General features: G+C 33.5%; 1 long non-coding RNA gene across 1 annotated transcript; it reads left to right on the top strand.

Moving 5' to 3' along the window:
* Positions 1-46,939: 46,939 nt before the first annotated feature.
* Positions 46,940-58,421, top strand: LOC111924625 (uncharacterized). The gene is made up of 3 exons (XR_002861751.2): positions 46,940-47,331; positions 55,559-55,595; positions 55,855-58,421. It is a non-coding gene; the product is annotated as an uncharacterized LOC111924625 (long non-coding RNA).
* The last annotated feature ends 13,668 nt before the right edge of the window (positions 58,422-72,089 follow it).

Below are 72,089 nucleotides of genomic sequence, written 5' to 3'. Positions count from 1 at the left end.
TTTTTTTTGGTTCTCTCCACTCATGCAAAACTATATATAGAGTTGAAGATACCTTGGAAGGAAATTTTGTCAAAAGAATTGGTAAAGGCATAAGGAAAGTATTAGACGTAGTTTTCAGTAATTTAAATTTCTAATATTTGATTTTTAAATGATGAAACATCCAATAACCCAAATGACCCTACGCAAACATATACATGGAATAAATTACTTCAAATGAAAGCACAAAAATTATTTGTTCAGCTGCTCTAGTGGCTGGAAGGTTAGGAACAAAAGCTATTATTGTTCAGTGTATTTTTTCACAGGAAATAGACAGTGGCAAACATACAGTAGTTCAACACATGAGATCAGAGACACAGTTTTTATAGTAAACCAAAACCAGATGTTGGAGGGACTCAAGACCTTTACAGAAATTATTACTTATATTTGCCTTAGAAAGCAAAGAAAGTTTACAGAGAGTCATGTACGTGATTAAGAAGAAGTCAGGTTACAAAAGCTATTCATTCAAGGAAAAATATTTGCCATACAGACTGTTTTATATATATATATATATATATATATATGTATATATATATATATATATATAGCAGTTAGTTATGTACATAGGATTTGAATTTTACTTTCATTTGGTTTTTGAATGAGTATGCTAACTTCTTCATATAACTAAACAACTTTAGAAATAAGAAAAAAGTTAAATATTTTTAAACTGAAGGCCAGAATTTTGCAGTAAGCCCTTGGAGTTCAAGTTCCATCATTAATGAATACAGAATTAGGCATTAAATATTTTTCAGAGAAAAAATAGAATGTATGGTACTATATAGGTAGTATGTAGATTTTCATATATAGTATTAAGTCTTTCTCTAGTTAAATTAATGATTTGATATCCCTGGATGATAACTGGTTTAATAGGAATTTGATAGAATAGTAAAAAATAAGTTCTCAGTGCTGAATTCCTGCAGGTTTATTAAAATTAGGCACTTAAGTAGAAATAAAAAAAAGGGCAAGACCATAGCATGTTAGACACCAAGGTTTATCTGCCATTAGGGCACAGATCTATGGGAAATGAAACATTCTAGTACCTCCCAAACTATTTGTTTTCCTGACTTTTTCAGACCATCTTATACAGACATTGGGCTAGCTTTTCCCAGAAAATGATTTATTTCCTAGCAAGGATTTTGAATTTATTTCTGTATCCTTTTTTCGAAAGGTTGGGTTTAAATGGGTTTAAAAAAACTTATGTACTCATCTTCATTTTAATCCTTTATTAGTCCATTATCTCTAGAGCTTTAGAGTCTTGAAATTCTGGAGCTGGGTAATCCTGCCATTTTGGACAGATGTCTGTAGGTAATATGTAATGAATAACAGGAAGCATTGAAAGAGCCTCTAATATCAGAGAAATTATTGGAGAAATTGTAGTAACCATCAAAGAGAAGTTTGTGCCATTTTATTTTAACTCATTATTTGAAATCCGTTAGTCTTTTTCAAAGTGTCACAGACATTAAATATAGAAATTAAATGCTTTACAAGTAAAATGACAATCATCTTAATAGAATACCAATAATTAAATGAAATTATATGAATTATAATTAATGTGAACATACAAAGAATATTTGTAAGCAATTAGAAAAAAAATAACCTGAACCTCAAGTTTCTTAAAGGTTTCTTATTAGAACTTCATCCTCTTAAATACTGTTAAGTTCCAAGTGGAACATCCTTGAGCAGAATTTTTGGAATTTGCCCAATACCCACTTGCAGGTGCAATCTGGTGCAAACTGTAATAGAGTGAAGAAGTGACTTTACGTCTTCCCAACAAAGTTTCAAGTATGCGGTTTGAGTTTAAATTGAAAATAAATATATAAGCCTGTCTAAAATTCTGATCTTAACAAAAAAGTTAAAAAACACGGACTAGAAAACATGGAAAACATGAAGTAGACTCTAGGAAATGGAGCAAATAGAATGCACTTAGTCTTTTATGGTTATGCTTAGACAACAAGTACTGTTGGTAACATTTTATCCTGACTGTTTGGTTAAATTCTTATAATTGCGTAAATATGCAAGTGCTATGGGCTTTTTAATGTTAATAAATACTTAAACACTGGATAGTAACAAATTCACAGTATATTCTAGTTTAAAAAAATTCTTACTACTTTTCCATAGGAAAAAATAATCTATCATGAGTTTTTATTCAGTTAAAGTTCACTTATGGCAACCTGCAGTTCGATCTACACTCTGTGCTGTTCATAATAAGGCAGTATACTAATTTAATTTACCTTGTTAGATAATTTCAACTTGTTTTTCTGAACTGGCTTTTTAAAAATTTTCTTGCAGTGAAACACATACAGGTTGAAACTGAGAACATAGATTTCCATTGATCTGGGAAGATACTACTTGCACACAAAGATGTGCATGATAGCACCATTGCACAGCGCTGGATCTACATATTTTCTTTCTTCTTACATTGTTATACTGAATATGAAAGAAATGCATAATGTTTGAATTGATAGGATGAGCTAATAATTTAATATTCCATTGAGATTTAATGGAAACATTACACAGTTGTCTTTAAATGCTTTTGCACATGTTTATGAAGGATTCAGTACATACCGGAGGAAATGTTCTGAGCCAGATGAACTGAGTATGTATCCAAATCTTTTGATCTTGGTGTAGATAGAAATGAGCAATTGTAAGAAAAGAGAATTTTTTTTTTTGTCTGGCTTCTTCTAGGAAGGTGCAAATATCACAAGTTTGGCTACAATGATAAATGGCGTTTCTAATTGGCATCCTTGGTGATAATTTCAAAAAGATAAATGATCAAAGAAACTGGGCTACCCTCCTGTACCTAGAGGTGAGTCTTCCAGCTCAGGATTAATGTAGTTTCATGGTGATTGTTTTCCAACACAGCTATACACAATTGGCAAATGCTGCTTACTGTTACTTTTCATCTTATAATATATTAGGGAAATAAATACATAACGGCCAACATTAAATAAACTAAAAACTCTACCATCACTGTTAGTGGAGTTGAGCAACAATTATTTTTATGGCTAGTATGCAATTATGGAAAGTCTGCAAATGAGGTAATAAGGATGTATTACATCAAGAATCCTTATAAAGACATCCATAAAGCTCCAGGGTGATTTTTAAGACACTTTGAAAACGAAATTTAACAACAGTGAAATTTCCAAGATACTGCAATGTAAAAAAAATGTAATCTTAACTAGAAAAATAAGGTATATTATCTGCATTAGAAGATAAAATGCCAGCAGATGTCGTTCACAAGCTCATATGTACTTTTGCCTGTTTAAGGATAAACCAAGATTAAGGGTAGTATTGCAGAAGAAACTGTTCTCTTGAAAATAGATTGGTTTGGTATATATTACTTACTTTGCCTCTCCTAACAAAAGGATTGTGAGTGAGCATGAAGCAAACATTTTGGACATTTCCTTGTTATCCTTACACTATAAGGTGATTAAAAAGGTATTACACTTACTTTTTTTCTTTCTTTAATGAGCAGTCATATATGATATTATATATCATTATATAATAATTTTCAAATTTCTGTAAGACTCGAAAAAGCATTGCCCTTAGGCTGATAACAATGAAAGTCTGCATAGCAAAATGGCTTTGAGTTTACCTAGGTCAATGCTTTGTAAATTCAAGTAAGTGGTAGATGCAGCCAAGGGCTAACGAGGTTGTGCAGCAATGAGGACAGCATCTGAGGGACAATGGATGCAGAAGCAGGAGATTTCTGCCTCCATTTCTTTCTTCTTCTTGACAATACTACTAATGCAGCCACCAGAGCTCTCTTCCCTACCCCTCTACTATTTTCTTATTTTTTTTCAAAAGAATGATCCACGTTCTCACCCTTCTCCCCCACCCCTTTGATAATAAAAGTCAGCCTTCTGGGGAACCCAAGCCAACTCTTTTCATGAGTACTAGCAGAACAAATAAAATCAAAAGATAATTATTTCTGTATAAAGTTAATAGGCTTAGTTCAGTTAGTATTGAAGGTATTCAAAACAAATATTTTTAGATTTATATTTTAAAGTATGGGAAACAGGAGATAAAGTAAAAAACTGCTGATTGTTTATCATTTTACTGTGACGCTGTTTATATTTGTAGTGTATTAAGAGGTGTACTAGTGCATAAACATCAATTTAATTTTATATTTCCAAGTATTGTAGCATAAAATAGAAAAGTCATTATCTCACATTAACATGGGTTATTCTGTTTAATCGAATTGAAGGATTCATTGATATTGAGTTCTGCTGTACAGGTACATCTCCTCAGCTCTAGATATTCATGTTCTATCTAAAAATAAAATTTAGGAATGCAAAACACCTGAGTTGATCACAAAAGCCCAAATAAATAATTATAAAATCATATTTACAAGTCCTTTATATATATGCTCATCCACGTTATCCACCTAAATATTTTTCCAATAGACACTGCACAAATCTCTCAAAGCTCTCTTTTGACTTTAACAAGTTTTAAATCAGTTCTGATAGTGTCATATGTCCTTAAAATCTTGCAGTAGTTACAGTATCCACAAACAATTTTCATATATTACCAAAGCATATTTTGTATAAATTAATCTTCTATCATTTGTATTTAAAAAAATATATTAAATTCTACTAGCTTTGAGATGCTACACTTCTTGCTTTTTAAATAAATACCTATGCTGGGAAAGAACTGCACTTCAATAACCTATGCAAACATATTGCATAATATTAGACCTTAAAATTGCATGTTTGACAGATAGCACACAGGTTCTCAAGGGTATTATTGCAATCTGTGAAACTTATTAACTGTGATTTCATAGACAGTGACAAAAGATAATAAAAAAAGGTCATCTGTTCCTTAAGTCCAAGCATTTGTCCATAGATAATGAAAAGTCATAATTTCCATACATGACTGAGAAAAAATAAAATTTTATTTATTTGTTTTATCTGGTTCCATTCATCTGATCAAAAAGACATAGTAAACAAAAGAAATTATATTTCAAAAAGTTTATAAATATGGGATTCTGTATAACAATATTTTTGGACTTTTGCACTGGAAGTGCAAAATGCAATTTATGTTGGTAAAAAAAACAAGATAAAGAAGAAAATCTGCAGACATATTTAGTCAGAAACACAGGGGCTGGGGAAAATGTACAGTACCAGATGCTCTTCAAGTAGACTCCTGGAAGTTGTGGGTCCAAATAATTTTCCTAGACCGTACATATATTAATACATGCTGGTTTTTTCTGCCAATGTGAGCATATTTTATGCTCCTCTAGAAACTGCTATGGTTTAGATTTTTCTCCCCACCTTCTCTCTCCCCCCCCAGTCATTATAATGATTTCTGCTTCTTCATTAAGATGGGGCTTCTAGACGATTTTTCTTTCACTGACTGCAATACTTCAGCAGCTTCTTATACCTCTTTGTTTTTAGGGACCCAGCAGCTGAGCTATAATGGAAAAATTAAGCCTTTAAAGAGTCCATCCTGAACAATTCATAGTCCTGTGTCTTCCTGAAATAAACCAATATTTGCTGTCAGAAGTTCTTTTATTTTTTAAGACATTTTGAGAATTATAACAAAGATTTGAGTAAGTCTTGCTGGAGTTAAGTAACCATTCAGAATTACTCTCTCACAAAGCAGAAGATGAGCTTTACCATTCTGTCCTCCACAAGAGTTTGTTAGTTCATGGCCAAGGATGAGAGATTGGAGTTGGTTTGAGTTCCTTGAGTGAAAAGAAGGAATTACATCTGTTTCTTGCAATGTAGAAGAATAAGCTAAAAATTGAACAGTAATTTGTTTAAAATACAACAGAAATGGACAAATTAATGAAAAGAACATGAATGCTAAAGTGGCTTTTCATGAAACCATAGTTTGTGGTGTTGTAGTCCATATACAAGTAAGTTAAATTGATATTATAATGAATTTTGGAGATTTTCTTAAAAGGTGTCTCAGCATGACATATCTTTTTATGACAGGGTCAAGAAAGCATTTTGGCATGGAAAAAATGGAAGGATTTAACATTTGAGAAATAGGTAAACAACAATTGATTACAATGATTTTAGTTTCCCACCCAGTAGATCCAAAGTACTTCTGCAGCCAGGCACAATGTGGTAGTTTCCATTACGTTCCAAGAATAAGTAACATGCGAGTTAAAATTTAAAACTCTGACTTTTCAGTGAAGTCAGCTTGGGTTCTCCAAAACAACATTAATTTTTTTTCATTTAGACAATGTACTATATTCATGTTAATACCTCTATGAATGAGAAAATAATTAGCAAAGGAACAATAGTCACTCTTGGGGTATCTTTTTTTCTCTGTCTTTATCCATTTTATCCCAATGTATCCCAATCATCTTCAGGAAATACACTTTTTTTTTTGCTTCCTGTATCATTCTTCTCGTGTCCCTCTTTTGCTGCCCAGCACTCTCAAGCTTTCTGCAGAGAAGTAGGGAGAGTGACACTTTATACTGGAGCTTGATAAATGAATTCTTTGCCTTCTTGTTTCTTGGTAAGTGGACCATTAAGCTGTATGTCCTTGACTTTCCCTGTTGGTAGGATGAAAAAAATATAACAACAATAGGGCTTAACATGGAGCAAATTTTATTTTATTTCCTGCAATAGTATATTTTATATATGATTTCCCTAATATACTGCATGATCAAAAATGTGGTAGAAAGATTAAAATCTGATATACTTTATGTTTCCACAAGTATTTTTGAAGTTTGTTGTTTAAACATCTTAAGCTTTCATTCCAACTTGCATTATGTGAAGATTATAATAAGAAGAAAAAAAGAGACTCCTCTGAACCAGTTTTTATAATGTGCATCCTTAACTGACAATAAGTAATTGGAAAAGAATTGTTGTATTTGTAAGGTTTGACCTTGACATTGTTTGTGTAGGCCTCCAAAGCAATTATTGTAGAAACTGAGATGGAAAACAATGGCAAAAAGCAGACAGAAATGCTTGAATTAGTGCAAATCACAAACATAGCTGAATGGTATTAGATGACAGTTCGCTTTTAATGAGGGAAGACATGAAGTAATTAAATCTTGACATACAATTATGAAAAATATCAGGTAACAAGCCTGCTATGCAATATAAAATAAGAAAAGACATTTTCTGAAAACTTGCCTGATGCTCTGTCATCTGAGACTGTTCTTTATGAGTGCAGGGTGAAGGTCAAGGAGGTATCTCAACTCCATCAATCCTTTGGACAGTTACAAATGACCTTTCACTTTTCATAAGACATTCAATATTCTGAATGGGGGGGATACATTTTTCTGTGTTTAGAAAATAGCAAAATTGAAACCTTTTATAGCGCACAAGGTGCATTTGTGTTTGCATCTCCTGAACAACTCATTCATTTTTAAATGTTTGTTGACACCAATATCTGATTTACATGAAGTAAACGACTTTAAAATGCTGAATCTGTTTCAACATGTATTTTAACCTTTTATATTTGAATTTCACTAATTTTTATGATTTTTTTAGTGTGTATTCTATTTTTTCCTCAAGAAATGTTTTAAAATACTATAGTGCTTACGATGTATGGCTTTGAATGGCTGCTGGGTTGATTTGATATTAATGCAAGTCCAGATGTTAAACCATATTGTTGTTTCATATTTATTTTGCAAGGGTTAAATCTCAAGTCTGTTTTCATCTTGCTTTGTCAAGGTGTGTATGAAAATTGTGTTGTTAGTACCACCAGATGCATACTTCTTTGTGATTTACAGGATTCAGCTTTAATCCACAGGAGTTTCTGTATGTAAACAGAGCTTGTTCTTTGGTCACATAAACTTTGATTCCAGTGGTACCTGTGTGAAGTAAGAATTGAGGATTTCATTGATAGTATTTTTGTACTGAGTAAAAAACATGGTGTCAAGCTACTATTTCACCTGTATTTTGGAAGTCCTAAATATTTTTTGCTTTTCCCACATAAATTAATTTGTTCCTTCTATCTGTTACACAAAACAAAGGAACTTGAAATTCTAAACAAGAAATGTTGCTGGACCTGTCCAATACTCTGCATTATGGGCAGGTAATCCTTTTGCTAACTTCAGTTATTCTTTAGTATATAAATGTAGAGAAAATAAAGGAGAAAAAAATGTGAAAACATTACTAAAGAATGGCATATCTTCACCATAGAAATAAAAAAAAAACAAACCCTTTGAAACAGAGCATGGTAACAGACTGAGACAAGTTTTGGAACACAAATGTAAACTTACATAGGGAGAATGCAGGTGCATATTTTACAGTATCTTAGCCAACTTGCTCCATTTAATCAAAGATGTTAGAACAGACAATACAATTCTATCAGTTTAGAAGAATCTATTACTACTTTTTGTGCTGAAAGATAGGTTTGCTTTCAACAGAACATAATTATTTATTTAAATCATACAAAATATCTCATTCATTTTCTTTAGAAATATTATTCAAGGTCTGCCATGGGCAACAATTTGAAATAAAGCATAGGTAATTTTATTGGATTTGAAAAGCTATTCAGAACAGAATTATTAAAACAATTATCAGAATCTCAAATTGGTTAAACCAAAGTGACATTCATAATATCTCAGTAATTTGTTTTCAAAACTATGTCGTGCTACTGTCCTCAAAATCTTGCAATTTAGTTTACCTGTATCTAACTTGCTTATTTGTTACTTGCACTTTACACTGAGATAGTTTATATATTCAGTCTAGTTAAGCCACAAGTTAGCACAGTTTAAAAATACTTCTTTTTTTCTCTTGCTCACTTTCTTCATAAGTAAGCTCTGAAATGGAAAAATAGGAAGAAACACTTCAGGAGATTTTAGGGAAGCACTCCAGGGCAAGCATTGTCCAGTATGTGGACATAATCTTCTATGTATAAAACACCATTAACATGAGCTTGCCTTTCAGAAATTTCACCAAAATAAAGTCAAACAGAGTTGTAGTCCACATGAGCAGATGTTTAGAAACATTTCCTAAAACTACTTAATTACATTGAGATATAATGGGTATATATATATGGCAAAAATATTGAAAACGGCCATTTAAAAATTTCAGAAAACTTCCCTTAATTTTGATGAGGTACATTCAGTTTCAAAGCAATTGCTGGACCAAGTTCCCCTCATGAGGAAGTTGCAGACTGCACTGAGGTCTCCTCTCTGTCTCTTCCAAGCTGACAAGGCCAAGTGACCTCAGCCACTCTTCATTTGGCTTCCCCTCGAGGCCCTTCACCTTCCTTGTGGCCCTCCTTTGGGCACTTACTAACAGCATTATATCTTTCTATCAAATATCAAAATATTTCTCATATTTTGGCACCCAAAACAGGACTTGAGCTGAGGCTGCCCCAGCTCAGAGCAGAGCAGGGCAATCTCCTCCCTTGTCCAGCTGGCCATGCTGTGCCTGATGCCCCCCAGGACAGGTTTGGCCCTCCTGGCTGCCAGGGCACTGCTGGCTCATGTTCAGCTTGCCATCCACCAGGACCACCAGGTCCCTTTCCTGGCACTGCTCTCCAACCTCTCATTCCCCAGTCTGTTCTTACATCCCAGCTTGCCCCATCCCAGGCACTTTCCCTTGCTGAACTTCATATGGTTGGTGATGGCCCAGCCTCTAATAAACCCTTTTAACCCTACATCTTTTAAAGGACTATGCATCTTTTAAAGGACTATCTTTTCCAATTCAAAAAATTAAATTCAAAAAATCAAATTAAATTGGTTCTTTCTTAAAATACTAAGACCTTATATTTTAATACAGGGCTTCTGAAAGTACTCCTGTTTAAAACTTCTGATCTGATTTCCTGATAAATTGTATCACTCTAATGTGACACAAACAGGTGCCAAATTTAATGTATGGTATGGTTAGTCTTTCTCTTGGATTAATGTATATATAAGCTGTATTTTAAAACAAATTGAGAAAAATAAAATTAATCCATGGAAGACATTCCATTTTCTCTTAAGTTGTTATTAATTTGAGTTTGGGAATGTTAATTAGGCTCTCAGTCCAAAACTGTAACTTAATGAACCTGTTAAATTTAAATTGTTGTCACAGTGTCAGTAGATAACAACTGGGTTCCGGCTGATCTTTCCTTACATGTAGGTTAACATGGTGGAAATACAGATACAGCACATGACTTTTTTTTCCTGTGAAGACTTCTGTCGTGGTTTGAAACTAAAGCTCAAACTATGATATTGGGAAGGATAAGTCCAAAAGTGAAAAAAAATCAAGCTGACTAATATCCAGTGAAATAACGTTTATTTAAGCATATTAATGTATCGGATTATAGCTCAAAAACATACTTACTTGCAAAAGCAATGACTTCTAGCCAGGCCATATACATTGAAATAATATACTATCTTCTTTTAAAAAACCCAAACAAACAAACCAGCACAAACAAAAGAAATTAAATGTAGAAAAAAATGGCAACATTATTGTGGAGATTTTACATTAAGAAAAATAGAAACTCAGTTTGTGTTCCCAGAACAACCATTACTCAGACACAGTGCAAATATAGGAAAATACAGTGAAGTTAATACTGCACAGTATATGGCACAGAAATACAATATAATATGTACAGAAAGTGCAAAGCAGCAGAATTACTGTTGCTGTGGGAACCATAGTTGGAATTTAATGACATTTGTTTGTGTCATATCTCAATCATAATGTTGCATTAACGTAGTCATTTGCATTTAATTCTATATTACATTCCCAGTTTAGAAGAACACATTTGCAGTTGCTCATGTCTCTGCTTCCAACAATGATTCAAAATTATATACTTTCTAAGATTATTTTGACAGAATTATATATAACTTCATGATGAAGCATCTCATTACCCTGGCAAGAGACCTTGAAGCAGGAAGAAGTTTGCGAAAGAGTTTGGTATTGGCAACTAAAAATCGTGTTTCTAAAGATGGCTTATGAATTACACTATTATGCTGTTATACCTTTACTTTCATGGGTGAATATTTTTGTTATGAGACATGGAGCACTTAATTATTTCTCAGTGACCACAACTTCAATGTAAGTGGTCAGAACTTGTAAGAAAATAGCATGCATAATCCAGCTAAGATTCAATTTGTGCTTTATTTATTTTTTTGAAAACATAGGTCATCAGGCTGGGAAGAAGACACAGCCATTTAGGATAGAGGTCTGTAAGCTTCTGTCATCTACTACAGAAAAGCAGTGATGAGAAGCAGGAAGAGCACCTACTAATCAGGATAAGGAGAACTGTGCTTGGAAGTAATGAAGTAGGGCACAGAATCAGCATTTTGTTTGAAAACAGACTAATAGGCACCATGTAGAAAAGAAAATGATATATACTAGATATAAAATAGTCAATAACACTGTAGGGTGATTATGAATTTATTTGTGTATGGTACTGTTATTTGAATGGAGATATCCTTTCAGTAATCTATGCTTAGACCAAGACTCTCTTCTTCTAGCAATAAAACAAGGAAAGCAGGTGCAATGCTCATACCTCTCTTATGAAGAACCATTACTGATACGAGGATACTTATAAGGAAAATGAAGGTAAAACAATGACCCCTAAAAGAAGTGAAAGAAATTTTAATCATTTTCACCAGGAGAAGGACTTCACCTTGAAAATTTCACCTAAGTTTCTTTTAAACCAAGTTCCAGAATTTTTATTTGGTATACAGAAGACTGGTGAGATCTCAAAATACCATTTATTTTAAAAGATTGCAAGGATTATAGCATGTGTCCAGGGTACAAGACAGCAGAGAGAGTGAGACCAAAGCAAATACACTTTTGAGCATGAAAGGCAGTATAATGGAAATATCCTAAATTATTTTCAAAGTTGTGACAATATTTTGTTAAGAAAATTCAACCAAAACTCAAACAGAGTTATTGGGATCTGTTGAGATAATTGCAATCCCTCCATGAAGTTGCTGACTTCAAATTCAAGCCATATTTAAGGTCATTTCATTGTGAAAAAAATCCTCTCTTCTACCACCTGCCTGCAAGATTACTGAAGAGATTTGGAATTTAACTTTTGGTTCCCCACTGCCTGACCTCCACATTTATTTACATTTGGTATCATTTCACAGCATAATAGTCTACTGTTAGTACTATTACTCTTATTTATGGTTATCTATTTTGAGAATGTCAGGAACAACAAGCTTTCCTACTTTATAGAGGAATTAATTTATTTCTAAGTAATATCTCTTTTTTTTTTTTTTTTTTGAGGGGTTTAATTAATTAATTTATTTAATATAAACCCTTATTTCTTCCTGTCCTCTTACTACAATTCAAGTTACTACTACATTTTTTCTCTTGCTGAGTTTTAGGGTTTACTTTACTCAGCTGGACTGCTTATCTCTATGAAATAGATACTTCTCTTATCAGAGCAACTAATCAAATCAGCATGTGATTGTAAAATCTGTAGGAGCAATAGCAAAGTATTCTCATTAACCAATCTTGTTAAGTGGTCATGAGTAGTTGTCAATTGTTTATCAATAGGCAGCTGGTGAAATGTTTAGTGACAAAAGTATTCATGCAGCAAGCAAGGAGTGCTTGCTCTGAAGTATTTCAAGGTCAAGAATTTTTGATTCAAAATCTGGAAAACAGAATTGTATAAAACTATATAGTAAATGTGCAATGTCCAGCAGTGCTATAAGACATGCAGCATGAGGAAGGTAAGTTTCACACAAACCTATCCAGAATTAGTTTCAGGATCACAAAGCATTTTACTGCCAGCAGATTTCTCTTGAATGAATATAACCATAGGAAAAAACAAGGCCTGAGAGTTATTAGCTTTCTCCAAGTACTTTGGCATGGATGTATTGGCTTGACTTATCCACAAAGAAAATACTGAACACCAAAATTAAGGAAAGGGATGTTATTTGTCATAAGACTATAAAACCTCAGTATTTATTCATGGCTTTGTAAATATGGTATATCTTGTTGAATGAGATATGCCACATCTTTTTTTTCCTATCCTTTCCCTTCTCAGGCTGCAGAGTACACTTATAATTGAGTCCCACACCTATTGAATTTTAGAACACCATGTTTAAAGTGGGTTCTCTGGCCAAAAAAAGTTCCAAGGAAATTTTAATAACTGTTAAATCTTTAATGTCATTACAAGTGTGATTTCTTGCTATTGATCTCTTGCTATCATGACCTATGATAACCTCACTTTGGTTCATAAACCAAAAAACTCTTATTCTGTAGATATTTTGCACTTGCTCAGGTAATAGTTTAAGTTGAAATTAGCTCATGGTCAGGTGCACGAAAGATCTACTCATTTTTAATTGTCCTTTGTTTTCCATTGGGTGTTTGAAAAGGAACATGTAAAATGTGTCTTAAATGTGGATAATAGAAATGGAGAGACTGCCCTAGCAGTTGATGCCTTTCAAGCCACAGGAACACTGCTGATGCTTCCAGGCTTTGAATGCCTGTTGTAAAACATCTCCTTTTTTTCTATTTGTTGGCAAGCATCTATGCTGGAGAAACTTTTCTGTAAGGATAAATTAGCAGGCAAGAGTCTGTTTACTTTCAAAGACTTGTGTCTGTAGCACTAGATGCCTTCTTTGCTTTTTTCAGTGAGATCATGTTTGTCTGTGTGATAGCCTTGCTTGAGTGTATAGGCTCTGTGGAGGTTTCCTTTTCCTGGCTTTGAGAAAACTGAGACATTGGAACACATTATATGTAATTGCAAGAACAGTTAGTAAGCCAAACTTGGAGAGCCTTGGGGCACTTTGGTTTGTGGGTTAAATCAAGCATGAAGTCATGGGAGCAAGAATCATCTCTTCTTTGCCCATAGTTGGCAGCGTAGGAAGGAATCAGGCTGGTGCAGAAACTGGAAAAAGAAAATCAGCTGAGTTCCCCTAAGGCACTGTTCTCATTATCAGCCAGTGAGTAGCTCTGGCTAGAAATAATGCTGCTCATCTACTGTGCATCCTGCTCCTGGCTATAATGAATCACAGTTTGCCAGGGTGATGCATACACCTTGGCTTTGGCAGTAATCCACTGTCATAGCTACCTATTCCCTTGTAAGACACCAGGAGGAGGGAACATTTAACTGAGGTAGGAGTCTGCATGAAGGCAGTGCCTTGCTGTCCTGGCAATGTGCCTCTGATTTCACACAGCTCCAGGCATATGAGCTCTCACTGGGCAAATAATGTTTGAAACAAGCTGGTGGTTGATTCAGGCAACTGACTGGTATTCTCACCTCTCAGTTTGTGGCAGTTCTCATTTCTGTGCCTCTTTCCAGCCTTTATTTCTTCTGGTTATTTCTTTTTCCCTGTCTTGTTTCCTTAGTTTTCACATGAAGCTAGCATGTCCCTTGCCTTTCTCTCTTCTCTGATAAGGATCTTACTGCTGACTTTCCTCCATGGTTTATGTATCTCAGCTGCTCAGGGTAGAAATGATGGTGAGGATTAGGTTATGAACCAGAACTCACCACTTTGTTGCCAAAGCCAGGGTTACAGGGTTATTAAGCTTTGAACACAAGTAGAGCAGTGTTGGAAAAATAACAAGGTTGTAAGCACTCTCAAACTTACCAATTTTCTTTTTATATCTCTATGCAAAAAAATGGGTCAGTACCACTGAAGTGAGAAGACTTAACTATTTTCTTCTTCATCTCTTATCTCCACTTTACTGTTTGGTTAATCAAGAGAATGAAACAGCAAGTGCTTAGATAAGAGAAAGGAGAAAATGAATGGAACAGCAGAGCAGACCCATTGGGGCCCCAGTTTGCTTTAATTGCCAAGGAAAAATGAAGGACAGTCTTGACAATGCTCATCACTTATTCTTGCACTGGAGGTGACTGACATGTATCTTTATGATACCTGCCTGTCAAACTCCTGACATTTAGGCTAAGCCAGTGCTATCCTGTTGAGATATAACCATGTCACTTTCAAGTATCATTAGCCTACATTGCAGCTCAAAATTTCATTAGACTCTATTTCCGGTTCTGCTATGCTTGGCAAATTCTCCTTGCAAAAAATAATTCAAATCCCCAAACAAACCAAGAATCACCAATTCCCACTGGTGTCTTTTTTATATTAAGGTAATTCAAGAAGTAGAAATAATTGTTCTGCCTTTTTTAAAAATGTTTATGGATACCTTTAAGGATGTCATAAATTAATTATTTTTGTTTCTTTTATGTCAATAACATTTTAAAAATAGATTATCAAAACAATAAAGTTAATTAATTAACGGCCAAATTAATGCCCAGGTAATTTTCAGAAAAACTTCTGCAAAAAGAAATTGGCTTAATGAAGGAAGGGAACTCCAGTTGTATTTCACAAGCAAATTCAATAAAATGTAGAAGTCATTAGAAACGAAATTTGCAATAGTTTCAAAGAAAGGAAGGAAATGTGTATAAAACATATTTATAATTTCTTATAATGCATATAAAAGTGTATAACTTTTATGAAGGTTCATCTCACCAAGTGAATGTCTATACCTGAGTTAGTTGCCTAACTCAAAGACAATGAGAAATGAAAGGTAATTGAGAGAAACCACAGGACATTTCTGGATTATTTTGATTGCCTCAGACTAACAATTCGTCTTTCAGAGCAATTTACTTTTCTTCACTGGCCATACAGGGAATTTATGTGACTGATTCAGATTTAGGTATCTCCATCATAAATACCTAAGTATGATGCTTCCAAAAGAATAGCTAGAAGTAATATTCACATTTTTAAATTTTAATGCAAACACACGTATAACATAATTTTGGAATTAAGTAGTGCATATTTTAAAGTTATAGACCTCATAGCTGGTGATCTGTGGGAATTATGTCCTCAACAGTTAGATGTTTGCTATTAGAAATATTCACCTTATACAAAGAATTGGAAGATGCAATCCTGCTGAAGACAGATCTGAAAGGTAAGGGCACCCAAGAAAGCATCACCCTCAGGTGTAAGAACAGTCCTGATACTCAAGCAGAGGTGTAGATGTATCAGGAGACCTGTTTGGCTAAGCAGAATTTTCCCAATAGAGCCCCAGCCTCTAAAAGCAGAACACAGGGGAAGAAAAAAAGGAACAGAATGGAATGGTGGAGTCTAAAAACATTCCAAAAGGAGTGTAGGGATTATGTCAGGAAAGCCAAAATGCCTCTGGAGTTCAGCCTTGTGACAGACATTGAAGGCAACAAGAACTTCTAGTGCTATGTTGCAAAACATTGAGCAAGGAGCATGTGTGTCCAATGTTAAATGGGGTGGGTGATTTAAGAACAGCAAACACACAAGGCTTAGGTACTCAATACTTTCCTTGTCTCAGTCTCCCAGGTCTCCCTGATTAATGAAAGAACTCAAGAACTATCATGAGTGGGTGAGTTAGCGATAGATTGAGGGAACTTAGCCCATAAAAGTCCATGGGGATCTGATGGGCTGCATATGAGCACAGTGAGAATACTGGTTGATGTTCTTGCAAGATCATCCTCCGTCATCTTGAAAGTCATAAAATTTAGGGGAATTCCTAGAGGAAGCAACAGAGAGCTTGTTCACCATGTCTAACTCGGTGGACAAGTCAATGCACTCGGGAAGGGTTGCCATTCAGAGGGACTTGAACAGGCCAAGAGAATGGACAAAGACATTCCTTATGATATTCAGCAAGGACAAAGACTTAAGTTCTGCACCTGGGAAGGAAGAACAGCTCACACTGATACAGCCTGGGCATGGACTGCTTGAGGTATGGCTCTGCTGGGAAAGATCTGTGGCTTTCCAGTCAGCTGGATGTGAGCCAGCACTGGGCCCTGGCAGTGAAGGTGACCAACAGCATCCTGGCTGAATTGGCAGGAGCACAGCCAGCATGGGGGAAGTGACTATGCCCCTTTGCTCTGTATTTGTGAGATGCAGTCTAGAACTGTGCTCCTGCCTCCCCACACTCACCCCCAGCTATGATTTGATAATTCTGATTATGGAATAATGATTCTGATAATGGAATAAGTTCAGTGGGAGCCAATCAAACTGGTCAGAGACTGGGCCTGCCCTGGGCTTGTTCAGCCCAGAGAAGAGACAGCTTTAGAGGCACCTAATAGAAATGCTTTATGATGACAGTCATGGAACACTGGAACAGGCTGTCCAGGGAAGCCATAGATGTCTCAGTCTCTGGAAGTGTTTAAGGTCAGGTTGGGTGGGGATTTGTTCAACCTGGCCTTGCAAAAATGTTCCTGCCTATGGAACTAGATGACTTTAATGTCCCTTCCAGAAAAAATTGTTCTGTGATTATAGGACTTTATGGTTCTATGACAGTCCAGCAATAAAATGTCTTGTCCAGAAAAACTGTGCAATCTCCATTTCTCAATATTTATAAATTATTAATGTAAGTCATCTGACAATTTGTTTTAACAATTAAGAGAGTAAGTTTTCAGCTGTGTTCTTGCCAATATGAGAAAAGGATTTCTCAGGTCTTCATTGCGGTCCTCAGTAAGCTTTTGACTTGCAAAGTTTGGGGAGTTTTGCTTGTTTTGGTGGTGGTGGTGGTTTTGGTGTTTTTTTGGTTGTTTTTTGTTTTTTTTTTTAAGGAGCAAGCATGAAAAAAAATGTTTTGAAAAGAAAAAGGTTTTCATTTGCATTGTGAACTAGTGATGCTAGTATGTCTCTTGAAAATAAGACATAATGAGGGCTTTTAATTAGATGATCAAAGAGAGTGAAAGAAGATAAACATAATCTATGTTAAGAGTCTCAACAAGAAGCTTGCATGTTGGAGAGTTATCTAAAAAAATGAAACCTTTTGTTTTGTTGTCCACACTGTACCCAGATTGACTAAAAACATTCTTTCTTTATTCCTTGTAACAGCTGAGAACTGTCAGAATTTTGATATTTATAATAGCAAATGAAAATGTTTTATTTCTTTATACCTTCTGTATTTCCCCAATAGTCAATCTGTAGGTTAAGAAATCAATTTAATTAAAAATTAATTAACATGTCTTAGTATCAAAGCAGAGCAGATGAGTCATACTTGGAATGGCAACCTTAGTGAAGATGGAATTATAGAAATTGTTCAATAGTTTTAATTGGTTAGTTCAGCATATAAACAATTTAAAAATTCTAGTTAACCTTACTCAAAAAGGAAGTTTTGCATATTGTATGTCTCTTTCTACCTTGCAGTCAGGATACCAATATGAAAACAATGAATACAAGATGGTTTCAGCAATAAAGAGTAACAGATTTTTTATTAACAATGTTTTGTGGCTCTACATACATATGTATGTGAAATCACAATTTAGATCACACCCTATTTAAAGTAATTAGTGAAAAAGATGTCTTCAAACTAGGCAAATTAACTAATTTCTGAAAACTTAAAAGGCCCATGAGATAGGAAATACTCATATTGCAAAGGCTTCAGTAATGCCAATGAGGTCTTAGCCTGCTTAAAATAAGCTGGATATATGATGCCAAGTGAAGAGACACTGACAGGAGAGTTGGCTAGATATTAAAATACCAAGTAGAATGAATATTAGAGAGCAAAATGTTAGCATCTAAGCAATTCCTGCCTCTCAGACTTTTCTTGCTGTGTATCAGGATGTCAAGATCTCCCTTCTCTGTGTGTCAGTTTTTCAAGTGGTGGAAAAGCCAGCTCAAGGTCCTTTTTGGTCCAGGATTGGAGGGACTGCTATTAGCTTTTTAATCCTAAATATTATCCCATCTTTTCCTCTTCCCATTTAATTCAATCAATTAATTAGCACTATTATATGTCAGTGTGTGTTCTTATTGTATGTACCACAAACATTTGTATCCTCCCAGCTTGAATTTTCTTACTGACCCTATTTCATAAGCACTTATAATTAAGCTCATATTCCATGTAATAGGCAATTGAATCATCTACATATTTTTTATTTGGGTAAATATTTCCTGAAAATAATTTATTTTAAACATAGTTTGTTTTTTATATCATAAAAAATACATATAAAAAAATTCTCTTAAGAAAACTGAACTGCTATATTTAAATAATGCTTCGGCAATTATAATTCTGAAAATTAAAAGAAAATTGAAGGAAATTCTTCCTCCCACATCTATTATCATTGAATGACAACTCTCTAAACTCTTCCAAAAGTTATTTAAAATCGTTATTAGTATTTTTTAGCTTTGCAGCTGCTTACAAAGTAACCCAAAGTACAGGGATATGGATAATATGGATTTGCTTTGTTTTCCAAGGGAGTTACCCAGTTGTAATGCTCTGTCACGTGTTTGACATATTCCAAAATAGTCTTTGAATCACAACTATTGTGCTTCTCTGTATTAAAGCAGCTTCTTTCCAGCAATTATCAGATTACAGCAGTCCAGTTTCCAGTACCCATTTCTATAAAATTTTGTGAACTGGGATTTATTCCAAAGTCCCTTGATGCTATAAACCTACCATAATTTTTTATCTTTAAGTTCTTGCAGAATGAGAACCTGCTTGAAAATTTCTCTGCATGGTTTGCTATCCCTTTTGAATGACCACAGCTCCTTCATCTCAAGCACTGTCTTCTATTTCATTGCAGACCCACATACTCTGGGCGTGGTGACCTCTTTAAATATCTCACCTATAAACCTTTCATTCTAGTGAATGTTGCATACTGTGGCAATTTGTCTGTTGGGATCATCAGTCCTGCTCTTGAGGTTCACATATGCTCTCTTCAGATGTCTTCATCCAGGAAACACCACATCTCATTCTGCTCACAGATCATAAGATTCCTCTTTGGTTTAGGTCCCTAATCCCTCAGACTCAGAGTCTCTTTTAACTTGTAAGAATAATACTGAAAGGGTAAAAAAAAGACAATAAAACTGGATGTAACGACAGCCAATCAGTCAGTAACACCACCACCTCCCCCTCTGCCTTATATCTCCCTTTCCCACTTACAATCAGCAGCAGCTGTAGTGCAATTAAACTCAGCAGGTGTTCGGAGGAATTACATTTTATCACCACCATCCCCTCTCCTCCTTTGCTTCCCCTTTTCTCCCCCCACTCCCACAAGACCCAACTGCCTTTCTTTATGGGTCTATAAAAAATAGAGCGAGTCAGATATATAACAGCACTAAAGTATCCAAAGAATTAGTAACAGAAGATGATGATATATGGAAGAAAATGTGTTCACAGATATTCAGGGGGATTTTTTGGAATAAAAACATTAATATTCCTCAAACTGATAGTTATAAACTCTTCAGGGTGTCTTCATTGTCTTTTCACTTCATGTAAAGTCCTTAACTTGATTGTACAAGGTTCTGAACGTTCTTGTCGGGATTCAGTAATGTGATTCATCATATGATTATGATAGCCATGATGATGCTTTCATGTGGGCCACTTCCCTGCTTAAAATTATCTAAGGATGCAAGTGCACTGATGATCATAGTGCTTAGCACCTTGCAGAATCAAATGTTAAATAAGTAATATTATTATCTACTCTTGAAAATACTAAATCTGAAAGGGTTGGATGGAAGACTCAATTTTCTTGTTACTAGCCACTACCATTAGTCAATGAAAAACTAATTCAAAAGATATTTTATACTGCATATTTCCCATTAAAAGGGGAAAAAAAATCCTTTATATTTTGTATTTCTTTGATTCTTGTTCAGTGTTTCCTCATTTTCTTAGTCTTTCTCTATGATCAATCATCATGTTTTCTAGCAGATGTTTCTATTTGTATTCATTCAGCTTTACCCGTATACTGTAACACAGTTGGACAGTAGTCAGGCAAGATGACAGTGGAAGTGACAGAATATTCTAACAGTAAGATGTCAGAATAAAGTTACCACTTTAATATAAAAGTTCACTCTTTTTTTACTCTAAAATACGCAAATTGTAACTTTAAACATTCTAGTTGATACTAATATTATAGAAACAATAATTTATTTTGAATTGATTATTTTAAACACTTTCAGTATTTAATATTTTTCACAGCTTACATTTCTGTGTGCTATTGTTAATGCAGTAGTTTTATGTAAACTGGATCTCATGCTCTTTTGCTAATAAAATTTACTGGGGTGAAAAATAAAAGAGTTTTAATTAGTAGGACCACATGTTTCAGCATCACAGGGTAAATTTGTATCACTAGCCTATGTACTCTGTTTGTAGACTAGAGCTGTGTATGCCTCTGAGTTAAGTATTTTAGTAAAAGCTACTAACAATTTTAATATTTTACCCCAAAAATAAATTAATACAGTCTTCTAAAAGTTTATATTTTTTCTTAAAAATCTTTAAAACACCCAAATAATGTGAGAATTCTTTTCTCTAAGGAGAAAATAACGCAGATCAGAATTATTTTCTGGTTTGCAATTTAATTTCAAATAAGGTGCTGAAAGGAAGCATGCATTCAAGTGGACCAAGTCAGTGCAAAGGTTCCTTACTGCTCATGGAATAAGCATAAAAAGTGTGAGGAAGATAATAATTTACTTAAAGACAGTAAAAATATACATAGAGACCTAGGAACATTGCACAACCAGATTTAGCTGCTGCATTTCTTAGCCTCAGACTGCTGAATATGATTTTCCTTCATCATAGGTTTTTTTTTCAATGCAATTCTCAAGTATTAAAGCAGCAAACATATGAACAAGGCTAGAGCCTTATTGACTTCTCTGAACAACTTTAGCAGGACTGGAATCTTTAGAGTTAATAAGACTTTTCATCAAGCGAAGCTTCGGGATATTATAAATAGTGAATTTTGACACATTTTACAGATTGACCAGTATAGTGGTACTTGGCCTATGGTGTAGAGGTATATAACTGTTTAACCCCTAAATCAGAAAGGTTGTTGAGCACAGTAAGAAATCCTGGGCTGTAGTTCAGGTTTTACAAGGCAGTGTGCTAAAGATCTTTTTGTTCTCTCCACCCCAGCTTTCTTTTTTTTTTTTTTTTTCCCCATTCCTTTTGCGTCAGTCTGTCTCTTTCTCCCTTTAAGCAGCCAAGAAATCAATTGCTCTGGCATTCCTTTCCTTCTACATATAGTTGGAACCTTTCTAAATCTTAGTTAATTGTAAAATTTTTGGTTTGGCTTGGAAGTTATCAAAAGATAGACATTTCACCACATTTCTCATAGCAGTTTAACCTTCTAGAAGGAACTCATTAAAACTGAGTGAGGCATTAAGACATAATTCACTTGCCAAAAAATATCACTTGCAGCTAACAATGGACGTAGTTTGAATTCACCAAATATTTTCCATTCTTCAGTGTTAGATATATATGTTTCTGTAGGTGTAGTTTCTTCTTTTACCGTTTAGTCTGGTGGCTGAACAGCCCTCAGGGTTACAAAACCCAAGTTTGATGTAATGGATCTGAATTGCTGTCTCTCTTCTTTGTCTCAGTGGTACATTAAATAATGTGAAGTAGGGAAATGGCCCCAACAGAATAATTATTTTGTCTAAATTAACTGGCAGCATTTTTACTGGGACATCGTACTGAAAGCTCATTAACAAAGAGGAGTATTAAATCTTTATCTTAGCATTTCAGGAGTGGTGTAAATGTCTTCCTTTTTTTTTTTTTTTTTTCCTTTTTTATTCTTTATCTTATAAACATCACATCAGGCATTCTGGAATGGGATGTGTTGATTCCAGTATAGTAAATTGATGCTACAAATCAAAGATGTTAACATGATCTCATCTTTTTATAATAAGCAATTAAACACGGTCTGGTATTTTGAGTACAAAGACACTTTGGTCTGCCTCACAGAAATTCCTGTGTAAGTGATCACAATTGAGTAAAACCTTTTTGAATTATTTCTAAGGATGGAGAGAAAAATGACAGTAAAGTGTTTTTAAAAGGAAGTACTGAAAAATGCTTTTATTTTTAACAATTTTTTGATTTTGTCTTCTCTGCTGAAACAATCTTTATAAAAGAAAACCTTTTAGTGCTGGAGGTTAGACAGTACTATGTACAATTCTGGTCTCAGTAAGAAAATATTGTGGAATTAGAGAAAGTACATGTAAGGGCAACTGAAATGGTTAGGGGGATGGAGAATGTACTTTGTGAAGAGAGACTAAAATGTCTTGGCTCTTCAGTTTGGAGAGGAGATGACTTAGGAGTGATGGTTTAAGCAACAGCAAACAGTGCATAAACTGCATGCAGAACTGTTATTCATTAAATCCTGCAGCACAAGGAGAAACTGCTCAGTGCAAAGAGCATGTGTCCAGTTTAAAATAGTTAAAAGGAAATAGATAGTGAATGTATGGGGTTTGCTGCCATGAGACCATGTAGAAGCAGAGAATATCAGTCAATTTATAAAAAGGGATTAAAACTAATACATGGACAATAGGTCCATAAATAGATACTAAAAGCACTCAGCATAGATCTGCCTCTTACACCTCTAGCAGAATAATTGTAGATGTTGGTGAAGGAGATGGAATGTAGAAAATGTCCAGTCTTGTACATTCTCCCTGTGTAACTTCTCCTATTATCACTGTTGGAGACAGAAAACTGGACTTGATGGTCTGACCCTGAAGAGCTTTTTTTTTTATGTATCTGTCAGTGTCTTATGTGTGATTTCAAAAGCTGGAAGAACAGGAAGCTATATCATCTTGAGTGAGAAAGTGGTGTCTGTGAGAAGCAATGGCTTCCATCTTCTGATGTTATCTTTATTCAGAACAGTGTACCAAAAGGGAGATTCTGTTTGTCATAGCTGCACTCTACAAGATAAACATCAGCATTTTTCCCTTTTTCGAATGCACTTTTCTAATCTGCTAAATATTTATCAACCTTCAAGTTTTTTTATGAATGAAGAATACAATAGTCTATACCATATTTGATCGTTACCCTGTTTTGAAGTCATTAACCATTGTAGAAAAAAAGTTTTTTCAACATAGGAGAAGCGCAAAATTAGTTTATTGATATTAGCTACTTATCATTGCTTGTCATTTCACTTTGCTGTTAAACCATTCTGGATTAATTGGATTGAAAAAAAGATAAGAAAGATGTAATTAAATAGTAGGCTCCAGTTTGATTTACATCACACACAGGATACATTAAAAATCAACTCTATGCACATGTTACATAAATATAACACATTTTGTCTAAGAGTAAAGGAATGCCATTAACTTTTGTTTTATTTTAGACCTGTTTGAGCAAAGCATTAGCATGTTACATCCCCTGCATGCAAAAGTGTTTGTTTCCTTTCATAGAGCTACATAAATGTGAGGTCCAACATCGACAGTGTCGTATGAAGTCAAGAAGATTATGGGTCATTATAATTGTTCACTGGAGTAGGATGAACAGTGAATCATGGATTTCCCTGATGCATTTTTTGTCTGTGTGAAAATTTTAGATTTGTTGAGATAACAAGCTTGTTGGATTTGGTAGTGTTAGGTTAATATTTGGACTCAATGATCTTAAGATCCTTTTCTGACTTAAATTTTTCTTTGCTTCTATAATAGTTCCTAGCTCACACGCCGGCAAGCCTCCTAGTGACCTGTTATTTGTATATTCTGTGCGTTCTCTTCACCTGATACTATTAAAATTTAGAATGCTTACTTATGTTTGTCTCCTAATTCTTTCACAGAAGCTTTGAAAATCTATGGTCTTCCAAGCTTTTCTGCTTCCTGGAGGTTGTCCTGGGGAAAGGCTTATAGATGCTGATTTGGAGTTAACACTGTTCGTTTTCCTGCCTGCATTGTAGTTTCTCTCCTACCACTTCTGATCTGCCAGTGCTCAGCATCTATTATGGACTTCATTGATCTTTCTCACCACTTCACTCTCATACAGACTGTCTACTCATCATGCTAGACATCGTTGCATAAATTTACATAATGTCCAAAAATATTTACTCTTGTTAAAAAACATAGCTAAGACTCCAACAGTGAAGGAGCAACCTCCTACAGTGCTTTCTGAGCCACTCTTGTTCTCTGATCTCCCTGAGAGGGGTCTAGGTCTTCATTTTTTTTGTCACTTGAGAAGGGAGAGCCATTTTATTCCTCTCTCTCAAGAAATTTCTCCTAGTCTTTTACCAGTCTCTTACCTGCAGTCAGCTTTCACACATTTCTAAGGACAGAAATCTATGTATTAGTCCTGCTCTTAAGTCAGATGAGCATCTGCTGCTGAATTTTGTAGTTATAGGAACTAAGCAAGCTGGTCACCAGAGAACATATAAAGTATAAATGTTTTATCTGTTTTCCACATTATCCTGTCAATCTTTGCCTGAGGACTCTGGTATTGGAAATGGCATTGTTGGCTAACTTCAAGGACTATCTAGATATTGATATGTCTTAACAGTGTAATTCACCTTACAATTACAACCAAGAGAGTACAATTTTTGCTGTTTTTTTAATTGTGGACTTCTAAGTAATCTCTGTGTATATGCTTAATTCCATGCTTTTCTACCCACTTTTCCTTCAATTTTTCAAATATTATAATTATCCATTAGGTTATGAGGTGCCTCTCTTTGAAGTACTAATTATATTTATTACTCTTTATGTTTCTGTTTTTTTCTTTGACCATATTGAAATTTAGTGCTTAATAACCACAAATTCTTAGGTAACCATCAGTTTCCAGCTCAAAAATTAAACAGTCTTTATCTCTTACGATGATGGTCAAAACACCCTTAATTACAATAGCATTATGCAGTAGCTGTATTTCTTAAAAAAACACAAATGATGTGTTATTGGTAGATACTGTAACACTAATTTCTAATCATTCCTTTTCTTCTCTTTGTTTCTTTGTGTACAACTCTGACAGTTTCCATTCTGCTTTTTGTCCAAGTGCCAGAAGCAGTTTCTTTTCAATCCTTAATTCTTAGTTCTGCTGTCTGTTACCATTACAGCCCCAATGTGTAAATAGCAATCACAGCAAATTCTTTCAAGTTGAGCTGAAAACTGATCTGTTTCAGGTGGGCTGTTCAAGAAATTTGCCATCTGGGGGACACATCATGTTAGTGGGTTTGCCTGCATGGCCCAACCTTGGCAAAATGCTGGAATAACAGCAATTGAAAAAAGCAGGAAAGTAAGAGTAACAGGATGGGTGAGTGGGACAGTCAGACTATTCACCAAAGACCGATAATTCTGAGGAAGATGACCATCAGCTGGATTAAATGTTAACCAAGGGACTTCAAAGACTTTTGAAACAGAAGAGTCAGCTTGAAAAGAAATAATAAGTATAGAAGAGAAGCTCTGTGACCTGTAATGTGGGAAAAAAATGGGAGCACAGGCAAAGGGATGACAATACCTTGGTGGATGTGACCTAGTGGCCCTTGGAGCTTTGACTGGAGTTGGCCACATGATGTCCTTGTGGATGCCCTCAGGCCAGCATGCAGTCACTTTTGGACATGTGTTGGACATGGTGTTGCTGATACATATCCTAATGTATAGATTACTGTTTGACAGTTAAATCTTTAATAAATCAATAAACAAGTTTTAATCTGATTTGATTGAAATAATATGAATATTTTTCCTTTTATTTTTCCAGTGTCATATAGTAAACACACAAGTAAACATAGAAATGATATATAAAATATCATAGTAATAAAATATAGCAAACAGACAGTTTATATAAAAACTTGAACTAAAACAAGAGTGTGCAAGTATCTTATTTTTTGGAAGTAAATTAAACTGCACTGGGTAATACTAATCTAACATAAAGAATTTTTGGATCTCAACAGACAATCAGATGTTATTGAGTTACCACCTATCAGCTGGCCAACTGTGCAATGGCAGTGTCATCTGCTTCATCGCTCAATAGCAATTTAAAGTCAAGTTTGGAAGCAAAAAGCAGCATATAATTTAATTGCTCATTTGATTGTAGCAAATTTCCCATTTTTACATTAAAAATGGTGATTTTACTGATTCAGGCTAATATAAAATATTCATCACTAAGCAATTTTCTAAATTTTTTACTCTTTAGGATGCTTTCTCTTAGACATTGCTGAGGGAACATTTCAGTGTTGAAATTGAGCTCTACTTTTTAATAAGGTTGAAAAGGAGAATTTAAAAGGATTATAATTAGGTAAATTCCCAGATGAGTCTCTCCTCAAAAATAATTAATTGTAAGGACTTAGAAGGAAATAACCTTGTAATTTCTGATTTCTTTGCATGTAAAATTCTGCTATTTACATTGTATTAGTTGAGAGTCAAAAAGGTATAAAATTTCTTTGTTTCCATAAAGTGATGTTTGAAGTCAGAATTCTGTCTGACTGAATAGTGAAAATTAAATCTGTCATGCTTCTCAAATATTGTGTGTCTAGTCTTTTGATGCAAGAAATTTTAGGCTGGGAATTGAAATCTCTTGTGTTTTTTCCAATACTATATATTTCTATATTATATGCTTCTATACTAGAAGTGGGAAAACTTTTGCACAATATTAGCTGAAATATATGTAGATTTTTCTTTGAAAGTGTCATATAAATATCATTTTAAATTTAAGATGTTAAAAAATTGAAATCTAGAATTTATTTTGGTTGTGTTCTTTTGTGTTGTTTTGTTGGCTTTATTTCAGGAAGTTTTAAATTTATAAAAAACATGTGAATTAGCAAGATTACCATTATGGTGATAGCATAGTGAAATCACTTGCTGGGTAGTAGTAACCAAAAAAATCTTTAAAATACAACAATGCAATGACTTTTAAGAGTTGAACTTTGGGGATATTGAACTAATAATGCAAAAATTTTGATTTTATGGTAGGAGGATAAACAGAGTAAAGCAGTTGATTAGAGCAATCTCACAAAAAAATAGGTTTGGAAATGTATTTGTTATTTATATTTGTTAGAAGCTACTGAAGTAATTTTTTAAATTTCAGAAATATTCACAGAAATGACAGTTGATATGTCTTATCATTTACCAGTGAATATTGGAAAACTGCTTTCCCTTGAGACCCACCCAAGTGTGCTGAGGGAGCTGGCAGAAACCTCTTTGGATCATTCACCAGCATTCCTTGTTACCCAAGGTGGTCTCAGTGGACAGGAACACTAGCAAATGTGATGCCCATCTATGTGAAAGGATGAAAGGAAGGTTTGGAGAACTACAGGTCTGTCACTTTGACCTTGCTGGCAGAGAAAGTTATGGAGGAGATTGTCTTGAGCACCATCACACAGTGTCTACAGAACAACTAGGTCACCAGGCCTGGTCCTGCTTGACAAACCTGATCTCCTTCTGTGACAAGGTGCCCAATGAGTGGATGAAGGAAAGCACCATATGTTTTGGATATCTGAGTCACAGCAAAGCCTTTGACACCATTCCCCACAGCATTCTCCTGGATCTCCTCTCTGCTCGTGGTGTGGATGGGTGCACTGTTTGCTGGGTACAAAACTGGATGGATGGCTGGGCCCAGAGAGTGCTGGGGAATGGAATGACATCTGGTTGGTGGTGGGGTGGCCATGAGTGGTGCTCCCCAGGGCTGTCTTGGGGCCTGTTCTGTTTAACATCGTTATCAGTTGTCTGGGCGAGGCAATCAAGGCCAGCCAACACCAAGTTGAGCCTGTATGATGAAATCCTAGATTTAGCAATGGTTATCTCCACTACTTTATGGAAATACATGGGAAAAGCTACATTTTTGTAATCTCTAGTGAACTCCTTCAGGTTTTACAGTTTTCTTGAATGTGACATATAGAGAGAGACTTTTCAACAGGCTCTTTCAAAACTGTTTGTAAATTACATTGTGTAAAAACCTCATAATCAATGTCTTACTTAAATTTGTGGTAATTGTTATTTTATTTTGCTTTCCATGAGCATTACCCTTTTTAGTTTTGTGTACCTTCCTAGATATTTGTTTTAAATCATCAGCATTTTTTTTTCATAACCTTGTACTTTTTTGAAAGAGAAAGCAAAGAAACATTTGTTTTTCTATGGTTTTGTCTATTTTTATGTTTTCAGTATTCAAGCACACAGTGTCAAGACCCAGTGTTTCTGATTTATTCTTTGAGGAGCAATTGAAAGGAAGCAAAAGGGGGTTTACCTTTGCAGAGAAATAATTTATGCTTTTCAAGCATTATCTTTTGACTTTGTACCCAGTGCTGTCATTATTTGGATGAACATTTCATTTCCTCGAAATGCATTTATTTTCTTAGTTTCCATATATCTGTATACCAGTATGTCAGACTCTGGCAGTGCTTCATTTCTCAGTAGGGTAGGCCAAGACTTATGAATGTTGATGACATGCTTCAATCATGTCCATTTTTACAGAACAGAAACTTATGCCAGCTAAGTATTAAAATATTCTTCCTTCCAACCACTGTAACTTCCTTTTAAAATTAATTATTTACTACCAGCTAATATTCTTTAAAGACATAGAAAGAAGAAACACCTTTTCTGCTAATGTATGGGCACTAGGCTAATTAATTTTTTTTTTCATCCCTTTGCTGGAGGAAAATTCTTGTCCAGTATATATAAAGGTAAGCAAAAGCCATCCAACTGGTGGGGTTTTACCCAGTCAGCTGTAGTAATCTGCTTCCCAGAACTTGCTTAAAACTTGGTCATCAGACAATGAGGAAATAAATTCCTTCCTTCTGATTTACTTTTGAGTTAGTTTATTATACCTATAGAAATATTGCAATAGTGTGAAAAAGGCTCTCTCAATCCAGTTAGGTTGCTAAAAGCTCCTTAAGTTAGAAGTATTATCTGGTCAGTGATGAAAGCAGTATAACTTTCTCATGAGAAAACCAAACTGGTCATGTATCCCTCAATATTTAAAACTAAAAACTATAGACTGTCTTGCATGGTTGATCTGGCTGTGAATATACAGTACAACAATAATGCCATTTCAAAACAGGCCATGTTTGTATTTAATTACCAGTAAATTTTGCAGAAGAAGGCTGTGGTTAATATCTATCACTATCTCCCAAACAGTAGAAGAGTGAAATTAAATATATACTACAAAATACAAGAATAGAAGATAATTTGTCTTAGACTCTATAACCCAATTTTCTTAAATTATTTTCAGTGTTTTCAAATTTTATCCAGACACCTTGCTAATCTCTTAAACATCATTTTATTTACCTTAGTGGTGACATGTTTCCTAGGTTGTCAGTTGAACAATTCAGTGCTATTAGACTTGAAATTTTAATCTGACGGTAAAATTAAAGAAAAAGATGGTTTGAGCTGTCCTTTCCTTTAGGGTAGTTGCTTTCCCTTTCCCTGTCTTTCCTGTCTGACCATTGTATATTTTAATTAATCATGTGAAATCCTGGCTTTAGCCAGGATTTATCAGTTTATCAGATTTATCAGTTAGAATTTGATCATCAAGCTCAACATGAAACAGATTGGCACTCAGATTGTCTGTTAATGCAACAAGTAAAAGATGTAACCACTTTTGGTGAATTTGTTCAATGAAGTATGTTAATTCATTTGCTGTTTAATAGAATATTATTTAGTTTCTCTTTTCATTTATTATCTTTCTTTTAATTAAATGCTTACATTTCAATTAAAATGCAATCATTTCATCATTAATTTCACTGTAATTTTTAAAATATCTCAATGTGTTCTAGGAATAAGTGTCTGGTTTATAAGCCACAGAGACATTTTTAATATCAATGTTTCTTTTTGTAAGAAAATTTCCAGCATAAAGATGTGGATGAAAAATTTAAATGTTTTTAAATAGAGACATTTTGCAGGTTCCAGATGTTTCTTTTATCTTAAAAAATACTTGACTCACAGTGAATAGATATTAAACAATTAGAATTTTGAAAGCATGGTCCCACTGGTCCAGTGAACCTCAGCAATTAAATATCTTCATTTTTATTATCTGAATATTTATAAAGGCTAAGGTCAGTAAACTGGACCAGAGGGGAAAAATCTAGTTAGATACATAGGCAGCATGTTAAATGCAATGAACAAGAAGATCAACTAAATCAAGCTGAGCAAGTGAATTAGCAACTGGAGAATGGACATATTCATACATTCATACTGGCATTATATTCTTCATTTGGTCTTTATGTATGGCATACATTCACCTGGAAGAGAGCTGGAGAGATGTCTTTTACAAGAGCATTTACTTACGCAACAAAGGCTGAAAAAAACCCCTGAAACCAAACACTGAAAGAGGGTTGTTTAGATTATATTTTTAGGAAGATTAGAATGATAAGATTAGATATTAGGAAGAAATGTGTTACTGTGAGGGTGCTGAGGTGCTGGAATAGGTTTTCCAGGGAGGTTGTGGATGCCCCATCCCTGGAAGCATTCAAGGCCTGTTTGAATGAGACTTTGAGCAACCTGGCCTAGTGGAAGATGTGTCTGCCCATGGCAGGAGGTTTGGAACTGGATGACCTTTGAGATCCCTTCCAATTCAAACATTCTATATGTCTATGATTCTATGGCTTTTTTATGTTATGATATTTTTGTTATGATAGGTTCATATACAAATTATACTCATAGAAAGGGCTCAGAGATGCAGAGGTAAGGAAGCTTTCTCTGTTTTGGGTGGAACTTCCTTCTAAATTGTTATGTATTTTCCAATGTGTTTCAATATCAAGTATATATACGTGCAGCATAATGACATTTGAAGCAAAAGTTGGTCTGAAACCGATGCTGCTATGCTATGCATTAAAAGGAAGATAATGACAATTTAATGGTTACAGTGTCCTTAGAAATGGCTGATGGCATCATTATTGTTTCTTACACATTGTTTTGGCACCTTTTGTAATGTCTTAAAAGCAGGGAAATAGCTTAGGGTGTGATAGGTTTTGCTTACTGTTGTTTATTCAACTCTTCAAACCAGATGTCCTGCCAATAAATTTGGAAAATATACTGAGGCATAGCTGGCATGGCTACTGATGTGCATCAGTTGCATGTTTTATCTGGAAAAATAACATCCTAGCCTAATAACTGCCCAGATAGAAAGGACTGAAAACCTGTGACAGATTCAAACTTGAAACAAGAGCTTTTAGAGCACAGTTGACATAGATTTTTTTTTTATTTTTAAGACTCCTGTACATTTTCATTCTTAAAAAAACCCAAAACACCTTAAAACACAGCAAAAAAAGGTGTGTGAGAAAGCTTGAAATAAACTATATGTAACAAATCATAAGTACACAAGAGAGCATAATTTCATAGATGGAAATATCTTCAAATAAAGGAAACATTATTAATGAAGTCTACTACGGTTCTGTGCTTCAGAACCACAAGTATAAGGGTATCTGAATAAAGATATCTAAAATTAATTAATTAAGTTGCAGTAACTTTATACTCAAAATGTAAATCCCACCCCCCACCCCCCCAAAAAAAATCTAGATAAAAGTCAGTGAAGGCACACACAGAAACATGTACACACAAAAGTATGAAAAACATCTGCAGTGGGTTGAAAAACTGGAACTACTGATCAAGCAACAGAAGTACAGAAGTTTAGTGTTGGCTTAAAAGTGCTGGAGTTGTTTCATTATGTATATTACAGATGTGTAATTGCAATAACATGTCTTTGAAATTCCAAATAGAATTAGCTTTTGTTAATAGGAATAATTAACACTTGTACATATTGTAGAACAATTTTATTTAATGTTGTAAATGATTCCATGAGATAAAATGTGAAACTTGTATTTATGTTTTATATGTATTGCTTTGGGTATAATTATTTTCAGAAGATAACCCTAAATAAAGAGATATAAAATAAATAATAAGCATATAAAGTATATTAAATGCACAATAAATATACAATATAAATACATATTATTTTAATTTAAACTCAAGCTAGATCAATATTGAAAAATTCTGTAATTTTTTTGGGGAGCACTTCTGTGCTTCTGCCTTTATTTGATCCTACCAATTATAAGCTTTCAAGCTGTAATTTTGAAAAAAATATTGATATTACAAAAATTTTAATGACTCAATAAACTTTTTATAGACTTTAATACTTCCAAACATTAAAAATTAAAAATATTTATTAAAGTGAACCAGATCTTCAGAGTTTTACAGCTCAGTACCTGTAATACAGCAAATAAACTGGAGACATGCCCATGGACACAGTACACCTACTGTTGTTTTTCACATGTTGTGATATTGTTACATGTTCTGCTAACCAAAAATATTTCATGTTAGATAAGTTTAACAGTTTTCCACGAAATTCTGATTAATTTTTTTGAGAAAGGGAAATCATCTCTTCATCAAACATGACACTAACCTAAAGTAACAAACTTCAAAAACCAAAGTTAAATTTTAGCTTTCTAAAGTGTCATCATTCTAACAATTTACTCACCATGGGTTAAAATAATTTCTGTATTCTTCTTCTCAGTTTTTAATAAATATGCTTCTGCTCATATTGTTTTATAATATCATCTGTAGCTTACTGTTCAACACTTTGTAGGGTCTCTAAATATGGATTGGGACTTATGGTCTTGATAGAGATATGTTTCTGGATGCCTCCAAAATGGCACAAAATTGTCACCAGAGATCTTCTGTATAAACTCTGCAGCACTAATAACTACTAATTTAAAACTGTAGAACTACCATGCAGAACTTTTTTGTATTTTCCCTACCTACTGTCCTCAAAAGCTTTTTGAACAACTCTTTTCTGGGGTCTTTTATTTGTTTAATTTGGTTTGCTTTTACTTGATGATGCCCAGTATCTAACCTGATGATGGTCACTTGATCATGGGTAAATGCCATTGATAAGATAGGTGTTTTAGTCTCATTGATGCTATTCCAAATCCTTCATCTTCTTTAGTTGGGACTTTTTTGTCAGTACATGTGCTTGTATGTGATTTGTCAAGATGTTCATTGGCCTTTAAAAATGTCCTCTTTTGTTTTTTTTCTTCCCCGTAACTGGTACATTCATTCATCCCACATCCTGCACTTTGCAGACTTTTCACTGCTATTGAAAATGTCTCTTCTCCAACTTTATGCTGAGCTACCATGTCTGGACATCACTGCTAGCTGCTGGAGTAAGCACTCCAGAGTACTGAACATCTCTCTGCTAGTGCACAGAAATGTTAGTTGTAGCAAACTTCTCATATTTATCTGTGACTGTGAATTTTCACTAGGCAGAGCAGACACTTGGGAAACTGTGCTAACTTCTGTACCTTTCTATCATTAATGATATTTCTCAGTTCTGCAGTTTGTATACAATACTTCTGGACAATCACTTAGAGTGAGTGGAACTTATACTGACATACTTGAAAAAGGATGAATGTCTTCTTATTCTTAAATTGAAATCCTCATAGATGTTGGCAACACAGCTTATATTGCAAGTTCATTGATCTTGCCTTGAGAGCTTTGATTTGCTGGGGTGCTGAGGCAGAAGTATGGTGGGTTTTTTTAATTAACTGACATGGCAGTGCAATGGTGCACAGTGATTAGAGCAGCACAGGTATCACAGAGTAAGGATCAAATTTTTGCTGAGAAATAGGTCCTAAATGAACTGTTGTTCTAACAGAGCTCCTACCCCCTCATGGTAGTAAACTGCTTAATTGTCTATAAGATCTCCCCCGCCCCTCCAAACTGGCTTATGAAAACACCACTCAGTTTATTGTTTTGTACGTGCTCTCTTCCCTTATAGTTCTGATGATAAACTGCTGTCAATGCGGTTATTTTCCTGTACATTAAGCAATATGAGGAAACTTGGATATATTTAAAAAAGCTGCTTGGTATTCTTAAAAAAAAGAAATGTAAGGATGGATGATTATTGGACCAAAGCTTCTACCCGAAAAACTACTACCTTCTTACAAAAACATGTCATCATAAGTGTAATTCAAAGACAAGACACTTGTAGAACCCATAAAAAGATGAGAAATCAAGAAATAATTTAGTGAAATGTTTTATTTAGTGAAATGTTTTATTAAAATATATATGGTTACATAAATATGTTGATAAGTAACTCTCAGAAAGAACAAATCCTAGAAGCAGGAGAAGTTTAGACTAAATCATCATTTCCTTTGGGGCTAGATGAATATTTTTGGATAGAATCCTAAGCACATATTTTGATATATAATTAGTAGAATTTTAATTTTTTTTTATTCCCAAATAATGCACACTGAAACACTCATATATACAGGAATTTTCCCCTTAAATCTCTAAACAGGCAGACTGTTTGGTCATCCAAAAAATATTTAGTTTTAGAAAAACATATTAATAAAAATTGCTACATAGTTAGGTCATAAAGACACTTTTATTGTATGTGTTTTTCATGTGATTTGCTTGCCACGCATTCAGGTGTTAGTTTTCTGTGTGAAGTGGACAGGAAGTCACTACAAAAGCATAAAAGTGAAAGATGTTAGTATGCTACATGCATAGAACTCTGTATGAGTACTGTCTTCATCAGCTGGATTCTCTTAGTTAATGTGATTAAATAATGAGCTCTTCTAAATTGAATTCAACCTGAGTCATGACATTAAATCCTCATTTCCTGATAAGTTAGACCTTGTTCTTGGTTTGAAGATAACTGCCTTCCTTGTGCCATGCTTGTTTTCTGTGGAAAGCAAGGACATAATCTAAGGAAGTTTTCCCTCTCCTGAGACCTAGAGTGCAAAAGTTTTAGCTTGCACTAACAAAATGTGACAAAAAACTGTTTATTACTTTCAAGTCTAGTATTTCATGTCTCTGTAGGTTAAGAAATTGGAATTCACTGCTATCCAGGGCAATCTTCTGAGGACACTATGAAGAATGGAGAACTTCATAAAAAATGTAAGAGCACTACATAACTCACATATGGGAAGAATAGATATAAAAACAGAATGGTTGATGTTGCAGGAGACCTCTGAAGCTCATGTGGTCCAAGCCCTCTTCTCAAGGCTGTCCAGAACTAGTTGCCCAGGACCACGTCCAGACAACTTTTGAATATCTCCAAGGATGGAGAATCTTCCACATCCCTTGGCAACCTGTGCCAGTGCTTAGAGTGAAAAATTAAGTCCTGGTGCTCAGAGGGAACCTCTTGTGTTTCACTCTGTGCCCCTTGCCTCTGGTTCTGTTACTGAATACTACTGAGAAGAGTCTTTTTTACACTCACAGATATTCACAGATATTCATAAGAACCTCCTGAGCCTTCTCTTCTCCAGGCTGAACAGTCCCTGTTCATGGCAGAGATGCTTCAGTTCCTAAATCATATTTGTGGCCCTTTGTTAGACTGGCTCTGGTATGTCTATATGCTCTTTTTTACTGGGGACCCCAGAACTGGACAGAGAATTTCAGGTGTGGCCTTGCCAGCACTAATTAAAAGGGAAGGATTGATCTCCTGTATCAAACTGCTGCCTATCCTTTGCCTAATCCAGATGAGGAAATCATTCCCCCTTCTTGCAGCAGGGACACATTACTGATTCATGTTCGACTGGTGTTCACCAGGAACCTCAAGGTGTTTTCTGAAGAACTGGGTTCCAGATGTTCACCCTCCAGTATAAATTGGTAAATGAGGTCATTTCTCCCTCAGTGCAGGACATTGTACTTCATGATGTCCTTGTCAGCCCATTTCTTCAGACTGTCAAGATGCCTCTGAATGGCTGAATGACCATCTAGTGTATCAGACACTTGTTGTTTTGTGTTATAAGCAAAACTGCAGTGTGTACATTCTACCCCATTATCCAGATTACTAATGAAGATGTTTAACAAGACCTTTGTAAAAGTTCTTCAAAGCATATACTTAACAGAAGTCCATATGCCCAATTTATGATAAATCCTGTTTGACAGAAGCCTCTCATTAAATACTCAAAACATAATAAAAAAAAAAAATCAAAAAAAAATCAGAATTTCTTAGAAAACTTTTGCATAAGAGCTAATATTATCACCTGGAGCACAATTTCCCAATGTTTCCAATTATTCTGTTGTAATAATTCCAAAATATTAGGTTCCTACAAATACTAGGTTGCTACTCAGCTTCAGATAAACCATTTACACGGTATAACCTCAGATTAACCATTAGAATGTGAAAGCTCTTCTAAAAAAATCCCTGCCTAATTGAAGTCTCATATATACAGTTCATACCAAATAGTTCTTATTAATTTATAAATTTATAAACTTATTAACAAATTAAATTTATTAATTTAAAAACTACTGGATGATAATTTGAATAAATATAGTATGGTTTTATCTCAGTGCACATCAGATAAAAATGAATCTGAGTTTTTTAATGTGATAGTATCTTAATTTTTCTTTCTTTTTAAAAATACTTAGTAGATTGTGTGGAAAACTAAGGCTTTGCTACATTTACATCTTGCATAGCAAGCATAGCTGCACTGACACAATAGACAATAGCCAGCAAGATAATAGTTGCCTTGACTTTGCCTGCAGAAGCTATCTGAAAAAAGCATTTATTTTTTTTTTTTGTTTGTTTTTTCTTTCCTTTTTTCCCCTATGACATCTCAAAGTGAAATGCTGCAAATCCTCTTTACCTTTAGTATTGTTTGTGTGTAGAGCATAAACCACATTTAACACATAATTATTTATTATGTATTTGTTGCAGTCATTTTAGAAACCAAAATTACTTCCTTCCCTGCTGTTTTCAATCTAGTCACTGGATTCACCAGGGATAGAGGCTGACTGGTACAGTAAAGAGTAAGCAGGAATTTTTTCATCAAATTTTACTGTGTGCACCAAATTCACACCTCTAAAATATAAAAAAGACATATTTATTATTTTAGAAGGCACCTTGGTTAGGGATGGAAAACATTGAAATTAGTGATAAGAGACAGGAGACTATGAAGAGCTACTAAATAAAATAAAAAAATAAATAAATAAAGTTAAATATGCAGAAAGAAAAAAAATAGGTTTCTGAAAATATTATTAACTTAATGGGGAAAAAACTAAATTCTGATATTCTTTTGTTGATTGAGGAGGAAGGTAAGACTGATCATTATGCAGATAACTGAAAGTGTTAAAGTATATTTGGTTTGTGTCTGAAAAGGTGAATGATCTGTGATTTTCTTAGTAGCCAGGTGGTGGGTTATGTCCTAGGCAAGGCTGCTTCATCTCTCTTGCAGATTTTTTTTCCTTAAGTTTCTTCCATGTGTTGTTCAGACACTGTTGTTTCTTCAACCACAGGATAAATGAGGACAAGGAGATTACTTGGAATTATCAAAAGTGGAAAAAAAAATCCAAGAGTATTTTTCAGCTGGGTCATCTTCCATACACAATCCAAACTTTGTGTTTTCTGTCAAAATCAAGTTTACTGAAATAAAGCTAGATGAGGGCATTTGTTCAGGAAGGGTGTTTGACATCTTGTCAAGCATCTGACACCTTGTCAGATCATCACTGAAAAGCTATCCAAAATACATTCATGGATCATCAGCATTAATTGTGTTACAACTCACTGTCCATCCACTGGGACAATGTTTTTCATACTTCTGGTAAGAATGAAACAAGCATCTGTGTAGGGAAACTACGAAGCAGACAAAAATATCTCTTTCATAGAAATCTCTTGGCAGATTGGGAGGTGAGGATTCATCATTCATTAGAAAGGACTTCAGGTGAGAGGGACGAAGAAAATTCTTTTCAGCCCTTCAATACAGCCTTTATTTTGACTAGGCATAGTCACAGTAGGATTCATCAAATGCAGTAACTGTGACCTGAGAAATCAAAGATGATAAACTTGGAAATATAATCTAATGGAACATTAGTGAATTTTCAGAAGCACCTCTTTTTGTACATTGTCAGTGGTCTGGAAGAAGATTATTGCTGATGCAATGTGTAGATGAAATAAAAATAACCAAAGTGCTAAATGACAATTTTTAGATTTCTTTTCTTGACTGATTTTTTTTTTTTATTTTTTGTTGAGATCTCAAAAAATACAATTTTTAATTGAGAAAATTAGAATTTTAAAATTATAATTTAAATTTGGAAAATTATAATAGAAAGAAAATATGCTGGATTTTATGTATTTTAGAACTTACTTTTGTTGGGATACAGTACTGGCAAGATTTTTAATCTATACCTATGGAAAATTTTAATATAGTTACAGAGAAGTTACCAGTTTTTGTATGAAGACAGAGGATGCTGTTACTTCAATACTGTTTATTTATTGATTGTCTGATACTTTGAAGAATACTACAGCAAATGTTCATGGTTTCAGAAGAGTTATTGGAAATATCTGAAGCCTGAGAATCAACTTATTGAGAGACGCAAGAAAAATCTGGTCACATTAATCTTTCTAGAAATATGAGTTTATTTTTGAACAATCTCTAGCAATGATAGAAGGAGAAAATTAGTACTAGAGGCCCTCTTAATATAGCAGAAGGCATTGAGTTTTGAGGATGTTGAAGAGAGAAAACTAGAAAAATTCCTATCAGAAATTAGGCATTTTCTTTTTTCTTGTTGAACCAACAAGATGCTAGACTATATTCTTCATGCACCTGAACTGTTTAGTTCTAAATTGCATATATTTCTAAACAATAAACATCACCTAGAAGAAAACCTGTAGGAGACAAAAAATACTTGATAAAATTAATTTCTCTGAATAGAACAGGTAAAATTGCCCTTCTTAGCTTAAAAATATTAGTTTATAATCTTGAGTATGAAAATCATATTTTATACTTTTTAGGAATAACTGGGAATCTTTTGAGTACTCATGAACAGGTTTTGAATTTTTTTTTTTAAGGCCACTGAAAGCAAGTTCAAACTACCTTACGGGCTAAATGAATACCACATGCTGTCTTAGATCCTAACACGTTTTCACTTCTGAAGAATAAACAATAAATGGGAATTAGCCTTAAAATGTATTTTTTTAAACTCTCTGTCACATAGCTCTCTGTGTTCTTTGAACAAAGGGAATTCAGTGAGTTAAATTTCAAAAGAATTCAAAGAAATGACATCTCAAAGAAATGGCCAAATAATTTGAAACTTCTCTTACTGTGTCTGTCTGTCTCTCTGTGTGTCTCTTTCTCAGTTACAAAATTACAAGATGAGGGATGTTTGTGACACAGGTTTTTGAATAAATAGCCAAACTGTTACCTAGAAAACAACTGAGGTAATTCTGAACTTTAAGAAATTCTGCAGTGTTGAGGTCCCAGGCTGAAAGACAAAATCCAGGGAAGTCATAGAAATCACGTCTGTCCTTTGTCCTAAAAATAAATTGTTGAGCTTCGCAAAACAGTCTTAGAGTAATTTCTGGTTGTCTTTAAACTTGTTTTCTTCTCTAAATTGCATAAAAATCAGCCCTCTGGGATAGCTAATTTGATGGCTAGTTGAGCTTCTTTTAATGTTGCCTCTTTTAGCAAGAGCTCAGTTTTAACTACAAAGCTGTGAAATGGCAAAAGTTTTAGCAAAGATATAGCATTTACATATTTGGTTAATATTTTCCCTGTTATATTCACTCAAGAATGAAACAAAATACACATTTTAAAGAAAAGTAATATTCATGATAATAAAATTAGTTCTTCTAAGTATTTAATCACTGAAGATTTAATAAAATAATTATTATTGCTTATCTAAGGAGCCCACAGCTGGGACATTCAGAGTCTTATTTACACTCATAGTAACTCATAGTAACTCCAGCATGATTAGGAGCAAGGTTAAATGTTAGAATGAAATACCTGCAGCTGTGCTTATATATGTTTTTTTATTATATGACTGGACATGTTTTTAACTACCAAACCAGTAAAACTGAACAACACTGACATCCTGATAACTGAACTCACCTAGTAACACCAGACATTCAGAGATGATTGACCAGCTGACTGAAGATCTGTCTTTATCACAGAGGGATCATAAAAAGCCCCCTAAGAAATAGGCATTCCCAAAGAATACTATGAACAATATGCCTAAAAATTCAAAAGTTTGAGGACTACCTTCAAAAGGCAATTTATGTAGTTTCATTTTTTTTTTAAAACCAGAAGTCAGCATTGTGATTTTTAACGATGTTTAATTAATGCTTTATCTTATGTATTGTAGGTATTAGAATATATCCTGTTCTTTTAAAAGATTTCTGAGAAAGAGAATGCTGCATTTCAAGTTCAGTATGATTTGGCAGATACCAATACAACAGTGGATATCTCATGTAAAATTTATGCACTTGAATTTTTTTAAAAAAAAGATAAGTAAAAACATTGCATAATCACAGAAATTAATTAACCCAACCAGAATTAAATAAAATTAATCAAGCAGTTATATAGACTTTTTGGAGTCAGAATAATAGTACCATTATCTAATTGTGTCTTTGCAGATAATGAAGATATAACTCTGCTTTTTAGGATTACAGATGAGAAATTTCTTTTACATATAAATTTAATAAATCCTTCCAAATATTCCGTTCACTGAAAATAAAATACAAATCAAAAGTAGAGACATGTTCAACATTTGAAATCTGGAAATGGAGTTATAATTTATGTTTGTTAAATGATAGATAACTGAATCAGGACATCTGGTATAATGCACAATAATTTCTAATATAAAACATGAGCTTGTGATGCTGAAAAATCAATACAATGAAAAATCCTCCAGAGTTGAAGAATGTGAGTAGCTCATACAGGAACAAAAAGCTGAAGCTGCTAATATACTTGACCAAAAGAAAAAAAAAATAATCCTGTTCTTGAAATTGAAAAACTAGACAAGACCTTGCAGTCACTGCATCTGGATGTAATAGCTTCCTAGCAGAAACACAAAGTGGAACTTGCTCAGCTAGAACAGCAGATAACACAGCTTGAAAGAGACCTTAGAGATGCCAGGAACTTTATTGTCAAAAAGATCAGGTACGCTTTTGCTATGAGAATGAGCAAAACAGCTATCTCCTCAGAAATCACATTGAAAATGTGAAGGAGCTGGGCATGCACTACCTCATACACATTTGTTGTGAGTTCTGTGGAAAAAATACTTTGTCACTAATTTTGTAAGTACATATTTCTCTGGGTTTTGACTCTAATTTCAAGATATGTTAGTGTTTTGATAGCAGTGCTGACATACTGCATAATGATAAAAATAAAATAAGTATAATAATATGACTTCTTTCATTATGTTTGTGGATATTTTTATAAGTCAGTTTACCAGTTTTAACAGTAAACCTCATTCATATGCATTTGCATTGTCAGAAATCTATCTTGTCATACTTTTTCTTAGGATGAAATGCACATAAGAGTTTTATTTACTCTTTTCACTTTTCTCTGAGGATGTTTCCTGCACAAAAAATGTTCATAAGACGGAAAGGTCTGGGCTTCATTAATGGCATCTATAGCATCTCTATCAATAAAAGGCACAATGAGCAGAAATAATTTCTACTTATTTGGGAACTTTGCCAAATACATAATTTCAATTAACAGTGACAGCATTTAGGATACTCTGTTTCTGTTATTAATATTCTGTTTGTTTTTTTAATACTGAAAACAATAAAAATTAACAAGCCCTTAAATTTCTATTTGGTTTATGAAAGAGATGTACAAGGTATAAGACATCTGCAGACAGCTTTGAAATCAACTAATGAGGAAGTAGTGTTGATTGTTTAATTTCTAATCTTTTGTTAAACAAAAAGAACAACAGAAGGGAATTAACTTCCCAACAATCTTTTCCCTGTAATTAGAACCTTTTTATTATTTACCAAATAAACAGAAAGAAATAGAAACATATTTCCGTGTCAGGATATTATACCCTGTCTGTTATGTTTTGCACACCTGAAAAAAATATTAATAGAAATAATTGTTGTCATGTTAGCATCACCAGTTTCAAGCTGTCTGAAACAATTTTACATTCTCAATAAGGAATATTTAACATTTGAACCAAAAACAGTGCAGCACGAATAATTAAAGGCTTAAGTTAAATACATAGACAGTCATTTAAATTTAGATCTGCAATAACATTTACTATTATTCTCTAAGGCTTTGACTGTGCTTGACAGAAACAAAGTACTCTGGGATTAATTTCAAGAAATGGTGCCAACTGTGCGCAATTTGCTGTAATTAAGACATGAAAGAGTACTAAATATTCAGATTAAAAGAAGCATGATGGAGCATGATAGAGAATCAAGGTGTGGCATCAAGCCAATAAAGCACAGTCAGTCATGAATACTCAATAGTGATTGATATGAAACTTATGCTTATAAACTTGTAGCATGTACTTAACAACTGTGCAGATAAAAATTAAAACCATGACACTGTGTCTTATGGAAAAGGGCTCTTCTAAATCCAAAGTGTGTGTGACATCTTCAAACAATATCAAAACAGAGCCCAATAATGTATTTTTACACAAATAAGATATTTAAACAATGAAAGGGGAGGAAAAAAGGTAGCATGGTAGTCCTTATCCTTTGGGATATCCCAATACTTTGGGATATCCCTATGGCTACATCAACCTACAGCATTCACCAGAGTGCCAAATGAAAGAGATCTGTAGCAGTTGGAACCAAGAGATTAAGTACCCCCTCCTTTTTTTTTTTTATTCATCAAACATTTTCCATTTTTTTTTAAAGGAAAAGTATTCATTTAGATCAAACTGCATTTCCCATTTTTCTCTCAGAATTAGATGGAATATTTCTTCTTGCCTTTGAACTTATAAGTATTGATTAATGATGTATTTATTGTAATACTGAATCTTTCCTTCAACAGACTTTTCTAAATTAAAGTCCTTGTAACTTTTGATCCTAGAGGAGATGTGGGTACTTGACCCAATTGCTAATGAGGTGCTGTATAATCTCATGTATCCCATAGCTCAAAATAGCAGGATGCAGTATAAAAAGTACATCATAAAAAGCCCTCTTGGAATGCTTTTTGTCTTCACAGGCAATACGCAAAAGAGATGACCTTCTGAGAAAGTCGGAAGCCGATTTCCTGCGGGCAAGGGAAGGTATCAAAGCAAAAGTGGCTGAGGTGGAGCACCTTGACAGTGTGGTCAAGAAACTGAAAGCCAGTATCCAGGACACACAGAAAGAAAAGAATCAGACAGAGACAGAAACCACCATACTGAGAACTGAGATTCAGCTGCTAAATCAGTAACTGCAGGGTGTGCATAAGCAGTGTAGAAAGACAGGTAATAACGTACAAAAATAGTAATATTACAAAAATATGAATTTTTTACAGTCTAATGGAATAGAATTTTCAATCATATGGGTATATGATTGTTGCAATCAAATGAATATAAAAGGTTCCTTGTTCAGCTCTAGGGTAAATTTACAGATACAGACTGTGACTTCATCAAAACAAAATAAACACAACTGGTTTGGGGTTTTTTTTTTGTAGTTCAATTTCTGTCCTATAATCCTTGTATTGATTTGGTGAAACATCTGTTTCTGTCCCAGAACACCTGTTTATTCATTCGCAATGCAAAATTTAATTTGAAGTTAACAAGTTTTATATAATTCTTAATATTTTAAGTCACTTTTTAAATGGATAGGATGAATCCCTGTATAGATGAGTTAACAGCTTTAGCAATAGTGCATTGATAATAAGGATTTTTTTTTTTCCAGGAGAGTAGTGTACACAAATGCAAAACAAGATGGAAAAAAACAAGGAATCATTTCAGTATGGACAATAAACTGCTTTAAATAATTTTTACTTAGTACTTTTGGTTTTCACACTGAACACGTGAGCCAGAACTAGTTTTCAAAATAAGCAAATGCAGCAAGGAAATTGCATTATTAATATTTTGAAGTCACAGTATAGTAGAGCTTGAAATATACTACTTTTACCAAATAAAATATTAATGAAGTCATTTGGAACATAATAGACAGCCTGTGTCAACCCCTTAATTTTCTCTTCCACTATTCACAACATTGCCAGATACGTGTTTCTGGATAAAACCCCCTAGAGGTCTGCTGCAAATTCTTTTTCAATACAACCAGATCATTGCAGATAATTGTATTACACAGGGTATTGATCCAAAATCGTTGTGCACCGGAAACATCTGAAAAAACATGATTATAGCTTTCTGGTTATTGTTCGTACATCATATAAGCAGGCTTTTGTGTGAATCACCTGTAAGAAAGGCAAGGTGGAAACATCAGAGAAATTACCTCTTTACAAGAATCTATTGATCACTTTAAATCAAAGAAGTATGTTTGACATAAGATTACCTGCCAGTTTGAACATTAGGTACACTATGTTATAGCCTGGGGCAGTTGTAAGTCTGACAAAGGGATTGTAAATAAAGCATGCAGCTGCTAGCGCCTCTGGCTTGGGATCAACCAAGGCTCAAGTCCAAGGCATAGGTAAACTTAAAATAATTTAACCCTTTTTTACCAGGATATATTGTGAGTTGAACCTGATTATTAAAAGTAGTGATTAAGCCACCTCCTCTATGTTTAAATAGCTATATAATTGCAAAAAAAAAATAATACATTGTTGGATCTCTTTACAAATCAAAGCAGATATAAGAAAAATAAATTTTGGAAGATTAGTCTGTCTCCACACAACAGATCACAGCTCTAAACTACTCCTAAGAACTTCTAAAACATTGTTAAAGATCTGCTTTTGGATAATACATAGAATGCTATCTCACAAAATTACAGGAACTTAATAAGTTCTAAAATTCAAATAAACTTCATTTTTTATATAAGGAATTGTCTTCTGGAAAATCAATTAAACAGATCAACAACTAGAAAACTTTTAATGGCAGAGGTTTATATTACATGTGAAATATTTACCCTTCTTTTGATTTTAAACCCCAATCAAATATTAGGAGCCCACAAATAAATAAAGTTATTCAAATAAGTAGTCATATTAGTTCCATCTGAGACCATCTGCCACACTAAAGTTATTTAAAAATGCATATTGCAAAACTGGGTCCAAAATTCACTGGCAAATAGAATTTTTTATGTATTTTAATTCTTATTGAATGATGACAATTTAGGTTTGACTTTACCAGTACTGCTCATTTTCTATATATGAAAACAATTCGGTTATACATTGTTTTTTAAGCTGTATATTTTTTTAAGCACGTGTTGACGTTAATAACTGTTTAACTCATTAGTTCACAAAGATTTGGATTTTCTTGATCTTCAGTAAGGATGAGCTCTGGGTGAAATCTACTGCTTGTTAAACATTTAGCTGTTAACGTTAGCTGTGCACCTTTCTGAGGCACAAATTTAAATTTAAACATTTTATATACAGTACTTTTACTCATGGAAATGGTGGCTGTCCTTGTGTTTTGTGAGAAATTGGGTTATGTTACTGTCAATTAGAAAGCAACAAAGCAATTTTTTTATATAAGGAAATTGATCTTCCGAATAATCTGAATTCATAGAGGAAGATATGATAGCTGAATTTAGATCCTGTGCATACAGTGAACATTGTCAGACATTAAAGACAATAAATGCAGAATCATGTTAACAGAGCACAAATGTTTTTCTTTAAGGGATTCTATCAATCTAAGCCTGGAAGATACTGATTCCTGACTTCATTGAAGTCTGGTGTATTTTCACTCTTTAATATTACATTAAAAACAGGGGTTTTAATTCATGATCACATAAAAATACCTCTGTTATACTTATTGAACTGCTACCACTAAAAGATTCTTAATTTCTTATATTTTTCTGGTGTCAAATTTCAAAATAATTTGAATACTGCATAGTAAAGGAATTGAGTGCTATAAAATGCTTGTTGTGAAACTAGTTTTAATGCTTAGCTTTATTCCACGATATCCTAGACATGTTAACTACATGTGCCTATACATCTAAAGCCATACATTTATGTAAGAGCATAAAAACAAATACATGTGTGTGTATTTGTGTCTGTGCAGGAATACATACTCCTGCACACTAACACAAACATATCTGTGCACATACTAAGGGCTAAATATTTAAATTTAAGCCTATGTACATATATCTTTTAGGAAAATGGTCAACAAAGAACAAAGGAAAAATGTCTTTGTCTTAAATCACTTATTTTTCTGAGAGCTGGCGGTGCTCGGCTATGGTTTCTTTTGGTCTAAGGAAAGATTGCCATCTATTGGATGACCTTGGAAAAGAACGGGTTTTTACTATGCATGTGCTCTGTAATTCATGAAAAAATATAATGAAATTGAAGACTTCAAGCTTAAATTGTACATGTTACTATTGTTAAATGGTATAAAAGCTGCTTTATTTTAAAAACTGTGATTTTGAATTCTAGATTGACTTATGCTGCAAAATACAGAGGTAATAGGTGTTTGCTTTAGAAGGAATGAAATACTGGATGTGCATGTATACAGTAATCTCTGGTAGCAGTTCAAATGTTTTCAGAATATTGAATCCAAGTTTCTTTATTTGAGTTTTCTGTAATACAATGAAAGAGACTTAACCCAGCTATTAATACATTTATAATTTATTTTCCTCTCAAGATTTGTGAACGGACTGATTCTCTTCTCCTGAAAATAGTATTTGCCCAGCTCTTACAGAGGGTTGCACTGCATTGCATTTGAAACAAAAATATCACTCTGCTTGAGCTTAAAACATAAAGCTTGCTCTTTTTTTTTTTTTGCTTTTTTTTTTAAACTTAGAGCCCAAGAACTTGCCAGTCAAGATGAAAAACTTCTTCTAATGGAATCCAGCTTGAAAGCAACTCAAGAGCAGCTAAGTGAGCAAATAGCAGAAACAGTTCGCCAAGAACAGAACAGTAGAAAATCACAGACGGAGAGCTGAAGACCCTGAGAAAACATACTCTAACTTCTGAAGAAGAAATTAGTGATTACAAGTGAGTTACTTCTTTTTTTGGTATTTGAGAAACAAAAGAAATTAAAGTCAGCAGTAAATCCTTTTAAAATGTACTGTATTAATTGTTTCTCTCAGGTAAGAAGCAGTGTAAATGTGTTCTGTAACTCTACTGAATAAACTATTACATTTAAATGATAGATTAATGTATGTTTTAAAATCTGTCCTGCACTTAAAAAATTGCGTGTTGAGAAATAGTATTTTTAGGAGTCTGGTTTATTTCTAAAATTAATATTCTGTAGTGTTGAAATAGAAGAGTATGTGTAGTTGTTTATTACCTATCTGTTAATGGTATTCTCATCTTCCTCTTTTTAGAGACCAAAGGTTACATATGGGTCTTATTGTCTTTCTTTTTTTGTTAGAGAAGCTGCCTCTAAGCAAGAGGCTACCAAATTAAAGAAAATTCAGTGTTTGAACTTTTAGTCACAATAGCAAGGCATACATGAAGTTGTTAACATAAACCAAAAAAAGCAAACTGTATACTTTAGAAGAGTTTACACAGAAAAAAGTGACTTGGTCTAATCAGCCAAATTAAGTATCTATTAGATTGAAGACTAACTCTAAGGATTTAATCAAAAAGTAATTGTTCAAAATTATATTTAATAGTTTAGCTTAATATTAACTATATTTTATATTAAGCCACAAAGTGACTCATTAGAGTTCTTGTGATTTAGACTATGCTAAAAATTATTCACTTCAGTTGATGCTTTTTTCAAGCAGTCATTCTTATTAAAGTTATGTTGCATTAAGAAATCCCTGTATATACAGACTGAATTTCAAGCTGTTTCATAACATCATAGAGCATGATCAACATTTTACACAAGATAATTTGGCTGCAAAAAGAAAATCTGTTCATTTGGAAGTTGATTGAACATAGAGAGCTAAATGTTTTATCTCAGATTTGTGGCAAGCATCAAATATTACCTCAGCAAATGTTCCCTGAGGAAGACTTGCTAAATTCAGATGTAACAAACATCACACATCTAAAGCAAAATATTATATACTCTCAGTGTAAATGACTTTTAGACTGGAACTTCATCCATTCTTCAGCTCAAATGTTTTAAGTTAATATTTATGCTGAAGACTGGGAAAATCTTTGTGGAAGAAACATTGTCTTCAGTAATGTGTCTTCATTTCTTTAAATAAAATAGCTTGGTGGTTTTCAACCTGTAGTTATGTCTCTAAAGACATTACTAGTACTTCTCTAGGGAAAACACTGTCACTGATTTACTTTCCTAACAGCTTGAATCTTTTGCCATAGTGGGTTTTCTTAACTATTTGAAGTTATTCCTCAGTTTACAAAATGCCATGTTACGCCTAATCTTGTAGATAGCTCTTTGCAAATAAAAAGGATACAAACTTCTAGGACTACTGATTGTGGTAACTTAGTGTGAGATGGGGGGGAAGGAGGGGGGAGGTGGAATTGAAACTCCCAGCTGTAACTGATTGATTGTGTCATGAAATATAGCTTTTGAGAGAGCAGGAATTTTGCAAAAGTTCACTGAAATGAGTTTCACTAAGGTTGAAATAGAAGGCCAAATGATAATCATTAAAAGATTTTTCAGAAGGACTTTTTAATAGATTTATTTTATACTTTACATTAACAAATAAAACATGAATGAATCTCTTCACATGCAAAAATTATTAACTAAGTGACCTTTTTCTGTTCTGTTTTTTACACTTGTTCAGTGACTTTGGAAGTTTGTTACTTCAGCACATGTGCATAATAAACTTTGAGTAAGGGGAACCTTTTCTTATCTCTATAGATTATCAAAATTATTTTTTTATTTCAACCTTATGTAAAATTTTGAATTTAATTTTTGAAACCATTGCTTTTAAAAGTATTCTTCCTCATTGCAGCAGGATCACAGTAACCAAACTATTTGTTGAATCTGGAAAATTAAAACTGCAAACTCAAAACAATATGTTTAATAAAGTGGAACTGATAAATCTAAGAAATTAACAACTAAGTCATTTAAATATTGAAATTCCCCTTTAGAACAAGATACTGTGTACCTGAAAACAGTAATTCTGTGCCAGCCAGTATCTGCTCTGTTCCTTGAGAGACAGAAAGAACAATGCATCTCTGTCCCCTGAGTCTTTTGGGACAGGGAATGTCACAAGGGTTATATTTAGTCACTAGGAAGGGTACTGCATGTGTCATAAAGTAACATCCCTTTGGTGCTGACTTATTCAAAGTCATACAGTCCTGGATTTTTCCTACCTTCCTCCTTAGTGAATCTGACAAATGCAGCTGGTATCAAGGCGAGAGCACAGGATCATACAAAGAAAAATACAGCACAGCATAAATTGGTGACTTAAAACTACACTGAGTCCTGAGATTCTGCTATAGCTGTTGTGAGGCCTTTGAGGGGAAAGGTTAATTTCTGCATGCTTTTATTTCATTGTTGTAAAGTCCTCATTGTAAGTTATTTTTCATGGAAGTGGGGAAGAAAGGAAATGGTTGACTAGGATTTAAAAACAATTAACATCCCTTATATTAATTTATTAGTTCATATAGTCAATTAGCAAGAATAAAAATATTCAATTTTAAAACGGAGTAGAAACTGATTTCACAGGGTGCCCCAAATACACTTATTTCATAGGGAAACAAATGAAAGTTTTTAGAAGCCACAGGCTTTGTTTGTTGTATACTTACCCTGGATGAAATAAACCTAAGGAAACACAACCCCAGTCCCACTCCCCAGCCCTCCACCCTATTTGCCTCGGTATAAGCCTGTTACACCTGAAAGATTTGTTCGGAATGTCCAGTGGGAACCTGGAAATCGTAATAATTTGTAGTATCGATTGTGTGAAGCTATGCAGCTGGGGCCTCTAGTGAATAGACAGGAATAGACATTTTATTGATTAACTTTTACAGTCATATTTTCAGGACTCTGCTGCAACATAATTTTCACTTCCCAGCTTTGTGCTGCTGCATCATGAAACTTGGATTCTTCTCTCTTAACATTTACCCACCTGAGAGAAACAGTACAGACTTGTCTTTTTTAAGCTGTGGTCTGCAGAAATGCATAATATTCGGTGTGGTGAATTCTTTTAAATTTCCCCTCTGCTGTCACAGTAAAATGAAAAATCTTCACAAGTGATGTTAGCAAGTATTGAACAAGTTGCACATCCTCTCTAACCCCCCATTAGATGCTATTTGTAACATCTTCTAGTAATTCTATTTCTCCTTTGCATTTTCATTCTTATTTTTTAAATGTGTAAGATTGTGGCAAAAACAACCCTCCTTTTTATCCACAAATTCCATAAATGCTTGAAAGGAAAACCATAATGAAATAGATGCTTCTATTACTTAGTGAAATTTTAAAAGGAGAATAAAAAATGTTCACTTGAAAATCTGAAAGGAATTATCACTAAAATCTGATTAATTTTCAGGAATGACATTTTGAATTAACTAAAATTGCTTATAAGATTACTGAGAGGACCAGATTTCAGTACAGTTACTAATAATTTAAAAAATATCTGTAGATGTACTGAATTCTTATACAAACAAATCCCCAAAACCACTTTTTTTCATTTCTGGTACTATAAATTTCCAGAAAAGAACAAAAATGTCATTATGCCATTGTGAAAAGGACTGTTGCATATTTTCTGGTTTCTTTAGAATGGGTTAGCTTGTACATTAGATTCCTAAGCCATTTCTCTTTCATGCACTTAGAAAATTGCCAGTGAAATCTTCATGCACTTCTATTCATTCAGTGGCTGTTTATTATTAGTTACTTTATGCACTTACTTTCATATAAACCATGAACATAAGTTTAATAGTGCCTTGTAGGCTAAATATTCACCACCCCATCACTGGTCTTAATATGATTTAAACCTCTGTCATCCCACTACTTTTTCTATGCTGTGTTGCTATTAACAACTTCTAATTATAACAATGCTTAAGATATTCGTGGTCATGTTTCCTTTTGTCCTTCCCCTCTCATCAGAGACCTGGTGGTGTGCACCATATGGAGCTACAACTGAGGCAGAAGCTCTCCCACCCATAGCAAAGGGTTCACTTTGTTTACCATTGTCAAACTTATGACTGAATAATTCCTATTTTGTATAAAAGAATCAGGAAAAGTGTGGAGGACTTAAAGGTAAGAATAACAACATCAAATAAAGAGGATAAGTAGCAACTTTCTCAAGACGTCAGTGTCTACTAGTCCTGGCATAAGTAGAGATAAACTCAGTCAGGTGAAGAACTAAAAAATTTGAAGAAACAGGTAAGCTTCTTCCTATGCATGTGAAATTAATGTATTATTTAACAAACTAATTAATAACAGTATCAGATTTTAATGGCATCCTAGGCCCCAATCTTTCAAACATATGTGAATGCAAATCACAGTTTCACAGTTTTGTGAAGCCAATTACCCTATAAACATACGAAAAGCTGTTCCCAAGCTTGCAAGATTGAAGATGAAAACTGCTTTAAGGATCACTTTTTATTTTGTTTTGTAGTTGTGATGTTTTATTATAAAAATATTGAATTATGAAGTAAGGATTACAGGAAATCACTGAAATGTCTGACTATATTTTAATTTAGATTAATTTATTGGAAATCCAAATTAGTGTTTGTGTGTGTGATTTAGTCAAAGAACAGGGAAATGGTATTCCCTCTTCTGAATCTTTGTGGAGATATTAAATAAGATCAAACTAGTATTTCAGTAAATTTTATATGTTCTAGGTAGATTATCCCCTAAATGCTTAGGACTCCGTGCATAGCATGTTAACTGAATTTCTAGATTTCTTATTTAGTTTCTTTCTCCTTTTCTATTTTGACATATGCATTCTAAGGCTTCTTACAGTTTTGGTAACCTTTTCATTATGAATTAGGCAAGGTAAATTTTAAAACTTTTAAGAGGTAAAAAATTTGAAACGTTTTAAATGTTTATTAAATAAATTAGATGCAAAATATAACAAAATGTTTCTTAGAGCATTTTTTTACACTGTACAAATTCAGGACTAATTCTAGTTCCCAATTTTAATCACAGAATTCTAAGGTTTATTGTGACATAGCTGAAGGCTTCTTGACTCCATTACTTTATCCTTTTCTCTAAGAGATATTGCTAATCTGAAATATTTTAATCAGCTTGTGCCATTTAGTTTGATTTTTAATTTCTAACTATTACTGGAAAAAGTAAATAAGACATTAAGTAAAGAAAAATTTGTGTTTATTAACTTTGACATTATCTATTACACAAATATTAAAAAAAAACCCAACAAAATCATTATCTGTTCAAGTATAAGATATGATCCTATACATATGTGTCTTCCCAGACACTGTAGTTATGACTGAGAAAAGCTGAATTGATTGCAATGGAAATCTACCTGACAGTAAGTATTTGCAGAGGCAGACAAAATTATTTAAGAAAAGAGAATATAAAATTAAGAAAGACAGATGGACTCATAAGAGTGAAATACAAATAGTCTGAATCAGGATTGATTTCAACATAATGTGGTGGAGGAATCCCCACTTATTGATCAACTTTAAAGCCCATGCACAGCACTTAAAAAGATAAAGTAAGCAAGGTCAGATAATCAAAGCATTTAAATAGTAAAAACAGCAACTGCCACTGTAGACTGGTAAAATAAATCCATAATACAAATTGCTTTAGCAAAAAGTGGATGAGCAGCTGATCTTCCTATTGAACTTTTATACTGTTCAGTGACCACACTGGGGAGAGGATTGGAAGAAATGCCTTGAAGATCAATATTGAGTGAGAGGTAGCAGGGATTCATTCTGAACATGAAAGAATTACAAGTGTGAGAGCAGAGATCCTGAGGAAATGTCATCAAGAAAGATCCGTTCTTTTAAAATATCACATATATTATATGAACATACTATTAATTGATATCCTGTTATGATCTTCATGCATTCAAAGCTTATTAAATCAGAAATTTGCTTACTGAAAAACATAAAAATAGGACAAAAAGAACTAATGACTTTAATGAAATTAGTTCTAAGCATTTAGTAACCCCTGTCTTCAAAACAAGGGGAATTTTAATCCTCTTAATTAATATAGTGTTCAGTTGAGGCTTCTACTTTCCAGCCATATGCATTTCAAATTTTTGCTGCACAGGAATCATGAACCCAAATATTTTGTTTTTTCTCTTTTTTGATCTTTTTGGGTTCTTTGAAGATCAACATGTACCTGCAATTAACATGTTTAATATAAGTGCTATTTCTTCACATCTATTTGAAAGAGAATTTTTGCAGACATTTTAAATTTTCTGTAGAAAATACAATGCTGTAATGAAAGTGCTTCAAATTTCAGTTTTTCTTAAACTTGTATAGACTTTTCATTTTAAAACAGGTGTTAAAAAAATGCCATAGCTTTCATTTATATATTAATTTTTTCCAGCACTATTCAAAGAGTATTTGTGAGAAAGAAATACTAGAGGTGGAAGTACTACAGTAGCTCATTGTTTCAAATACATTGTTTTCATTCACTGTTTTATTATATCATTGTATGAGAAGCACTGCATTTTCATGGATATATTACCCCTTTAAAATGATGAATTCTTCTTTTTCCTTTATTTTTGACTGTAATCTTCCTTTACTTTCAGGTTCATTATTGTACCTATAAAAATGGTGTTATTTTTAGAAATTAATAATTCAAGGTGTGCTGGTATTTACATTTTAAAACAATAAAAATGGAACACTAAAACTAGGGTGTTTCAAGGATATAGAAAATATATTAAAAAAGAAAAAAGTAAAGTGGGTATTTGTGTTCTCTTTCAAGATCCTTTTTGACAAAATATGTTAGACTAACTGATTCCTAAAATCATGAAGTTTGTTTGCTATGGTTAATGTACCATACACCCTCTTGTAATGTATAATTATTTACAACTAGTATTGGCTCCATTTTTACTGTATGAATTGCTGATTATAGCAATTTCAGTGGTAAAATTGTGAAAAACCATATTCACAGTTGTCAAAGAAAGGTCAGCTTATTTGCATTCATTAGGAACTTGGAGGGCCATATAACATGCTTTTCCTTCGGGATTCTTATGGTTATTGATTTGTATACAACTGTAGGAAAAATTAATTGGAATTATATTTCACTTACCACTGGAGGCTGTATATTAATAACAATGGAGTTCTACATTAAAAAAAAATAAATTAGAACCAGCAAATTAACTAATTGTAATTTTTAAAAATCAAAATTATTATACTTAACTTAAAAAAGAATGTCTTTTGAGTAGCTGGAAGGAGTCTTTTAGTGAACTTTTGTTAATACTTACAGTACTTTTATTTGCACAAAAATGCATAAGCACTTATATTAATGTGACATAAAGAATTCAAAACTTCCTGTTTAGTAATGGTCTTTATAGATGTTTATAAACCAAGACAATATTTAATCATATGTTTAGCCTTCCTTATATAGTGAATTTTTCTTTTATAACTGTATAATTACTAACCCCAAAATGTAATTTAAATATATGAATAATTCTGTCCTAAAAAAAAATCTTACATTTATAGTCTAGTCACTAAAGACCTTTCAAGACCAAGAGCTATATAAAATCATAAGTCAATGTTATAGTCATCCTTGACTGCTAAGATCTTGAGGTATAAAAAAATATGGGTAACGTCTTCAAAAAATATCTACATGGGAAACATACCAACAATGTGGGGTCAGGTAAAGCACATTGTCAAACTGTGACAAACCTTTGTCTAAAAGGATAGAACTTCATATTTAAAGATAGCAGTGATGCTTAGGTGGCTTGCATTTGAAACCTTGTTTGTATTACATTGATAAATACTCCAGATGATTAGTGCATATTTCTGTGAACTTTTAACACTTTAAATGGATTAGAATGTCTTATTTTGATCATATCCATATTGTTCATTAAGATAAGATTAGGTCCTTAAAAAATGTTTGGCTTTTTTCCATTACATTCAAAAATGTTTAAAGTAGAAAATGTAGAATACAGTTTTCCATAGTGTGCATATATAACACATGTTTGAGATTAATCAAATCATAGTCACCTCTAATTAACAGCAGGGAGCAATTCCAACATGGGACAGGGCCAGATGACTAAGAAATGAAGCATATATTTGAAAGATGCAGAATACTAAGAAAAGGAAAATAGCTTATGCCTTGTGATTTAAAAATACTGCAAAATTTTTGAACCTGTGGTTCTGTACATGTGATTTAAACCATTAACCATACATTTTATTTTGCTTTGTTTTATAGCTGTGCCAAAAAATTTCAGAACCCTACAGTCTTGTAGGTAAATACAATTTTCTTTCATTGTTAATTCTTTTCAATCTTCATAATTAAAAATCTTAAAAATCCTGAGCATTGCAAGTTCAGATGAGCAGGTTTTGTTTTTTTCAAATTCTAAAAATGTCTGATTTGTATGCCAAAATTCTGTAATTTACCATGGTGTTTGCTTAGCACCACAGGAAAAGCAGTGATCAAGGACATACATTGAAGTAAGTTGAATCTTTCCTCCTGGCTTTTTTTATTTTTATTTTTTTTTTTAATAGGAAGTTTTATAGCTGATGAAGAAGAAAACTCTAGGAAAAGAAATGTTGTGTGATGAAGACAACTGGAGAACTAGATACTTTCCTGTCCTTTCCGTCAGACATAATGAAGATACTACCTCTGAACTTCTCCGAATATCCAGTGTGAGATGCTGCTGTCTGATCTGGGGTAGACTGAACTTTGCCAAGAACAACTGTAGGCAATGTTAATTTGCTTTGAACAGTTAAAGGTCTTTATAAAGAAGCATTAACAAAAGACATGAGAAAACAATGTTCAGTTGTGCCAAGGTCTCTGACTGGGAGTTTGTGCCAAGGTCATTCTCATTGCTGTGTAGGACAATAGCTCCAGAGCACACACAAGTTTTTCTGTTTCTCAGTGACTCAATAACTGCTAAACTTGCCTATGAAAAGGGGAAATCTCTACAAGAAAGACTAGAGAGCAATTCCTCTTAGATCAACATGGAATAATATTAGTTCAAACTGTTCAAAATAAAAAGAGAAATTAATCTCTGTTCTCATATATCCCAAATGAGAGCTCTGATATAAAACATTTCACTTATTTTTTTCCTTAATGTGAGCCTCCTTATCTTCTTTTACCCCGCGTTCCCAAATCTGTTTACTTCAGCTGCCTATGTATAAAATGATAATAGAGATGTATTCTCATATCATGGATGCTGTTATTTATGAAACACTCAGACACCATTGTGTTGAAAATCAGTGACTTTATTTATGTTGTCTTTCTCGTTGTGTCCCAATGTGAGCTGTGTTTCTCAGTTTAAGTCATGTAAGCTGGTGTATAGAGACATTATCTGTAGGCTGCAGATTGAGAATTTGCCACTGAAAGGACTAGAAGTTTTTCCAAGATCTTGTTTTGGACTTTACTATTTTGTAGAGTGTCCGTGATTTTTAAAAATCATTACATGAGTATTAATTTGTAGGTTTGGACACTCAGATAGAGTAAAATATATATATTTAATTCACATCAGTACATGAGTATTGTGCTCTATACACTAAAAGACAAATTATAAGAAATAAAAATGTTTAAGTGTTTGTCTGCTAAGCGATAAAAGATATCATACAAGTTATGTAAGGATGTTTAAAGAAAGGGATACTACCAAGTGATAAATCTAAAAACATGCAAATATGCTTACCTAGGTCAGACAGAAATTATTACACTTGGCAACATTAATTCTGATGTATGGGGAATGCTGAATGCCACAGTAATGTTTTTTTAAAGTAAAATCTGCGTCAGAGCTTGTTTCCAAGTCAGAGATTTCAAGAGATACCCAACATAAAAATAAAATTGAATCAATCTCCTTTATATGGATATTTTTCAGAAGGAACACCTGAGAAGGGGTTCCCTGCTTGGTGTGCTGTATTGTCTGACTTCATCAGATCAGACGGAGATTTGGCATGCAGTTCCGCTAGCAGGGAAGTAAGAAGGTAGCAAAAACCCCCAGGAAAAGTGCATGCCATAGCACAGCACCAACCTTCTCCAAGACACAAGAATTTTCAACAGAATGGATGTAGAACTTAGACAGATGATAGTTCACTCTCTCTGCATACATATTCACTCATATATTTATTTGCTAATATTTTCCTTAGAAATATCCATATAATTTTCATTTACACTTTTCAAGACAATTGGCCTGCCTTGAGCAAAAACTTGGCAAGACAAATTTCAGTCCAAACAGATGAAGCAGGGAAAAGCTCTAGGTAACTCAAAAGTGTGTCTGATAATAGAAAGTTTTGTGGTAGGTGGAAGATTTGTATACAGCTGTAATGGCACTCTGCAATCAATAAATCTACAACAACTGTTTTTTTTTAAGACATCATCTTGATGAAACTGGTGAGTGTGCAAAGGATTTTTTGCCCATAGACATCAAATGAAACTGAAAATAACAAATTCTAATGAAGGAAACTTAACCTTGATGTAAGTGTAATACTGCCTTACCTATCATTTTCAGAATTGTGTATTAGTCCTTTAAGGATAAACATCATCAATATCATGCAAAATTTCAATATAATTTTTTAAAGCAAGGAAATAATCTTGTTCTTTTCTTGAGTTTTTTCAAAATTGTAGTCAGAGATTTATAAGGGTTAGACTTTGTCATCTATTGCTGTCTTCAGTATAATCTACAGCAGCCACTACCTCCTCCTAGAACCAAGAGGAGGGTTGAGAGACTGCCATGACTTTGTTTGATTTAACATTTGATTTCAAGTTAATTGATTAACATTGATTTGGAATTCCCTGTCAGGTGGATATTTCAGTTGTCAGAATTCATAATGGCAATATGCATCCTATTTCTAAATCTGGTAACCCTTAAGATTACATGAGAGCCCTTCTTAAGGCTAAAAGAACTTTAGGTCTGCAAAAAAACACTTGAATGTTTTGAAGTAGAAACTTTTATCATTGGACCTGACAATGTTGAGTCCATCCTTATCATTATAGACTTCTCGCCAGACTTGAGTCTTGTAGATTGTTGTGTTGACTAAAGTTAATAATAGCCCACTCATTTCCTACCAAAAATGAATGGAATTTTTCTGAGTGGCTTGGCTGATTTTGTTTCAGTTTGTATATTTGTTTTTTTTGTCTGTAGCTGTTGTGGCCCAGTCCACTCTGTGGGTTAAGGGCAAGGTTGTTTGATTTACTCTGAATGGCGCGCAGGAAAAAAAACCAACAAAATTCTCGGGAGGTTCAGTATCAAACTTTTACTTGCAAACTTTAGAACATTTAAGGCAAAATAAGGTATTTGTCAAATTTTAAAATGTAGCAATTTTGGTTAGAAAAGCAATAATAAAAATCCTAAAATTAACTTGAGAAAACGAATAAGAGAAAAGGAAAAAAGCAAAAGTATAGGAGTAGAAAGGTATAAAATCATCACCTGTGGATCCAGAAATTAGACCTGATTTTTGAAATTTTGAGATCTCTTGGTCAAAGTGAAGCTGCAGTCTTGACCCACCACAGGTGGGGGTAGCCTTCACTTTGGAATGAAAAAATAATTTTATACCTAATGATATTCCTGGATGGAAAAAAATTACAAATTTTAAAGAAAGCATGAGCAATAGCTGCGGTAATAACATCTAACTCTTGTCTAGCAATTTACATTCAGAGATGTTATATTTTGCTAGGGATGTGTGATTTAATTTGATTTTTTTAAGAATACTAGGATTTTGTATAGATGCATGTGTATTTATGTATTTATTGGGGAATAAAACTGATTTTTATAGATTTGGACTTTGAAGCACAAGGTAGTGAAGTGTCTTGTCTTAGGTATCAGCAAAGATAAACACGATACCACGTGAATAACGGGACGTGAAAATGACCAATTGATAACGGCAAATGAACGTGGGAACTCACAGGAGCCACCTATTCTACTGAAAGTCTATGAACTGAGAATCCATGGGAAAAAAGGCAGTGCATTTTTTTCATTTTTCTTTCTGTGAGAAAAGGAACAGGCAACTTGGTGTTGGAATTGGTGTTTATTAAAGGGGGAAAGTGCACACAATCTGACAATATTTGCATTCCGTTTTACTCTACTGTAATTTTCTTGTCCACTCTGGAGGTTTGGATTAAATTCATTTTCTATTGTTAAAGCCATGTAAACTCAAGAAAACTAGTTTTCTCTGCCTCCTCTTCTCTGGCGTATGTACTTATATAGAGAAATATCTTTTTTTTTAATTTATTTTTGCTTCTGACTCGATACAGTGTAAAAAATAGTGAAGTTTGAGTACTTACACTTCTCACCTCTGTAATTAATACACAGGAAAGGAAGTATTGAGATAAGTGGAACAATATAATAAAGTGTTGGTTTAAATGGGATACTTCTAGAAAAAGAAATAATTTGCAGGAATGAATGCTTTTCCATCTAAATTGTACCATGTAATATAAACTGGTTTTAAGCTTAAAAAGAATGTAAATCACAGAAAAAGTGGAAGAAGGGATTGGCTGGACACAACAAAAACCCTGCCTTGTGCAGGAGGAGCTTTTAGAAGAACAGGCTCAGGTGAGAATTCTCCAGCTGGACTAGGGTGCAGTGAAAAAAGTGATAAAATACTATAGTACTCAGGTAATAGCCTTGGTACAGTAAATTAAATTGAAGCTTAATATTTGAAGTAATGTAAATGAATGTTCCTCCCTTATTTTTTCACTAGAAAAAAATCACTATTATTATTTAAATAACATTACCTGTAAAATTCACTTTCAACACATGAGAGTTATTACTGAAAATGTTTAGTCAACATAAAAGAGCATTACTTCTTTTTAAACTCCTGTGGGTGGGATTCGTCTTGTCTAACTTTAGAATTCCACTCTATGTGGAAATACAGGAGGGAAGTTCCTAATTTCCCATTATGGTTATTGGAGACTTAATCAATTCAGAGTGGAGCCAAGAGCTGAGCAACCACTGGGACAATTGAGTATTAAAGTGTGTTTTCTGACCAGTCTAAAAAAGTCTCCAGATTTCAACCAGGCCTCCACCCAATGCAATGGAATTGCAGTCACACATAACCAACTAAATGCAGATGTACAAACTGATAATCTGGTGAGTTACCTTTCTCCAGTAATTCATTAAATTGTACAAATTATTTTATTTATTTATCTGTTATTACTAAATGTTTTGCAGTCATTAATACAGGTCATTGCTCTGTAAAATAATATTTAAACACAAGAATTTAAAAGGGAGTGATTTATGACATAGAGGAAAAAATTAAAATAATAGATGATCTTTCCTGTGTCTGTGTGTTTTATTGTTTATATTTAGGGTAATTTTTTCTCTTGCATTTAGATTTGTTTGGTTGGTTGCTGGCAGTGTATTTTTTTTTTAATAGGAAAACAAAAATATGAGAGAATGTGGGAGATAAGAAATTGGGAAAATAGAAAAAATAGTAGAATGACAAATACCCTTTTCCACCCTACTGTTACCATAACATATCAATGTAGATTGATTATTTGCTGTATTATTTCACTAAAGAAGCATATTAACTCTGGACCTTGGCTGAACCTTGAACAGAAAGAATATAACATGCTTATTTTACTGAAATTTGTTGCCACCTGTGAATCAGATGGTTGCAAAATGTTTCCATTGAAAATATTTAAACATTTGGAGGCAAATAGAAAAAAAAAAAGATGCAGGCTGGATAAAAGAAACATATTTTAGTTTTTGAAGGTTTCACTACATGCAATTTCAGTGGAAATAGTAGCTGAAGAATTACTACACAAAACTTGGACCAATTTTTTTCATTTATTTTTATGGTTTTTTTGCATTTCTGGTGTTTCTGAAGTATATCCCTCAGGGTACTAAAAAATTTAAAATACAGTAAATTTGTAGTTGTTTACTTGAATAAATATTTCATCATAAGGTGACTTGAGAGAAAAGAAAGATTTAATGTAGAAGTAAATATGAAATGAAAATCAAATCAAGCAAGTTAAATAAATCATTCTAACACTTGGATTATCAGTGTATCATCACACTAATTTTTTTATGCATGCTGATTCTTCCCCAATAGAGGCAAATTGCCACTGGGAGCAACTGGTGCCATTAAGCTTCCAAATTAGTCAGTTCTCCAGCTAAGTAGCTTGGGAAGGTACACTGAAAGTTTCATCATTCTAAAGACTCTATTTATTATCTTTACTTATGTTAAGAGTTCATTAGAAAGAATTTTACATTGAAATATGGTAACTTTTTAACTTCCTTTAATGCAGTCACGCATCTTTAACTGCCAGACATAAAACTGCTTAATTCTGTGGATATTAATGGATTCATATGTCATAAAGCCAGAAGAAACAGTGTAATCGAGTCTCACATGTGACACAATATAGGCCATAGGACTTCAGTGAATTAAGTGGTACGTCATGTCTAAGTAAATGTGGCTGCAATGGAGCATATTAAAATACAGCATACATTTTTTTAATACATCCTTGACTTAAAAAAGCCACTGTAACAGAATTCATGACAATCCTTCACAGATTCTCTCAATAAATCCAGCTTTTGAGAACATGCAATATGTTAATTCTGAATATTTTAGCCTCTTATTCATAATGTCATATGAAACTTAATATAGAACTAAAGCATGTTATCTTTTCATCTTAATCAACGGTACCTGAAATTTCTTAAAACCAATATAGCACATAGTAGGACAAGCTGTGTTTACAGGACAGACACAGTAATTTCTTGTATTTGTATTAATCTAATTATATTAATCTACATGTGTTCTTTATATCTACAGTCAATGCAAATTAATATGGATTTATGATAACATTCCTTCAATAGTTTGAGTGGAATAGATTAGTAAATGCCAGGAAAAATTATTTCAATCTCACAGTTAGACCTAAAAAAATATTAACAGAGAATTTGTAGAGCATTATATTATGAGTTTTTAATTTTTAAAATACCTTTCACAGTTTCAAAGACCATACAGCCTAGAACAGTCTAGAATTTCTTTTCTAATAGCTCTTCAAAAAATCTTAGGAATTCTACATAGGAAAGTAAAAATATCTATGTACTTCTGTGACTGCAATCATTTTTATCCTAAACAAGGTACTACTATGAATGCCATTGTCACTTTTGTTTTCTTAGATGTCTTCTCTTTTGAGGATGGAGTGATGCAGATGTATATAATGTCATTGAACAAATTAGTGAAAGGATCTTACTTTTATATTCAGATTTCTTAGATTAATTAAATCCCACTCACTAATTTTTTGTGGTTTTTTTTTCTCTTAATACACTGTTTGTACACATATGAACAGTGACATATGAGTGCATACATGCAAATCAATGTGCATGGTTATGTATATATGGAAGTTGTCACATAAAATTTATAACAACTTTAGGACGTATTTGCACCTCAAAATATTACTTGTTGAAAATTCTTCTTGCCAGAAGAATTAATAACTTCTAGTTTTGTAATTAATTCCTACTCATGTGTTTTAAATTGATAGAATCAATCAAAATAGAATTAATCATCACTTTAAAAATTAGTTTTAGAATTAGTTTAGTTTTTTTATAGAGTGGTATTTTAAAAAATGTTTCAAGATATTACTTACCTTGAAAGATAAAGTGTTCCTTACTTCGGTAGTTGTAGTTTAGCATCTCCAATACACTAATTTTCTCAGAAGTTTCTGAGGAGAGCTCAGCTTTTTTCCTCCAAGTCTAGTTCTAAACCCCATGTTTTAAAAGTCTTCACAAAGTTAATTTTAAATGTTCAGAAGTCTGGTAACTTAAAATAGGTTAACTTACCTTGCACCACACTTTGCTTATCATGTTTTTGAGAATATTGTTCCACTACAGATTTCTAAGTCAGTAGCATTAAGATACCAAATGTTTCTAAGCAGAAACTTAAGAATCAACTTACTCAAAGAGCTCATTTTTGATTTGTTTGTTTGATCCTCGCAACAATGATTAACTGGTATTAGTGATTATAAGAATAGCATTTCACAGTGTTAATATTCCATTTGAACTTATAAGAAATTTTCTGACAACAGTATTATCAGTAAACTTCTGTGTATATGTTACTCAAAGAAATTTTATAAGTAACTTCAGATTTTAAATTGTATGGACTATATCTATCTAAAATAAGTAATATGTATCAAATTATTCTTTTGATTTTGTTTCCCTTTTGTTTCCCAGCAGCAAAAAGCTGCTGTCAAAGGTGAAAAGATCTTTACTTTTCTAGTGGAATTCCTTTTCATTTCTCTCATTGTTATGGATTCATAAGTAAGCAATTTCACATTTTATTACAAAATAAGTAGAGACAGGTGTCTAGAATATTGGGAGAATGGCATACTCAATTTCCTTGTGGCATATATTAAAGTTTTAGGAACATATTTGTCTGGTTTTCTGCTGGATTTAGTCAAACTTCAGCTGACGGGTAAGTAAGCATTGTACAAACATTTCCTTTGCTGTACCAAAGTTTAGCTTCTCTTCATTCAAACTTCATGATTTCTTGATTTTTGCATATAGTAGAGTGCTGTTAGCAACCAACACAGGAGAAACTAAACTGTAAATAAAAAAGGCAAATAAAGCATGAAAAAGCCAGACATTGAGTAGCATATTGTTTTAATGCAGAATAAGCAATATCTAATAAAAAATTTTTATTGGCTTCCTTGTTGCTATTTAGTGTTACTGTTACTCTAACAATGGCTATTAGATTGTAATATTTTTGTTGCTGTAAGACCATAAGTCTTAAACATCTTCTAACTACTCTATTTCTTTGAACTGTAGCTTTATCTTTTGAAAAGATAATATACCTTAGTTACACCACAAAGGCGGCTGTAGGCAAAAATGAATTCTAGCCAAGGTGACATCACTTCCTTTACAAAATGGAATTAAGGGTATATGGCCCACTTTTGTTTTATTGCATGCTTAGTATTGGGCAATTTAAGTTTATAACACACTTCTGAGTGAGCACCAAAAAAAAAAAAAAAAGAGTCTGAGAGTCATGTCTATGAAGACTCTTCCTTTCATTTCTCCTTATTATTCTTTAATCAGAACTATTGCTTGTAAGTCACATGAGACCAATCTCCAAAATGCATGCCAATGAATAATTTACTCGTGATTTGGTATAATCTCAGGAGTCATTCAGGAAACCCACATGATGTATACTGCTTAGTAGCAACTTAAGTGAGGGGTTTGAGTATATCTAGGTGCATGCTGCTGCTCTAGCATTTTTGCTTATATAAATTTTAACTTCTCTCTCTAAAATACTTTAGAAATTATGTTTTCATTTAATTTATTTTTCCCTTAATTCCTCAATAATTGTTCTCTTTTCCAGGTTAATTTTAGGAAACCTGTAGACAGCCACATGCAAATGCCTTTCTTCAAAATGGAAATTTCTGGAATTATAGCCATTATGTACTTACAGACACCTGACATTCTATGTACTGTATCTACTCTACAACAATTCATGCTTATGTAAATTGGGATGTAGAATAGTTGATGCCTTTATGTCGCTTCACGACTTTTATCTTCTATGTCAAATACAATTGAAAAAATATCTCAGTCTTGCTAAATTGATGTCATGACACAAAAGGTAACCACACAATGAAGCAATGTTAATTTGGAGAAAATATTATATTGTGAGAGGAATTCTATCTTTTCATATATGAGAAGTTACATTAGTACTAGAGAAACTACTTTGAAATAAATAACAGCCTACATCTTGGAACTTGAGAGGGAAACCATGTAGGCTAGTACCTCTTACCTTTTTCTATGCTGTCAAGGTTAGCACACAATTTCTCTTACACTTATATGTTTAGAAAAGATCACACTTCTCAGTAAGCTTACAGCTTCTGGAACAGTTCCACAACCATTGTGAAAATTAAAGAATTGAATTATACAATTTCTATTTCATTATTCATCATCCATATTCAATATACTTATAGATGGCAGCCAGACAATATTTTATAGGAGGGAAAAGGCTCTAAATTTTCAAATATATTATCCATATGTCTGATTTTTAATTTCCTTTCCTTGAATATATTTGCCAATAAAATATCCAGTGAATTTGACAAAATCTTTATATTTTTGGGGCTTAATAGGTCATGCTTGCAGATGGGGAAGACCAGAGGATAAGAATATGTTCTACATTGAGAAAACATTATGATTTCATGCTATGTGTGCTGATGCAGAAAAACCCCAAACTTGTCTAGTTCCATGCATTCAGCTAAACTTAGAAAAATATCTTTAAAAAGAGAAATCAAAGTAATCATGCATATGTACACATATAATGTTTATGTACCTTTCCTGCAGAAGAAAATGTGCATTAGTATTCATATTTGACATCCAAGGTGAGTTGAAATTAGTAAAATATTCAATTAGCAGGAGAGAAGGAAATATCATAGAATGATATTCAAGCACCTTTAGATATCCATAAGAAACTGTAAAATTATGATATTTTACAGGAGGTCAGAAATTACAGACTATGACCTTGTGTCTGTTTTAGTTTGAAGAATGAAGAAATGGACCAAGCAAAAGGGATCAGTTAAGATCCACTGAGATTTGTTGCATGCAATGTTTCATACTTTTCTTCAAAGAAATGTTGTTTACGGACTGAGTTTAGATGAATAATTATTAAAAAGGCTGCAAGGGGCCATTTTTTATATATGTGTGTATATATATATAAAATATATATTAATTAATTAATATATTAATTATTTTCAATTCCTTTGGAAAAGAATATTCAGGATTTAAAAGGGCATAAGTTTTTGGGAAGGATATGTTCACAGAGTCATAGAATAACAGAATGGTTTGGGTTGTAAGAGACCTTAAAGATGACTTCCAACCCCCTGTCATGGATGGGGGTACCTTCCACTAGACAAGTTTTTCCAAGCCCCATCCATCCTAGTCTTGAACTCTTTTGAGGAAGGGGCAACCACAAATTTTCTGGGAAACCTGTTCCAGTGCTTCACTGCTCTCACACTAAAGAATTTTCCCTTAATGCATAATCTAAACATACTCTATTTCAGTTTGAGGCCTTTCCCCCATATCCTGTCCCTACATGCCCTTTTAAATGTTCTTTTCTATTTTTTGGTAAGCCCCCATTTCATACTGGAAGGCCACAATTAGGTTACCCTGAAGCCTTTTCTTTTCCAGGCTAAACAAACCAAAGACTCTCAGGCTTTCCTCATACAAGAGGTGCTTCCATTCCTCCAGGTCTTAAGCTGCACCAAGGGAAATACAGGTTGGATATTAGAAAAAAAAAAATTTTACAGAAAGAGTGATAAAGTACTGGAATGGTCTGCCCAGGGAAGTAGTAGAGTCACCATCCCTGGATGTGTTTAAAAAAAGATTGGATGTGGCACTCGGTGCCGTGGTTTAGTTGAGGTGTTAGGGATGGGTTGGACTCGATCTTGAAGGTCTCTTCCAACCCAGTGGTTCTGTGATTCTGTGGTTCTGTGGTTCTGTGGTTCTGTGATTCTGTGATTCTGTAATCATCCTGGTGGCCTTCCTCTGGACTGGCTCCAACAGGTCCATGTTATTCCTGTGCTATATGTGCTATTTGTTGAGAATTACCTAATGCTTCTTTTCATCCTATGGCTCTGTGTAACCTTTTAATATGAAGTGTTGCACATAGTAACAAATAAAAGTATTTTCAATATAACTGCTGGCTCGGTACTTAATATAAATTATATATTAATATAAATATAAATTAGGAAAAACCTAAGAGTATATAAAGTGTCATTGCTATTGACTGTATACAGAGAGAGAGAGAGAGAGAGAGAGAGAGAGAGATAGAGAGGAGTAGATGATTACCTGTTTAGTAAAATAAAATATTCAAATGTTTTCAATACAAAATCCATTCTCATTGAATGCCCAGAAATTCTACAGTCATTTCCTCTAAATAATTTCTATGCTATCTTCTCTGTTATCCACGATCCTTTCTCATTTTCTTCTTTTAATACAACTTGTGAGGTTTTCTATTATTTGATTATTTAGTTTCCCAGTTCCAACTGCCTCACATCTTTCTGGCTAGAGTGTCAGGATGAAAATTCTCTGAGGCATGTGTGCTACAAGGGCAGAGCATCATCGAGTAGTGCTAAGTTTGGGCTATTGTTCCCATTCTGAATATGCTATGTCTATCTTAGCTATCCTTGTAGTCATCCACACTAAATGACAGCATGAAGGTAGTGATAAAAATGGAGCTTTTTCTTTTTTACTGAGACATTCGCAATTTTGCCTACCAAATTTATCACACACAAATCATGCTTTGAAATAAATTCAAAATTTCATGGTAGGTCTGAAGGTCACAAGCTATGTTCTGTTACTCAAATTGTTGTTCTGGAACAATCAGACAAAAGAAAGTCTTTGTCAGTGCTCCTGAATCTGTAGGGACAAAAGCCATTACAAGTTTCTTAAGAAGTTCGTAGAGATATCTATACCATAATATCATGTTCTACACTATACTAATAGTTTAAGTACAGATTTGCAGCAAACATTTGTCCTTTCTTCAACACTTTTAATCAATTTAATTTCTCTGTTCTGTTTTCTGTGTTGCACTTCCCTTTATGCAGTCTTTCTCTCCAAATCTTTCATTAGATTTTTCCTAGTCTTCCTTAATTCAGCAGGTCTACCATGGATGTGCACTGCTTGTATTTAATAACTTACTTGAAGATATGGCAGTATTAAAGTGTAGTACAGAAAGACTTGAGTTACATTTGACTGAATTAATTACTCCATTTCTAACTGCAGCCTATACAGAATATTTTCAGTTCAGTAGTAACTGTAAATCACATCTCACAGTCTCTGAAAAAGAAAAAAAAAATGTGCGGGGAAAGTTTTTGAATTCTATTTTATATTTCAACAACTATCCTGTGACTGGAACCCAAACAATTGGATTTAAATCTTAGCAAAGTATCCCCCAGTGCTACATTAGAGATATCCTTTTATCTGTAATGTTGATGAACCTAAAAATTAATGTTATGAGTTCTCTGGTTCTGCTTCAAGAAGTGTGGGTTTTAGGCTGATGGCTCACATCTGTGCAAAGAAAATAATTTCACCACCTGCAACCTCTTTGTAAGTGGAGGAAGAGATCTCTTCTTGTCTGTTGTAACCAAAGGTGCCAGAATTTCTGCATAATAACACAATCATTTTTCTTTTCTTCTCAAGCTCTGCTTCTTGCTGTGCACATATAAATTTTATCTCCTCTGCCCTAGAAGGCTAAGACACCAAATTCTGTGTGACAATGAATCAACTGACTGTATGCTCCAGTCCCATGGCAGAAATAAGGGCACTGGGGACTGTAGGACACAAAAAAAAAATAATTTCCAGAGGCTTTCCAAGTCTCACTAAAGCTAAGTTTCTATGTAGCTTTTAGACTCTGTATTTAAAGGGAGTGAAAATAAGTTTGCTACTGATGTTGACTTTTCCATATTAGAAGAAAGTACTATGGGTGTTTGACATAATTCTAATAATAGAGAAAACTTATTTCTTCTTTCTGTTATTGGAAATTGTGTTTCAATTCTTTTATTCGTGTGACAGCTGTAGAGCATATTTTATTTTATCTTTAATTACTTTCAAGGGAAAGAGGTGAGCTATTTGCTCTGTTTCAGGTTTTGATATTTGAGTGTTAGAGGAAATGAAGAACCACGAGTAGAATAATTTACTTTACTCCTATTTACAAAATCCTGTCTTCTTTTTTCAAAATTTATTACTTTTTTCTGTGATTAAGTGTTCATTATTAAAGAAAATACGTTTTAAATTGCTATACCTAATTACAGAAACATTCTGCAAATATGTTTAAGCATCAAATAACTTTCCAATGACATTCTGATATTCTTATATTGGTTATTCTTTTGCTTTTGAAGGTTTTGTGTTCAGTCTGGATGTTTTATTTATTGTCTTGAAATATATTTATTGTTACAAGTAGTCTAAACTGAGATAAAATCCCCTTGATTTAGATTTTGAATAATAACTGCTTTGTTTAAAAAAAAGAGATGTGCTGACTGGATTGACTGATTTATTATTTTTTCCCTTAAAATAGTCATAGGAATAGTCATCTGCACTATAGATCTGTAGCTGGGGTTTGGGAGAGATTCCCTTTTGCCAGAGAGGAAAGTATAAACCCATGCTGAAATGTAGTCTTAATGAAGACTCTTTTAATAATTTCTCTGTATACTCAAAGTTTTTTTGGTGTTGTTTTTGTTGTTGATTTCAAGGTACTAGCTCTCCACTAAGATGTGGGGCTGGGCAGTAAGGGACAGAATTGCCACTCTTTTCTTGTATAGCAGAATGATGTACTTGATAGGACATAATGAATCCCTTATTTGTTAGGAAAGTTTAGTTCTTGTCCTGTCTTACCTGCTTTGGCATTAAAGCGTGCAAGACTATCAATTCTGTTGTTGCAAGTCTGAGGTTTTGCAGGTGTAAATCCATCTGATTCTAGAAGTGGTTTTAAAGTTTTATGTTCTACTATATTGTGATAATTCTCTGGTAGTTGTCACAATGTCACTTTCTCCAGCTGTTCCGAAGTCTTTCCTGAGTCACAGACAAGTACATTAATTTTCAGTGATATGGAAATATTTTTCACCAACTACATAACTCACTATTTCAGATAGTGTTAAAAAAAAGCCCCAAACTTCATAGTGAAGCTTTACTGAAAAGTCATCTGTGTATTCTTTTATGTGAATGTGCAATGTCCACCTGTTTTTAAACATAGCCAGCAAGACCATGGTATTGTTAAAGACTGATGTGTTCTCCATATCTAAAGCATTTATATTAATAGTATGGATTTAATATAATACTTAGAAATGTATACACACACACACAGACACACATGTATATATGTATTTCCATTGTTCTAGTTCTATTGTTTCTATCTTCTAGTTATATAGAAGTTAAGGTCATTAAGACAGTAAGACCTGATTAGGTTGTCCCAATGCCCTGACCAAATATAATTGTATGTTTTCCACCTTCTGTGATCGCTGGTTCTTTTCTGGTTTCCATAACCTGTTTACCTAAAACAAAACTGACTAGAGCTATCAACATTTTCTTGGTTCACTACTATCTTTAGGTTCATTATTGATGTAGTCTCATAATTTGCTCTTTGTGAAACACGGCAAAAACTAGAAAAATTGAGGAAGTATAAAATTTACCTCTTTCCTCACATCTACAAATAGGAAATGAGATTTTGAACTGAGTCTGGGTGGAATGAAGTTAACTTTCCTCATAGCAACCCACAGGTTGCTGTGATTAGCAAATGGCTATTCTATACTGTAAGCTGTCATACTCAGCAGTAAGAAGCACAGGGAAAATGGTAGGAAGGGGGAAGTTTGTGATTGTGGTTTGTCTTTCCAAGTGACTGTTGTGCATGCTAAGGGCCCTACTTCATAGGAAGTAGCTTGACATCTACCTACAAATGGGAAGAACTAAAATATCTTTTTTTTTTCTGCTTTGGTCACTTGTGTGGTTTTTGCTTAATTTACTGAACTGTCATTATCTTGATCCAAAAGCCTTCTTGCCTTCCTTCTGTTTTGATCCCATCCTGTGGGAGGGAGCAAGAGCCAGGCAAAGTGTCTGGCAGGGATTAACCCACCACAGACTTCAATGGGCAGACAGGGAGACTGCATAAATGTATGTACACAAATACAAACACACATAGATATGGGTAAATGGATTGGTGTTGAATTTATTCTACAGTTTTTGAAATGGGTTGGCAATGGTACAGTGTGAAACAAATCACATGATAATATGCATAGAATTGAGAACACATTTTTTTTCTATCTGGAATAAAAACCAACATTAAAAATATTTATAGATCTCTCTTCTCTGCATAAAAAATCTGTGACCTGAAAAGGGTGCTTGTTCACACCGTTGTTATGAGGCTTAGATCAACATCTTTTAAATAGCTAGAGAATACTTCATATCTTTTTGGAAACAGAAATCCAGTGGAAGTTTCCTCTGGGGTTTAGCTTAAAAACAGAGGTAGGAGATTAACAAAGCAAACAAATCAGAAAATACTCAAAAGTTCAGACCAATGCTCCTTAAACATCAGAGAACATATGTATCTTAAAATATGTATGAACATATACGTGCATTTACTATCCTACGAAAAACGTTTTTCTTCCATTTGTTCTTTTGTGTTAATAGAATGGAAATTTGGAGGAGAGGTGAAACCTGTATGACATATCTGTCAAAATATTCATTACAAACAAAACTCTTCACACTTTTTAACAGTAGATGTTATTTTATGCACATGTTTTGATGTCAGCATGATTATCTCTTTGTCATTCCTAGTTTGTAAGTACTCTTTTTGCCTAATTTGACAGCATTCATTCTTCTTCTCTAACTTTTTAAATGTCTATTCCTTCAGAAAAGCTAGCATTCTGTTGTCAAGTAGATTTTTACAGAAGTAGGTAAATTGTCACTGACCTTTCTGCAATGTCCCTTATTTGACATGATTAACACTATGTAATTTATTGATCATATTTTATTTTATTTCATTGTGGCATTTAAGTACTGCATAATAATTAAAGTGAAGCTTATGTTGTAAATATATTCTTTTTCTCACAATAATTTATTCCTGGTGCATACTTTTTTTTTCCCCTCACTCTAATTTCTTTACTATTTTTTTGAATTAGGAAATCACTAAAGAAGACAGCAAGAGACATAAATATGAAAATTATAGAATCATGGAATCATGGAAAAGTTTGAATTTGAAGACATCTTTACAGGTCATCTAGTTCAAAACATTGCTCATTGCAATGAGCAAAGACCTCTTAAACTACAAGAGGTAGCTAAGAC

This window comes from Cyanistes caeruleus, chromosome 1 (genome assembly GCF_971803275.1).
Source record: "Cyanistes caeruleus chromosome 1, bCyaCae1.hap1.1, whole genome shotgun sequence".
In the NCBI taxonomy this organism is placed as follows: Eukaryota; Metazoa; Chordata; class Aves; order Passeriformes; family Paridae; genus Cyanistes; species Cyanistes caeruleus.
Note: the sequence above shows the minus strand (reverse complement) of the source record. Positions and strands in the feature narration are given on the sequence as shown.